Source organism: Photinus pyralis, unplaced genomic scaffold (assembly GCF_008802855.1).
Source record: "Photinus pyralis isolate 1611_PpyrPB1 unplaced genomic scaffold, Ppyr1.3 Ppyr1.4_LG1, whole genome shotgun sequence".
NCBI classification, from domain to species: Eukaryota; Metazoa; Arthropoda; class Insecta; order Coleoptera; family Lampyridae; genus Photinus; species Photinus pyralis.
In genome coordinates this window covers 23397084-23466406 of record NW_022170249.1, presented here as the reverse complement: position 1 = coordinate 23466406, position 69323 = coordinate 23397084, and the positions used below count along the sequence as shown (strand labels likewise).

At 36.2% G+C, this 69323-nt stretch overlaps 9 protein-coding genes across 11 annotated transcripts; 2 read left to right on the top strand and 7 right to left on the bottom strand.

The window, feature by feature from the left end:
* Positions 1-5497: 5497 nt before the first annotated feature.
* Positions 5498-10612, bottom strand: LOC116171908 (serine-rich adhesin for platelets-like; the record flags this gene model as incomplete). Its single annotated transcript, XM_031488948.1, is given in 2 exon segments — positions 5498-5643; positions 5698-10612. Coding segments are annotated over 2 exon segments (3848 nt in total), but the record flags the coding sequence as incomplete, so codon positions are not given.
* An 11801-nt stretch (positions 10613-22413) lies between these two features.
* LOC116172642 lies at positions 22414-37703 on the bottom strand. Its single transcript, XM_031489893.1, has 10 exons — positions 36878-37703; positions 36713-36830; positions 33806-36464; positions 31652-31708; positions 31511-31591; positions 28215-28535; positions 25935-26288; positions 23016-23173; positions 22871-22961; positions 22414-22593 (listed from the first exon to the last, which is right to left on the bottom strand). The coding sequence occupies exons 1-10, from the start codon at positions 36886-36888 to the stop codon at positions 22568-22570; spliced, it is 3876 nt and encodes a 1291-aa protein (XP_031345753.1). The 5' UTR covers positions 36889-37703; the 3' UTR covers positions 22414-22567.
* A 134-nt stretch (positions 37704-37837) lies between these two features.
* Positions 37838-38805, bottom strand: LOC116172652 (ER membrane protein complex subunit 7). Its single transcript, XM_031489903.1, has one exon. The coding sequence runs from the start codon at positions 38760-38762 to the stop codon at positions 38076-38078; it is 687 nt and encodes a 228-aa protein (XP_031345763.1). The 5' UTR covers positions 38763-38805; the 3' UTR covers positions 37838-38075.
* A 702-nt stretch (positions 38806-39507) lies between these two features.
* LOC116175732 lies at positions 39508-44046 on the bottom strand. The gene is made up of 6 exons (XM_031494003.1): positions 42348-44046; positions 42004-42292; positions 41724-41955; positions 41416-41674; positions 40814-40899; positions 39508-40687 (listed from the first exon to the last, which is right to left on the bottom strand). The coding sequence occupies exons 1-6, from the start codon at positions 42426-42428 to the stop codon at positions 40165-40167; spliced, it is 1470 nt and encodes a 489-aa protein (XP_031349863.1). The 5' UTR covers positions 42429-44046; the 3' UTR covers positions 39508-40164.
* A 23-nt stretch (positions 44047-44069) lies between these two features.
* LOC116175740 lies at positions 44070-44711 on the top strand. Its single transcript, XM_031494015.1, has 3 exons — positions 44070-44317; positions 44376-44504; positions 44553-44711. The coding sequence occupies exons 1-3, from the start codon at positions 44177-44179 to the stop codon at positions 44637-44639; spliced, it is 357 nt and encodes a 118-aa protein (XP_031349875.1). The 5' UTR covers positions 44070-44176; the 3' UTR covers positions 44640-44711.
* On the bottom strand, positions 44639-51472 carry LOC116175726 (exocyst complex component 5). The gene is made up of 14 exons (XM_031493990.1): positions 51322-51472; positions 51033-51275; positions 50789-50983; positions 50677-50741; positions 50410-50593; positions 50142-50359; positions 49983-50093; positions 49844-49939; positions 49639-49798; positions 48277-48512; positions 48033-48225; positions 45083-45239; positions 44873-45030; positions 44639-44821 (listed from the first exon to the last, which is right to left on the bottom strand). The coding sequence occupies exons 1-14, from the start codon at positions 51352-51354 to the stop codon at positions 44735-44737; spliced, it is 2136 nt and encodes a 711-aa protein (XP_031349850.1). The 5' UTR covers positions 51355-51472; the 3' UTR covers positions 44639-44734.
* Positions 51473-52343: 871 nt separating this feature from the next.
* LOC116171968 (chromosome-associated kinesin KIF4A-like) lies at positions 52344-64092 on the bottom strand. Of its 3 annotated transcripts, none has more exons than XM_031489039.1 (12): positions 63940-64092; positions 63219-63895; positions 62959-63170; positions 62658-62867; positions 61899-62608; positions 59415-60006; positions 53548-53841; positions 53308-53495; positions 53092-53263; positions 52882-53045; positions 52788-52834; positions 52344-52505 (listed from the first exon to the last, which is right to left on the bottom strand). In XM_031489039.1, the coding sequence occupies exons 2-12, from the start codon at positions 63893-63895 to the stop codon at positions 52400-52402; spliced, it is 3372 nt and encodes a 1123-aa protein (XP_031344899.1). In that variant the 5' UTR covers positions 63940-64092; the 3' UTR covers positions 52344-52399. The 3 variants fall into 3 exon arrangements, with proteins under 3 accessions (XP_031344899.1, XP_031344916.1, XP_031344909.1); XM_031489056.1 differs by lacking the exon at positions 52344-52505 and adding an exon at positions 52543-52603; XM_031489049.1 differs by lacking the exon at positions 52344-52505 and adding an exon at positions 52582-52658.
* On the bottom strand, positions 55683-56868 carry LOC116172004. Its single transcript, XM_031489090.1, has 4 exons — positions 56839-56868; positions 56033-56185; positions 55825-55982; positions 55683-55774 (listed from the first exon to the last, which is right to left on the bottom strand). Exons 1-4 carry the CDS (start codon positions 56851-56853, stop codon positions 55726-55728), a joined length of 375 nt encoding a protein of 124 aa, XP_031344950.1. The 5' UTR covers positions 56854-56868; the 3' UTR covers positions 55683-55725.
* A 249-nt stretch (positions 64093-64341) lies between the features above and the next one.
* On the top strand, positions 64342-66276 carry LOC116171985 (integrator complex subunit 11-like). Its single transcript, XM_031489068.1, has one exon. The coding sequence runs from the start codon at positions 64433-64435 to the stop codon at positions 66218-66220; it is 1788 nt and encodes a 595-aa protein (XP_031344928.1). The 5' UTR covers positions 64342-64432; the 3' UTR covers positions 66221-66276.
* Positions 66277-69323: the final 3047 nt, after the last annotated feature.

Below are 69323 nucleotides of genomic sequence, written 5' to 3'. Positions count from 1 at the left end.
TTGCGACGCTACTATAGTTCTTTATCTTAAGAGCTATTGTTCTACTTTTTTCGCTATTTGGTTCGTTATGGTGTCGAGTCTTGTACCAAGGAAGGAATTTTTTCTGTACCGCTTACAAAAAAATTATTGTAAAAAAAACAAAAAACCGTTTTTTTACATGTTCCATAATTTTACACTTATGCCGTTTATTAACGATCCTAGAGATCGTTTATAATTTTGCATTGCTATCTGTCGCCTGCCGGTTGGTCTCTCCGTCTGTTCCTTTGTCTGTCTGTCCATCTATCTGTCCGTGTGAACGATAACTTTGTTTAAAAATGTTCGATCGCTTTTACATCTCCGTTAGTTATGAACTGAATTGCATGAAATTCAATATGGGCATAGCTTTAACCATATAATACGCAATGCCAAAAGTTGAATCGAATCGATTCAAAATCACAGTGCCCTTTTCGCATCTCGACCATTTATAAACCGAATTGCAAACTTTTTTACTTATAAAAGTATTTGAATGAAATTTGATACATAGCACTTGGAATAAAGGAAAATCAACCGCCAATTTCAGAATTTGGTTTTGCGCGCGCAGTGCCTACTTTTTTATTTATGGAAGAATTTAAACCAAATTTGATACATAGGCACTTGGAATAAAGGAAAATCTAGCGCCAGTTTCAAAATTTTATTTTGGGCATGCGCAGTGCCAACTTTTTTATCTATGGAACCATTTAAGTGAAATTTGATACTTAGGCGCTTGGAACAAAGGGAAATCTAACATTAGTTTTAAAATTTAGGTTTGCGCATGCGCAGTTCCAACTTTCTTATTTAGAAAAGCATTGAAATGAAATTCTTCTCATAAACTGAAATTGAAGTAGCACGTCAACAATGGATTGCCCATGTGCAACGCTATCTTTCATATTTGTGGCCGGATTTTTACGATTTTAACAGAAGTTGCATCTTACAAATGGGAAATGAATGCAAGTGGAAATGCGCTTTATGTAAATCGTTTACGATTACTTTTTAACTTGTTTCTTCTTACTTTTCGACCCAATTCACACACTTCACACTTTATTGTAAATTGTGAATATCTGTGATACAAAACACATGCTATTTTAAGACTTAATTAGAAAACGAATGCCTTTTTTGTGCATTTCAACCAAACCACTCCACTCTTACGGCATTGTGTGCCGGGGCACCATCCTGTTGAAAACAACAGTTTCCAACTTTTGTTTTTTTTATGTGCCGTATATTGTTGTATTCGTAATAAAAAATGCTACTCAATACTTTTTTACGGGTCGAAGTTGGAACTCCTATCAAACACAATTAGATTTGCTTAACGTTTCTTCAATTAGAATACTATGAGAGAAAAAAATAATTTTTTCGAAAGCCCCCCCCCCCCCCCGCCTTCGCCCCTTTTCACTCAAGGTATGAGGTATGTAGAAACAAATTTCTTTCAATGAGACCTTTCATTAAAATACTATGAAGAACGGGTGTTTAACCCACTCCCCCTCACAATTTTTAAAAGTTAGGGTCAAAAAGAATGTGGTTGCTAGAAATTAATTCCTTTCGTTGAGACCTTTCATTAGAATACTAAAGAAGATAAAACGAATTTAAAAAAATGTGTAAGGAGGATTTGCTTGAGAATCTTGGGGTTAGAAGAGTGCCAGAACCGTAGTGTACAATCTGGCCATTTTTTTTGGGAAAAAAATCAAACGCATCATTTCGGAAACCATAAACTAAACTTGATAACGTATACTATAAGCTTATGTGAAGATAGGATCTTAATTTTAAATGCGAACGAAAACGGCAGAATATGTCGTTGGAAAGCTTTCCACAATTTGTTCGTATATGCACAACTTTATTATTCCTTAGCGCTATACAGGGTGTTTTATGGGAGCTTTAGTTAAACGTTTCTGGGAAACGAGAAATAAGTATACGTTTTAAAAAATGTATATAGGAGTTAAGTCTGAAGGCCGGATCGATGTAAAACATTTCCAAAATTATGGCCCAGAAGTAGCTAGTAACTTCGTTTTTTTACATGGCAATCCCTCTTTTTTATAGCATTTTTGGATTCTAATTTCTACGTGAAATTTTAATTCTTTGATACCGAAACCAAAAAACCAAAAAAATTAGCTTTTTTTAATGAGGTGATATCTATCTGTAACAGTTTTTGACTTACTCTCATTTCATTGAATTGATATCATTTTTTTCGGATTTTCTTTTTAGTAGTCGGCCATGATGATGACGCTCGTTTCATAAATACGTACAGGGTGCCCGTTATGTATGGAACGAGGTATGGAATATCAGAATATGGTATATATCTCGGTAAATAACGGCTGTATACAACATTTTTCTATATTAAAGTTTACTTTCCCGTAGTAATAAGGCAGCATTCATTTGTTTTTATTTCAGGAAACAAACGACTAATGAAAAACAATTGATTTTTTTTAAAATAGCAGTATCCCCTTTCATTAGGCTCATTGAATAGATTTTTTAGCGCATTTTTGAAAAAATACGCTATTATATTCGTTATGGCTGGCTGGCCGGCTGTCCGGGTGAGATAGCTAGACTTCTAATTTGCACTAAAAGCTTTCTGCTACAGTGTAGATGTGCAGGCTCTCGTCTATTTTGAATTAGATTACTTGTGAGATCGATAATTTAAGAAAATAATTTCGATATGGTTTTCGGAGGTGCTATAATTTTACCGTTAGATAGCGCTACCAGTATAAAAACTTAATTATTTACTTTGTGATTTGTTTTACAAAATAAAGACGTACCCTCAATTGAAATTAAATAAAATTTCAGCCAAAATTACTCGTGAGATCGATAATTTTAAGCTTTGCTAATCAAATACTGATCTGTATTACCAAAAATTCGCTTTAATCATGCATATGCTGATTTACAACTTGTTTCTACTTTTCTACTTTTTTCTATAACGTAACATGTTACTACCCTTATACAAGAAAATTTTTCAAACAAGTTTAAAAGCTCTAAATAATTAATAATAATTATAATATTTTATTTTGTATACATGGTGATTTTTTTTCATTTACACTATGGGAATCTCGTAAACCATAAGAGGTTCAAAGTCGGCTAAATAGGCAAAGTTATGCCAAATTTAATGCTGATTAATTATAATTTCCTGTAGGTCTACAAATAGCAAAGTTCTAGCCAAAAAACCCGAAAAATGTGATTTTCTAAAATGCACTAGTTCATTTATTTTCAAAAATATAAAAAAATCCTTTCAACAAACTCTTAGTGATTTTTTCTCAGCTTTCTGAAGGTACTAAAATAAAATGTTTATGACTTGTGGGTTTCGAGTAAACCACATCAACTTTCTTATTTCTTATGGACGCCATATTAGATGTCACTCGATAGAGAAAAAAATTACAAAATTAGCGATACCATGCAATGCAAATACTTGGTATTTTATTTCGAAATTAATCTCTAATTTTTGCCTTGAAGTTTGAATTTCTTATGGCAATTCCATGGCCGTGTTGATGGCAATTATGCTAGGCAATAAACAAATGAATTTTGTTTCAATAACAATTGAATTTGAAGTTGCAGACAAAACGAAATTAGCAATAATTTCGCCCATAATACTCAGACATAAGACATTCATTTCAAGGATTTCATGATAGGTTAGGCCACTGCCTTGAAGTTAGAGGCGAATATTTTGAACACTTATTGCGATGAAAACCATTTTATTGCTAATTTCGTCTTCAAGGTTTAATACCTGTTAGAAACAGGCGACATGAATGCAATGTAGGATTTGAAAATTTAAGTTACAGTGTACGAGAGGGAATATTTCGAAAGCGTAAGTTAATAAGAAATGTACATCTAAAAAAGAAAAAAAATTCTCTATTAAATGAGCCTAGTGAAAGCGTACATTGTTATTTCAAAAAATGCAATCGTTTTTCGTTACTCGTTTGTTTTTTTAATTAAAAACAACTTAATGCTGCCTTATTATGGAATGAAAATGTTACAACTTTTATATAGAAAATTTTTGTATACACTCGATATTTATCGAGATATGTACTATACACAATGTGCACCCTGTATATAAAAAAAGTTGAACTGTTTGAAAAGATTCCTGCATGTATGAATTTTTGCGACATTGCAATCGTCTTAATAATGCGTTTTGGGCAATAAAAACTTCGTGAGAGTAAGTAGGTAGTTTTTGGGTCTTTTAGAATCAGTTAAGCTCTCAAAATTTTCTTGAGATTTATAAGATTTTTAGTACCTTCTTAAGTTCCCTTCATCAATCTAAAATTTGTGAGAGCTGCCGTGACGGGAAGGCGAAAGTGTTAAAAGACCCGTAGACTGTGAGCATATTTGTAAAAGGCATGCGAAAATTGACTCTTCCCCACAACTATTTCGGAATGCGAATTGCGAACTGAGTTTAACCACGATTCAATGCGTGCCATAATGGTCGACGGGCAAGGATTACTCTGCTTGCAACCGGGTGGTTCGGGTTCGATTCTTTTTTCAATTTTTTTCCCAAAATGCGTATCAATTTGTAGGTTTAAGATTGTCTTCTCAAATTTTTTTCGTAACCGATCATTTCCTCGTAGGGATCTTTTGTAAGCATTTCTGTTGTTTTTTTCTTTTTTCATTTGCACTAAAAATGCTCACTCAGATTTGAAATGAGGGACGACGGTTCAATTTTTCCAATTAGTAGAAATGAGTCCTGAAACCCTCTTACTCTCTCATCGGAGCTGCACACATTTTTAAATTTTTTGAACAATGAATCTGCACAGACATGAAGGTAGCATTTCTTCAATTGGATTACCATAACAAAATGAAAAACCAAATCTTCACTTTTCGTTGAAATTAATCGAATTAGTATTTTTTCAGTTTCATTATCTAAAAGAGTCACTATCAGTGCTGTATGTTTGTGCTTATCACAATCATTGAGAATTTTTTTATCCACGCATATTTTTCAAAGTAGCTTTGAAAAATGGAACACACTGTATACTTCAATCCAGCCACAATAATTTGTACTAGTACGGTATATGACCCAAAAACAAGTGGACCGGTTTTGGATTTTACATGAAAGAATGTCCTAACAAAACGACTGAACAAGATGAAACGTATCTAAAATTAGGAGACTGTGCGTTTAAAATTAGCGACTACCTGTTGGAATTTTATTACTGATGAGTGATGAGTCTCCTCAATTCTCATAATTTCAAAAAAAAATGTATACAAATTATGCTTTTAAGGTCAATTATGATTTGTTTCCGCTGAAGTCAGTCAGTTGGAACGATATAGTTGCGTAACGGCGCTTGTTACATGCACCGTCTGCGGTAGTGTAGGTATGCAAAAAAACGCCGCTTAATGAATTTAGCCATTATATGACATCATCGTCGAGAATATTACCATTTTAAAAGACAAACCTGTTTGGCGAGAACGTGATATTTGAACGTTATACGGTTACACCTTGAATTTACTTTCTTCACGTCACATAGGCGTTGTTCGTCGGACAAAACAAAAAAAAAACACTACTCACCCGCAGTTGCACAATTCGCAGATGCATTGTTCTTTCTTCGGAAGCTTCGGTTTTTCTTCCTTCGCCGGAATTTTTCTTATAACTTCATTTATAATTACTTTATTATCGACCAGCTTATTTACATTCGTAATGTTTGTGACCTCATTCTAGAACATTAAAGGCAATTATCTTTAAATTATTGTCAAATAAAATATACTCACAATGTCTTTAATGTCGACAATATCTTCTTTAATGAAAGTATGTCTAACATCGTCCACGAATTTTTTATTGACAACGGTGACGTCATCTTCTGGTCCCGTTGGCGCACGTCCATCCTTTGGATATCTTGGGCTTCGGGTGTCTTCAGGGCCTCGAGGTGCGTCTTCCAGTCTCTGAGGGCCCCTAGGTTTATCCTTGGTGCTATCATACGTGTCGGTGGTCGTATACGTGTCGAAGGTGGTTTGCTTGTCGACAAACGTTTGCGAATCTTTAATAATGGTGGTCTTCGTGTCGGAGAAATCGGAGACGCTTTCGTAGGTATCGATTGTCGTTTTCGAATCGGTTATCGGGCGTTTGTCATATGGAGATCGTCCATCGACGGGATACTTGGGCGCAGTTTCGTCAGGATATTTCGGTCCTCGACCATCATGGGGGTACTTGGGTTCTCGCACGTCTTCTGGACGTCTTGGGCCACTTCTATCGTCCGTGGATGGAATTAATTTGTCAGTAGGTCCGTCTGTCGCCGAGTACGTGTCGTGAGTTGTTCGCTTGTCAACGAATGTTTGCGAATCCTTAATGACGGTGGTTTTCGTGTCGGAAAAGGTCGTTTTGGAATCCGTTATTGGCCGTTTGTCGTCAGGGTACCTAGGCGTTGTTTCGTCAAGATATTTTGGTCCTCGGCCATCCTGAGGGTACTTTGGTTTTCTCACGTCTCCTGGACGCCGTGGGCCCGTTTCATCTTTTGGAGATTCGTCAGCGATTTCTTGAGGACGTCTAGGTCTGTCTCGAGTGTTGTCAAATTGATCCGTCGTGGAGTACGTGTCGAAGGTTGTTCGTTTGTCAACGAATGTTTGGGAGTCTTTAATGACGGTGGTTTTCGAGTCGGAAAAGTCAGAGACACTTTCATAAGTCGTTTTCGAATCGGTTATTGGCCGTTTGTCTTGAGGACGCCTCGGGGTCGCTTCGTCTACATATTTTGGTCCTCGGTCATCATGGGGATACTTTGGTTCTCTCGAGTCTCCTGGACGCCGTGGACCCGTTTCATCTTTTGGAGATGGCCCCAATCCGTCAGTTATTTCTTGAGGACGTCGAGACCCGTCAAATTGATCCGTCGTGGAGTACGTGTCGAAGGTTGTGCGCTTGTCAACAAACGTTTGAGAATCCTTAATGAGAGTAGTTTTCGTGTCAGAAAAATCGGTGACACTTCTTTCATAGGTCGTGGAATCAGTTTCGCCTGGCTCACCGGGATATTTCGGTTTTCGAGCGCCTGGGCTAGTTTTATCCTCCGGTTTCGGATATTTTGGTCCACCGCGATCTCCGGGACCTTTCGGTTTGTCAGCAATTCCTTGAGGACGTCCAGGTCCGTATCCATCGGTCGTGGTGTGCGTTTCGAACGTCGATTGTTTGTCGATAAAAGTTTGGGAATCCTTGACGAGAGTCGTTTTCGTATCGGAAAAGTTTGACACGCTCTCATACGTATTAATTGTAGTTTTTGAGTCTGTCACTGGACGTTTATCTTCAGGATACCTAGGGCCGCGCGCATCTTGTGGGTGTCTTTCGTTATCTGGGTGCCGTGGTCCACGTCGGTCGTCGGGGCCGCTGGGATGGCGATCTCGAGGTTGATCCCTGCGGCCATCTGTTGTAGTATACGTTTCAAAAGTACTTTGCTTGTCGACAAATGTTTGCGAGTCCTTAAAATGGGTGGTGTTCGTGTCATTCATGGTGGAGTCGATAACATAAGTTTGATCCATTATGTCTTTCGATGTTGTAGTTTTACGATCCGTTGGCACTTGTTGATCGGGGCGAGTCCGTGGTGAATCGTCGCCGGGTTTCCCTGTAATGTAGCTTTGGTCTACAAACATTTTGGAGTCCTTAATCACGGTAGTTTTCGTATCGGATACGTCCTCGACGACCGTGATTGATTTGGTCGTTTGTCCTGGCGCAGTCTTTTGTTCGTCAATAAACGATTGGGTGGTGCTCCCTTGGGGTCGCGTGGGTTGATCGCCAGGCTTGTGTTTGGGAGTCTCGTACGTGAATTGCCCATTCCAAGAGGTTTTCCCGTAATTTCGTTCGTTCGAGTAAACAACATCCGTTGAGTCGATCGTATGATCCTTAATAACGCGGCCTTTGGTGCCGATGGTATTTTGGGTGGCGGTGGTGTCGTACACATTATCGACCACGGTGGTTTGCGAGTCGACGCCGTGTCCGTAAAAATCACGCGAGTCTGTCGTTGATCTAGTCGGTTGTTTGGGTTTAGGAGAAGTTTCGTAGGTGAACTGTCCATTCCAAGACGTTTTGCCATAATTACGATCGTTGGAGTACACCACATCTTTCGAATCTATGGTATGATCTCGCAAAACTTTACCTTTGGTTCCGATAGTATTTTGAGTTGCCGAAGTATCGTACACATTTTCCACTACCGTCGTTTGCGAGTCAATCCCATGACCGTAGAAATCGCGAGAATCGCTAATTTGTGTCCTACGCTCCACGTTTTCCGACGTGGTTCTCGATGAAGGTGGAGGATTTTTATTTTCCACATCAGTAACAACATTAACAACATTTCCCGCAGAATCGTAGTACGTAGTCGTGGTAGTTGTTGTAATAACATCACTGCCTAAATCGTGGAAGTTTTTTGTATCCGTGTAACTGTGGACATCCGACTGTTTCGTTTTGACCGCGGTCGAGTCGTGTCCGAAAAAATTTCGAGAATCTGACTTCGTCTGTGACGTTTTATTATCCCTCGCGACTTTCTCCACTGTAAACGTACCATCCCAGTTTGTGTCTGTCCGTAACTTTGGATGCGCAACGGCTTTGTTATCCTCAACTTTGTAAACATTAGACGTCTGGGAATCGCCTACGCGATGAAGCTCTTTAATAGTCTTAGAGCCACTAGTTTGGGGTTGGGATAATTCGGGCACGGAAGAATCGTACACGGTCGAGCTTTGCGCCTGTTTTTGTACGTGGTGCAATTCGGGAATTATATTTGTGCCAGATTTTGAGGAGGTCTGTTCTTCGCTGCTTGCGGCGGTCGAGGAGCCCGATTCGTGATGTTTCCGATCGATTATTCGCTCCTTACCGTCCACGATTTCGACAACATAACTGCTAGAGGAACTTTTTTGAATAGATGAGCTTTTTTGTTGGGAGTATGACGAGGACGACTGCTCGACAATTGTCCCTTTTTTAGTAATCGGCTGTTCCAATACGAACTTGCCGTTCCAAGCCGAGTCGTTTTTGTTTTGCGTGTAGCGTAGTTCTTCTTTTGGCTCGGTTACTATATATGTCGCATTTGAATCGTCCGAAAAGGTGGACAGGTTTGTATTTGACTGATTTAAAGTGGAACTTACTTGCACTATATTTGATGCCGATTGTAGAGATGAGGATTCTTTATTGATGAAATGGCGATATTCTACAGAAGTGTCTCCGGCTGCACCGTAGGTGGTGACACTTTCACCGCCTCCTTGCGGAAATGTTTCGGTTACCGAATATGTTTGATTAAATGCGGAGGATCCCGGTAAATGGGACACGTCGGCGATTTGGAGGCTGGAAGCCGACGACGAACGAGATGTTCCCGTGGCCGTGGTTTTTGAAGAATCTACAACCTTTTTGGTGACCTTGGTGCAACTGGTACTCGACGTAGACGCACTTGTACTCGCACTTTTCTTCTTTGTTTTTGTAACACTCGTAGTCGATTTATTAACGGTCATTTTGCGAAAATTCGAACGAACAGAACCGTGTGTAACGTATGACAATCGCGCACTTAATGAAAGTGAAGGATGCTTCCAGTGAGAAGTAGTTCTCAGGCGGAGGTGTCTGTGGAGGACCAGCTCCAATAGCAGTTGCTCTACGTCACGTATTCGTCCCACGAAAGCATCAACTTGTTATACTTATATGGACAGTCTGCATATGTCTTATTCTGACTAATGCACTTTTTCTTCCAATTCTGTTTCCAATCAACCCTTGAACACTTAAAACTGCAATCCCAGTTAAATATTCAGTTACGCACACAAGAACGAGTTTAATTGTGAAAGTTTATCTTTTGCAAGCGAGTCATGCAAAGGCACGTTTCGAAACCTAAACACGAATCTTAAATACAAAGATTTACTTTTAATCACTACCTGCAGTATAATTAAAAACGGCAAAATGATTGTTGAACGCGCGTTTTTCTTTCATATGTTCTTTAACGTCTATAAATAGATATCGCCTCAATTTCTCAACAAGCATTAATCACTTACTTAATGTATGAATCTTAGAAATTATCGCAGCCGGCTAGCATTTTTATGACAATTGAATCAAAACAAGCTATTTATGTGCGATTATAATATCGCGGATGGTTCACACAAAGGGCAATCCGGCGGAGAAAACGGTACGCGCTCGCATTCTGAATGAGATAAACCACTATTCGTACCTGTTGAAATTTCCGTGTAAATAAAGATAAAGCGAAGGACGTGTGTAATGTAATGCGACGTGTGAAAATTTAACCAAATTAGATACATTTAACGGTAACTCGCGCATTCGCAACACACGAACCATGGGCACCAAGCAGAAATAAAATTACTAACCTTGAACTCCGATTTAATGAAACACATCGTGAATTATTAATTGTCATATGGATAACTAGATTACAAACCTACTTATTGCAATGTCAGAGAATCGGCCACCTTTGATTATGGCGATAACAAATGAATTTCGAATCGCGTCACTTCTAAATGAAAACACGGCAAAATGATAATCTTTCAAGTAGAAGTAGAGGAATGAAATCATTTTTTTTACCTCCATGGACTAAATGTGTTTTGTCTTCCAGGGACTAAAGCGTCAGTTTACTCCCGCGGAAATTGAAATGCGATGAGGGTCAGTACACACTGAAATCTTCATTAACGGTTACCTTCAAATGTACCTACATTTTGGCTATTGACCCATACTTTATAACCATATTATACCGTTTTCCAGACATCTTTTTGTATTTGGGAGTTGGGACGCAATCATAGCTTCATAACTGCTTCTGCGGAGTTTTGAATTATAATTTCTGCACGGTACGTTGTTTTATACCAATGAAATATGAGATTTATTATTCCATTGTAACAATCGTAACATGATAAAGCATCGTGATTCTACAATCAAACAAAATTCTTTCTTTCAAATGTAGACTTTCCCATTGAAGTTGCTGTAACTGATTACAGGAGTCCAAAAAATAGTGTATTGTATATACCACAGGATTAGAGTGCGTCCTAATCTCTCGGGATTAAAACTTAATACATTAGTCGGGTTGTACAATGCGATCAAAAATGAGTTGCTGTCGAGTCACCTTGGGAATTTTTGTTTACATGAAAAGTCGTACTTCCACAGAATACCTGATCCTGGTAGTGTCGCCACATGGCCGGGATTTTTCGGGATTGTCCCGGAATTAGCTGCACTGTCCCGGATCCCGGTTTTTCATATATAAATCCCGGGAAAAAACGTCTTGAAAAAATTCAAAATTTACACTCAACCCCTAATAAATGACGACAGTGCAACCACCAATTCCCCCCCGCGCTCCTCAGTTTTTAGCGCATTTTTTATTATATTCGTTATGGCTGGTTGGCTGTCCGACTGAAATCTCAGCAATTACAATAGCTAGAGACTTAACATTTTCACTAAAAGCTTTCCGATGTGCAGGCTCTAGTCTATTTTGAGTTAGATTACTGGTAAGATCGATAAGTTTAAACTTTGCTAATGAAATACTGATCTGCATTACCAAAAATGCGCTTTCATGATGCATATGCTGATTTAGAACTTGTTTCGTTTAATACAGGGTGGCCATTTGAAAACGAAACAGAGCCTATTTTGGGGACCTCAAAACATTTACGAAAAAATCCTCGGACCCGTAAATTTTTGATTCAAGGGGGAACCATTTTTTAGCTAGTTTCGCCCCCCTGATGGCAAAGCCATAGCGGGGGTGGCAAGCGCCCCCAAAATTTTAAATCGAATGGGGGGTCGAGTGATACCTTATTTGGAAGGTATTTTTATGTGGATTATAACCTTTAAGTTTTGAATCAAGTAAATGTTGAAAATGTTGGCCTTCGACTTCCATAGAATAATACAGGTTTTGTTCAAACATTTCCCGTATATTTTGAAAAACTTCTGAGGTGATTTGACGACATTCGTCAATTATTTTTTGTTGCAAGTTGTCTAACGATGTTGGCTCACTAGCATAAATTTTAGTTTTTAAATGGCCCCATAAGAAAAATCTAACACACTTAAATCCGGGAAACGAGAAGGCCATTCAAAATAGCACCTTTTCTTCCAATCCATTGTCCTGGAAACGTTTGGTCCAAATATTGACGAACCCTTGCAGCAAAGTAGGGTGGCGCATCATCTTGCTGAAATACTAGACTATTTCCAAGTACTCGTTGTTATTTTCTAGTATCTCCACTAATTCTGGATGAATAGTCTTTTGTAATAACTCCATGTACATCTCTCCTGTTAAAATTCCAGATATAAAGAAGGGGCCTACGATATGGTTACCAAAAATGGCAGCCCAAACATACGATGGACCTGTCGATTCTGGTGTTGTCGATTGAAGAGCTGGGCAGTTCTATTAGCATTTTCATTGTTTGCAAAAAAAGAGAAATTATTTCAGTGAATAAACCATTATCACTGTTCAATGTACCGATTTTGCAACTAAATATCTTTAAAGCACTATTTGTCACTACTATGATCTGACAACAGTAATTGACAATCACTATTAAACTTCAAAATGCTGCTATAGTAATACTCTCAACAATAACCAAGATTTGCGTTGCAGAAAAGGCATATGTACTTTCAAGTAATAAAAAGAAAAAAAAACAACAAAAAGCGTTCAGAATGTAGGAGAACAACATTTTTTGTATTTATTGTTGTTTCTATTTTTTGTTATTTAACTAATTCATTTACAAGAATTTTTTTCATAAGAAAATTTTGACATATCTTTATAACTTTTATTAGCCCCTGTATCGACTAGGCAAATTAGTAGCGATTTAAAACTTAAGGGTTATAATCCACATAGAAATACCTTCAAAATCAGGTATCACTCGACCACCCATTCGATTTAAAATTTTGGGGGCGCTTGTCACCCCCGCTAGGGCTTTGCCCTCAGGGAGGCGAAACTTGCGAAAAAATGGTTCCTCCTTGAATAAAAAATTGACGGGTCCGAGTATTTTTTCGTAGATGTTTTGAGATCCCCAAAATAGGCTCTGTTTCGTTTTCAAATGGCCACCCTGTATGTTGGTTTTTGTTTCAGAAAATATGCTGTTGTTAACTTTGATTGTTACATATTAAAATTTTGTTTTTTTATTAAAATATTTTTCATGTTGCGTTCGTTCAACATTGGCACGATCCTATTCCGCATCTTAAGAAAAAAAAACATAGATTGTAGATCGACGTACGGTGTGCTGTGACCAGCAATCTTTCCTGGCGAAAGTAATAATATTAGACTATACTATTTTTACACTGTACACTATTATAACGGAGCTGTACATGAATGATCCACGATCGTCGCGTGGAGACGCCAATCGGTCAAAATTCGTCTTAAATTATTAAACGGGATCGGATAGCAATATTTCAGTACTGGCGGCGAACATGGCTTTTTTCAATATAATTTCTGCATATATCAAAGATCAAAAAGCGCCCCAGACCCCAAAATTTCGATCATCCACTATAGCGCGTTCGCACCTCCAGATGCAATATGGTGCGTACGGACATACAATACTTACATGCTTGCCAAACGTCACAATGACAACACAAGGAGATTATGTTTTGTTTTAATACTTCAATTTAATCATATGTCAATTTGACATCAATGCGGTTAAAAACAAGGATAGTATTATCGAAGAATGACGCAAACTAGTAAGAGAGGCAATTAGTCCATAAGACCTGCAGGTGCGAACGCGCTATAGTAGTGATGTCATCAAACTAAGGGCCAAAAAACTATACATAGATATACAGGGTGTTTCGAAATTTGCGCACACGGACTGTGGGATGGTGTTATACAACGAAAACTGCATAAAAAGTTCCTCTACCAGTTTTTGATCAGACCGGCACTTTTCGAATTCTCGTTGTTCGAAAAATCTGAAAATGAGAATGCCGGAAAACAAAAGCTTGTTCAAAACAATTTATTGTAATTATCGTACAATTCAAATTGCGAAATAATGGCCGGTAATTATTCAAATCGAGAATATTACGATATGCTGAAGGCACTTGGGGCTTATAATAATCGAGCAGGGCAAGCGGTGCGTTTATACGAGTTGTGACATCCTCTGCGGCGGCTACCAGATGCTAACTTTTAGAAGATTAGAAGACCGAATTCTGTTCAGCGGTAATGATGCGGTGCCACACCGTGTTTTTAAAAATGTGTTATTATTAAGTTTATCCAGTGGCGCAGTGTAGGGGGGGTGGAGATTTTTAAAACCGCGGTAGCTCGAAGAATAGCGGTCTGATGGAAAACTGGTAGATGAACTTTTTGTTCAGTTTTTGTCGTATAACACCATCCCATAGTCCGTGTGCGCCAATTTCGAAACACTCTATAGATTCTAATGCACCATATTTTTAGTAAAAATCAAATATGTTTATACAGGGTGTTACAGAAATTGTGGGCTAACTATATGCAGTCGACTTTTACGACTAAAAATATGCAAAAAAATTTAAGACATTTCTCCTAAAGTGACTCGTTTCCGAATGCGAAGTGAGGGTCAAAACAATCCCCTACTGAAAATCGTATGAGATTCTTTGTAACTAAATAGACCACGAGCTCTAAGAAACTTTTGAACGCTCAAAGTCGACTAACCTTCGAAGACGCGCGCCTTGCGAAAGGTAGTTAATTCCGGTCCTAGGAAAAGAGCAGAATTCCGTCCCGCAGGGGTTGGACGCGTTTACAAGATCTTTACGACACCAATTAAAAAAAAAATTGGACCAAAAATGTAAGAGAAAATAGAAAAATCACCACGTCAGTATAACGCGCTTGGGGGTGGCGTCCAGATGTCGCCGATTAACCGACTGCATATCTTTTACGGTTCCCTCAAATTTGGAACATCGTGTACATATGCCCAAACGACTCATAGTGCTACCCTTTTCGTAGAATTGTTCTACTGTGCGTAGTGACCGAATAAAATCTTGTTAATTAGTTGTCAGATTTCGTAATTTAAATTTTATGTACATAACATGTTTGTGATTGTTCCTATATAGAGATAGTATGCGATAATTTTGTTATGTTAATTATAAGCGTCTATAGACCACCTCAATCAGACTTTATCGTGTTCTTAAATGTGTTACAAACAACAGCTTTTTATAGGAAGAATCGCATACGATTTTCAGCAGGGGAAAATTTTTGGCAGTCGGCTGGCATCCGGAAACACAACTTTTAATCCGGCTCATGTTCAATAGCTGTAACACTGATCCTTAAACTCGTAGAAATCGATTGGCGAAGGTTTGCCTTTTTTCGAACGCATTTGAGTGTTTAAAACGGAGATTGTGATTCAGGTAAAATAAAAGTACAATATTTTCTTTCCAACCACAATCAAAACATAAATAAGATCTTGGCTGTTTTGTAAGTCATACCATTAAGACCTAAATTTGAAGTATTATATTCAGAGATATGCACGTAAACAGTAGTAGGAGGAATTGAAAAATCAGAAACTTTGAACAAACCTGAGATATGTGTAGAAGTGATCAAATTGAAGAATTCGAATCTTCAGAATCTGCATAAAGGTTTTGAAGAATTTTAAGGAACGAAAGAATACCAAAAACCTAAAGGTGCGAGAGAACCCGGAGAATACGAAAAACTACAGAATCAGAAAAATTTGAATTATTTCATAAATGTGAATTGTCGAATTTAAAATTTAAAAAAATCCAAAAGACATCTCAATCAAAAATTGAAAAATTCAACGAACCTAAAAAAAATTCAAAAAAAAACTGAAAAATTTGAAACATTCAAAGAAACGAATGGATTTTCGGCATGCATTAAATTTAACTGAGCAACCATTCAAATATGCAAGAAATGAATTTTCGATTACTACATGCATCGGACCGAAGAGGTAGGTAAATTTGCCATTTGTTAATTATTTAGGTTTCACTTTTTCATTACTGTATGGTCTGTTACTTTTCTATTTTGTATATGAATGCTTGTCGACATGGTTCATAAATACCGTCGATTTTGTCGAGCACAGGGTCAAGGGTGTAATGGAGAAGGGTTTTGCTACCGAGGTGCAATGAATTTTGAGAAAGATGTCGGAATTTATTCACATTTATGTCTGGTGCTCTGGCGAAGTTGGCCATGAATGAACCAAATTACGTTATGTACATTAATTAATTTTCGAGTCGCCCTTTTTTCTTGGTCATCTTCTCGATAGCAAGGATATTTAGTATGTATAATAAATATAATAATATAATGTCTCATTATTTTATAACATTTGGATTTTTAATTAGATGATATATAAGCGACTATAGTTGCTGTTTGAAATCAAAATTGATATTTACTTCATACCTTGTATTACATCACGCTACGCAACAAATGACACGTTTCCTTCAAAGAAAGTGGCAAACCATTTCCTTTTTTAGCAGAATGTCGGCGCTTTCACTTTCCGAGTAGGTATGACATAAGAAAAATGAGTGAATACCTATAAAAGTTTAGTGCAAAATAAAACAACTTTGTCCTGAATTACCAAGTTCACGAGTAATGGTGACCTAATTCTCGTTAATCGGTCCCCTTTTCAAATTAGGTACTTATCTAATACTAGACACCAAAAACGGTCTGTTGGTACTTTTAATGTTTATATGTTTAAAGCAAACCGCCTTTTGGGTTCGGGTACGGCCTACTTGATGTTTGCAAAAATCTCAGCAAGAATCATGTAGGCATCTTGATTTTTAAGGATGGCAACTGACGAGTTGAATTATTTAGAATAGAATAGCCGGCCACCTACTCTTACAAAATAATTACCAAAATATTTGGTTTTAATTTACTAGGTGTTAAGGAAATTTATATTTGAACCAATTAAAATGATATCGCACTAGATCTAAAGACTGAAACCCGCACTGCCTCGCCATAGACCGTTCTCTCCGATCATGGATCCTACAACAACCAACACAGTGCATTTCACACCAGAAAGATCAATTTCTTTTCCGTCCTAACGCACCGGATTGGTGCCGTTATGTTACAATATAAAGGGTTCTTCCTATGGAATGCCTCCAATAAATTACTATTTTATTAATCTCCTTATTTGCTTTGGCACCGACAAAACGTACCTACATTATATTATGCACTTTAACTTTTAATTAACAATCGAGAAAGCAAGAAATATGATAATTGTTATATACGTACTCTATTTAAAGCGAGATTAATTAAACAAGAAATAACTTGATATTATAAATACATACGTTTTATTTACGAGAATGTTGTAGGAATCAGAAACGTGCAAGCACAATTTAAACACGCAAGTCTTGCGACAATAATTAAAATTGTACGTTTGCACAAGGTGTCTGTAAAGCGTTGCGGTAAGGTAATTGATAGGGTATGAATTTATGTAATGTAATAATTATAGAAAAAAAGTTCAACTATTAAATTACCTTGATTGATTGATAGAAAAACTAAACTACAAAAACTACTCACAATATAAAGCTTAACTGAGCGTGTAATAAAACCGCAAGTTAATTGATGGTTTTGATTTCACGGTGATATGCATATTCCTTATGATCTTAAGGTGGCCATAGACTTCGTTCTTTTTACACAGTTTTAAACGTATGGTTAAAACTGTACGGGTAAAACGCTATAAAGTCATCGGCCATACATACTCTTCGTTCAAAATGCACCAGTTTTGCGTGGATCGTGTAATGGAGACATTAACTGTACAGGATGAGTCATTTATGCGCGGAGTAACGTAATGCTTTGAAGATAAGAATTTTAGATAGAGTGCTTTTGTATTATGATATGGTTCAAAATTCTTTCACATTTTAAAATATTTAATTATCAGGGTGCGCCCCAAGGGGCCAAAATGGTACATTTTTTTAAATAGAACCCCCTGTATTTGAATAATAATAATAATAATAATAATCTTTATTTCCTGTAGACATATAAAAATGTATAGGACACGTCAGTAACAATAACAAACAACATAAATAGCAATAACATGTGAGTTGGATATTATCACAGTCTACATAGGTACGTGAAGTATGTTTGATATTATATTGTCAAATAATGGCTAGCTAGAAGATCAAGGTAAGTTCTTGTGAATGAATTCCGTAATCGAATAGTATGAGTTGTGATGTAAAATATCTTTAATTATTGCATTTTCTGCATTATATGCATTTCTGAATTCTAGTTGTATTTACGTCTTTTTATTATAGAGTTAATATCCGTAAAACTGAAGCGTTTTTTAAAGATTTCGATTTTTAATGAGAAATTAGGCATTTGCAACCGGTCAGTATATTGTCAATATTACTTAAATTTGATTCCAGGGTTTTATATCTTTTATCCGAGTAAGTAAATGGTCAAATAAATACATCTACTATGAAACATTAAAAAAAAGCTTAAGGGTGTTTTTTTTGTAGATCCAAATTGCAAACTTTATATAACAAAATCTCACTTTTTTTTAAATCGAACACCCTGTATAGTTTTCTGTCATTTTTAGACTCTTCCAAAACCTTCAAAACTTTTTTATAATTCCTATAACCTACTCTGATAGGTTTTCGAAATGATGTGTTTTTCCTGGTTATTTATATTCTAATCTTAAATAATTATATGTAATTTAGTATAATATGAGGGCCATGCAAAAAAGGCAATTTTTAGGCTTCGTCCAAAACGAAAATCGGTACAATTAGCAGTAGGGTATACGTATACTCTTAAAACCATTGAATGTCTAAACTAAATAATCGAGTATTGGCGTTTCAACATTCGGTCTTAATTATAAATAAGTAAATTTGCTTTTACCAAAAGCATCTTCAGTTAAAATTTCAAAGAAACATCCCCATACATAAACAAAATTGGCATTGCGCAGTCTGCTCAAGCGCACATCTGATTTTTACTACATGCGATATGTTTGCCTTTAGTAGAAGTATCTGTGGTTAAAATTTCAAAGAAAGTTGATAATCGTCCAGATTTTTCTTGGCTCAAGTGGCAGAGCTATAAGCTACTGAACTCAAAAAGATCGAAGTAAATGTATTGAAAACTGTAGGAGTAGTAAAAGCCTCGGACGGACGGACAGAGAAACTGACTGCAATCGCGCAACGAACTTCGTTGGAAAATGCGCAAGAAAGTTATTGAGGAAAACCGCCGGAGAAGTTTGCACTCCCGACCGATTTCCACCTGACCGTAGTTTTTCCAACCTGTCAACTAGACGAGTAGTAAAAATATCATTTTGGATAGTTTACGTCAACGCACGTCGATTCATGACTAACGTCTAAGCTGTAATGAGCACATACCTGTTGAAAATATTTTGGTAAAGAAAGCATAGTGTGTGTGACCTCATGCGAAATCAGGAAAACGCGAAAAAGGGGATGCATTTCACAATTTTTCCTTTGCCGTTGAAGAATAGCAGTGATGTTTGAGGTTAGTGATGAGTTTGTATGCATTAACAGCTCACCGTTCACTCCATTTACCATTGAATCGACGCTGCATACATCGGCACCGTTCGAGCTTTCGCCAACTACTGCGCGAAAAATTGTTAGGTGACGCGATAATAGATTTTCTTATCTGTAGTCACCAACACCTTAGGAGCGCGTCGCAAGTGGAGGGGATACACTTATTACTTTTGCTTTATACAACTGCCGGAAGAGGGGCGCAATGAAATAATACATGCAGTGATATTCATGTAAAAGTAGACATAGGGAATTCCTATGGTTCCAATGATAAAAAGTCTTCTGAAACACGCCTAATTTTATGCAACCAAAATAACTTCTTGAAACAAATAAAGATCTGGCTGTCATATTAATTATTAATTTGAATATTGTTGCTTTAGCCGCACAGAAAATAAATCTCTTAAGCTCCTTTAAACTGTTACAGGCACTATACCAATTAGAAATATCAACTTTTTCTTTAGTTAAATACATAGCACACAAACGAAAATACAAATACGGAAGTCAAAGCGATAATATTCAAATCTTCATTTGTTGTAGGTAGTTATTTTTGTTGCATAAAGTTAGGCGTTCTTTAGAAGACTTTTTATCACTTAAAGCAGACAGGAAATCCCTGTCTACTTCTACATGAATATCACTGATGTATATCATTGTAATATATAAATCAACGATTATAAATTAACATTGCTCGCGCTACTTCTGCTTATCATTGATAGATGTCTCTAGTTACGTTCAAGAAAATTCTTAAAACAGCAACCGTAGGTACTAGCAAAGAGTAAATTATGGTTACTCTTTGGTACTAGCATTGAATAAAAAATTAAGTTATTCAATGGTAGGTACTACCTACATATCGTACATGGCAAGTAGAAATTGTGCACAACTCTTGTGTAGGACACAACAACTGAATCGGTACGCTATAAATTCATGCATATCTTTTCTGTTCTTTATATTTGTAATGAAGGGCATTGGTATTTTTATCAAGGGAAGTAGCTGGTAACTAATTGCTGGACAGAACTCATTATTAAGATGCGATAAATCTATTGTAAACTCACCTTCTATTAGAAACGCCTCCCTGTAATCTACGAATGTGGTCATAAGAGGTGGCATGGCAGCATTCAGTCTGACAGCTCGTCTTTCGCGCTGGAGGGTCATGTAAATAAACATCGCCATTGCTTATCCGCGATCATCGCCAATTAATTAAGAAACTCACCGCGGGGGCGTCCCGCTTCGAGCTAGTGCTGGGCTCTCCTGGATCTCCAAACACTCCAGTTGGCGATTGGGATGCGTCGTTGGTGATGCCATCATGAAGGGTTAATACCTATTTGAGAAAGGGTTACGCCGCGCGCCTAGGAATATATCGGGATATTTGCGAGGGGGTTTACCTAACAATAGCCCAACAACAAAGCACGGCCAGCACGATGGCCTGTAGAATACGCTCACTACCTACAGGTGACCAGAGCGCGTACGCAACTTAACTGCCTCTAGTTTTTTGCGAATGATGAAATTTAACTATCATTAAACGAATTAAAGATTTTTCTAATTTTGTCGAAAACGAATTGACCGATTTTAAAAAATCAAACGTCAAAATAAAGGACTTCGAAAGACCTTTCAAACAAACTAATACTCGGTACCACTTATCATTTAAAACTTTTAAGGGAATAGACCTTGGGGGACAGAGGGTGAATTAGTTTTTGGTCAAAAACTTGCCCCCCTTGACAAATCTTTTGACGTGTCTCGGCGTCTTTTCCTTTAATCAATGGTTTTCGATAAATCCGTGGTGGAAGGTTTTCAAATGAACACCCTGTATATATTTATATACAGGCTGATTCAAATTCAAGGCCACCATGGGGATCTCGAAAACTGTAAGAGATAGATAATAGTTTAAGTTATAGTAAAGTTGCGTACTTTGATGCTTAACAAAATGCCGTTTTGAAACTGAAAAAATTATAACTATTTTACCGAAGTTATTTAAACATATTTTGAAATAAATGACACATTATTATGGCCATTTTTTATCGCATTTTTTAAGAATTATGTTTGCGTTTGGCCGTCCGTCTGTCCGGACCCACTTCTGCGGTTTTGAACTACTTTTAGGGGAATGGACCTAGAGTCCTGAAATTTTTTGCAATATGTACCCTAAAACCCTGAAGGTGTGCCAGACGGCTATCAAATTTCGCTGTCACAAGGGGGGCCCTCCCCATGAATTTTTGCCCGAGATGATGTTTTTGAGTGTAAAACGTGCATAACTTTTACATGCAACAACCAATTCCAATGAAAGGTCTCAACAAAAGCAACTGTTTTCCACCAACTACCGCCCTACGTTCCGACTCCTTATCAAGAAAGGGGATTGGGGGGGGGGGGGGGAGGAACTGGTTTTATGTATGCTCCATGATACTCTAATCTTAACGAAAGGAATTAATTTCTACCACCCATAGCCTCCTGCTTGACTCCTTAATTAATATCTTATATCTTTTTGTGTCATTTGATAGAGCATTTTTTTCCCGATTTCAAAAATATAAATATCACTATTTCCTAATAAGAAATGGCGCTATTCATTCAAAACGGAATTGAAACATAAAAATACACAGCTTTGCCTAATTTAACCTACCTACCTATCTCTTACAGTTTCAGAGATCCTGATAGTGGCCCTCAAATTTCAATCAACCTGTATAAGCAAATGGAATGGCGTTTGGTCTTAGTATTAACGTCAATATTAAAGTGATAAATAATGAAATCCGCGCTCATGTTAAAAAAAGTGTTATAAATGTGAGTGCAAGTAAGGTTTTGGGCCAGTCTGCTTCCACGGCCAAAATGTAAATGTAAAATGGTTAGAACGTTTGGTTAGTAAAAACTGCACATTCTTTCAATTGTTTTTGGTGTAAAGTATGCTTCAAATTCGATTTTTTCGAAAAATGATACTTTTAAATATTGCTCGTACTGTGTCTGGCAGTCCCTGCCAGGGAAGCCCATTCTAAACACCCCTACTCTAACCTTAGCTGTGCCACTGATTAATAATTTATATTACTTATTGATGACATATTAAAGTGGCATGCGGCTTTAGTGCAATCCATAAAATTTGGGAGGACCCCAGAGTAGCCGCCTACTTAAAATAACAAACATGGAATCAGGAAATTATACTTTGCTCAAAATTGGAAAGTTTTTTATTACAAACTTTTTATAAAATAAATTGGTCTAAATCTAAAATTAAATACATAGTCAAACTGTTCACAATACGAACAAGAATTAAAGAAAGACTTACCATTTTTATAAAAAATAAAATTAAATTTTCAGTATCACTTATATTTTGATTGTATAAGGGGAACCTGAAATAAGAAAAACTATTTACACATTGCATGTGTCAATGATAAACACATCTGGTTATAAGTGCATGCCCGCTGAAGTTATATTCCATATAAACAACATGGAATCAAACAAAGTTCGACTCGGCAAAATAATATTAATTGCCCATTTTTAGTATGTGAGCTATCATACTGTAAATAATGAGAATGTAGTATGTGGTCCTTAGACACTAATAGTTATTTATGTACCAAGGGCATTAAGGCAATATTTATGCCGAGAGTGTCTCAATTGAATAATTACCTAAGGGTATGTAGAAGCAGGCGTTAACGTCAAGAATTCTTGTATTAAATTGCTGCGTAACTTCAACATTTCCCTTTTCCACCTTGTATAGCTAAAAACATCGAATCGAGTCAATTCGGGGCAACAACCTCATCAAATTACTTACAAGCGCGTGATTTTTCGGAATACCAGATTTCTTTCGGCCAGGTCCGTACTGTATGAATCCACAGAATGTAGTGCACATATGCGACTTTAGGTTTGTCAAACAGAACATCATACTCAAGTTCTGAGATGGATCAAGTTGTGGTGGATCGGCGCACCACTCTGAAAGGAATATGTACTTTGCAATAAGTGGGAGTGACCTTCAGCATGAATATCAGTTAGCTATTATTTGTAAAAAATGTATAACTAGCTTCCCCCAGATTTTAAAAATACAGAGTTTTCCAAAAGTCTTCTGGCGGAGTTAGTTATAAGGTCCAAACAAGTGAAGAAAACCGGATTTTAGATAGTTTAAAACTTTCTAAATCTAAAAAGGTGTATTATAAGAACATATCTAACACTCTTGCTAATGTTAATAATAGTAGTGAATTTTGGAAAGTTGTTAAAAACTTGAAAACAAGTCGCGAAAACATCAACGAAGTAACACTTGAGGAATGGGAAGAATTTTATCGTAGACATCACGCAAACTTGAATTCATCTGTATCATTATACTTTGACGTTTCTAATTATTACTTAGATACGCCTATAACATTAAACGAGCTTCACAACAGCATAGCGTCGGCCAAACTCGGTAAAACACCGGGATTTGATTTAATACCCAATGAATTTTATAAACACTTACCACCAAACTGGGAACATTATATGCTCAATATGTTTAACAATATTTGGGAATTAGAAAAAATACCTCGTTCTTGGTCAATAATAATCATCACGCCAATTCATAAGAAAGGACCGAAAAATGATCCAGCAAATTACAGAGGTATAGCCCTAACCAATAGTGTTACAAAATTATTTACCCAAATCCTATACAATAGAATTTACAACTTTGTTGAAGAATCTTCCATTCTAAAGGAATACCAAATGGGATTTAGAAAAACTAGAGGCACTTCGGATAACATATTCTCATTAATGGCAATTATTCATATACAACTAAGGTTGGCAAGAAATGCAGTATATGTAATGTTTATCGATTTTAAACAAGCATTCGACAGAATCAACCATAACATACTTTGGAGGAAATTGTATGATAATGGCATTAGTGCAAAAGTTATTAGAATGATAGAGAGTCTGTATAAGAATGCAAGTTTGCAGGTTAAAGTGAACAACAACTTAAGTAATACGATTCCTATCACAGAAGGGGTGTTGCAGGGGGAAAAACTATCTCCAATACTGTTTTCACTTTTTATAAATGATATAGAGAGTTATTTCCGAGCACATGGAGTTCGTGGTTTAAATATCGATCAGAACAATGATATTTTGTTAATTGCATATGCTGACGACATTGCTTTGTTCTCCCATTCTCCCATAGACTTGCAAAAGAAAATTAATATTTTATACAATTATTGTAAGGAAAATAGTCTGACGTTAAATACTAACAAAACTAAAATAATGAAATTTCAAAGAAACTGGACACATTCAAAAACTGTTAAGTTTTATTATGATCGCGATCCATTAGAAGTTGTAAATAAATTTTCATATCTTGGCGTTACATTTACATCAACGGGCAAATTTAATGAAGCAACAAAAGAGGCAAAAAAGAAGGCCTTAGTTGCAATCGGTAATGTTAAAGCAATCCTCATAAAAGGCAAATCGAGTTCATGGAATGAAAAATTCAAACTATTTCATAGTGTTGTCCAAGCTACCGCTCTGCATGGAGCTGAAACATGGGCCGTTTTTAAACCGGAAGGGCTTGAAGGAATACTCACCAAGTATCTCAAAGACGTTCTGCAATGTCAGAAAACTACCCCTAATCATATGCTCCGCCTGGAAACCGGCGCGAGGCATGTTAGTAACTTCGTATGGGCGCGAGCATTAAATTGGTGGATGAAAGTATTAAAACAAAAACCAACGTCTTATACGAATTTGCTTTATAATCGGTTGAAACACCTCGACTCCTGGGAACAGAATACGGCTGAATACAACTGGGCATCACAAATACGTCATTTTATAGAAAATCTGGGGTATGGGAACACCTGGCTACAGCAATCGCATCATATGACTAAAAGCTCTATCAGAAATGTAATTGACCAACACTTCACAACTTTAAAATCTGCAGATATCGTAACGAGTACAAAATTTAACGACCACTACAACAAATTACAGGCTATGAAGCATAATTATGAAATGTCAGCATATTTAACGTTTAAAGTCCCAATTATAAAGATCAGAACAGTAGCACAACTCAGACTGGCTTACAAAAATGGGACGCGCATTCTTATAAAAAATATGCTTTACAAACTAGATAACATAAACAAATGCCAAGTATGTAATCTTAACGAAAACGAAAATCTTATACACTTCCTTTTTAAATGCCCAATATATCAACCGATAAGGGTCGTTTATTTAAAAAAATATTGCATCGATGAGGACGACGAATCTAATATCTGTCACTTACTACAAGTAAAGGACGCAGCCCAACTAAACTGTGTTTATAATTATATACTTAATGCATTAAGAATAAGATCATTTTGTTTAAATGAATGATAGTTGATTTACTTATTTATAGAAAAATGGTTTCTTTTATGTCATAATTATTTAGAAATTTATAATTTGTTTAAGTTATCTATCATATCTCTCTCTATTTCTTTGTATGAGGCATTGCCTTAAAACAAATATACGTTTATTATTATTATTATTATTATAGTTTAAAACTTTCGTACACTGGAGTTTTTTACAAGGCGATACCCTAAACATTTATAAAGTGCAGTTTTTATGACCCTTTATTAATCCCCAAATTTTCACATTATTTTCTTCACTTGTTTCAAACTTATAGATCCGTCCCGGAACTTTAGCGAAACCCTGTATATCTGTAGTATACATTTTGTTAACTTGTTAACAAATAACAAAGTGAAAAACCTAATCTTACCTAATGGTGTGCATTTGTTGTTGATTATAGCTTGAATCATATGATCACTACAGCGATTCGAACCTGTGGCTGGCCTATTATGATTATCCTTCTCCTCCCCTGCAGTGTTCATTTTGAAACCACCACTGCTACCTTCTCCACTTTCACCTTTATTGGAGTTTGCTTTACTTGTGCTTGGAATCGGGGTGTTCTGAATAGTTATAACCTTTGGATCCACGACCGCTTCTGCATTACACTCTCTTGGCACGATAGTATTGTCAACACTACTGTCCAACATAGCAACTCCCGTTTCATTCATACAAACAGGAGTATTATAATGATCAGATGTGTGTCCTTGATGTAAGTTGTGGGCACCTGATTCAAAGAATTTTTTCAATACAATTTAAAAAAGGATAATTAGTGCAAATAAGCTTAGATGATGAAGAAATATTAAGATTGAAGGTGAAATTGAAATATTAATAGATTTGCAGTTACATGGTTATTATTATTATTATTATATTTTCGAGGACATCAGAAGTCAATGGTCAATTTTTCTGGTGTAATATTTCAATACCAAGATCAAAAACGTTAATGACCCCATTTTTTTGGGGCATCATATTTTGTGTCATCAGATGCCAGTGCTCCATTTTTGTGATATTTTATTTCAATTTCTATGTGATTAAATGTCAACAAACACACTTTGTCTAGTGTCATTTTTTATTTTGAGATCAATTGCCCCATTTCTTGAGATGTCTATTTTATTTTCAAGGCCGTTAAAGGTCTATAATGCCGGTGTCACATCAAAAAAGTGGTAGTCACATACAACACCACAAAAATGGGGTCATTTACTTCTCTTTCAAATTTAGTCATTGTTTTCAAAAGGCCACGCTGTACATAAAATTCTTTTGAACATGTGTTTGTAACTCAACTCCTAAACGTCTGGACAGATTTTGATAAAATTTGTTTATGTGTCTGTGTGTCCCAGGAGGGTTTAAATTCACAATTGGGGCCGATCGGATTCTAGGATTTTTTTTAAAACTTCTTTTTTTCGTTGATGTCGCACTCTGCTATTTCGCGTACCGATTGCGCCAAGTCACTTAAGTCGTACACTCGTACCGAGCCGATTTAGTATGGGTATAAAATTTTAGTAGGTGATATTATGAGTAAAAATGAATTGAAGGCTTGAAATAGTATTTTTCTATATGGCACAACCTGTATATTTTTACATTTTCCGATTAAACAGACAATTTTACACCGGATTATTTTCGGTAATTTATACAAGGTTGTTAAAAAAATGATTGAATGTTACTTTTTAATCTAGGTGGCTATGAATGCACCAAAATCGTTCTTTTCATTGGGATCAAATGGGATCACAACAGTTCACTTAGATATTTTGAAACTCTGTATATCTTTCAAATGATTGTAATAATTTCCTAATATCACAGTTACGAGCGCAGTACTACATGTTTCACGTTAATTGAGCTTCATATCTCTAAGGCGTTTTGATGATGGGGACATTCCAGTGTAACCAATAGAACTCACAGGCCACAAAGGAGAGCCATTAGGATAAGTAATGATCTTAAAAATAGAGAGCGATATATTAACATGCCCTTGTTTGTATATGCTGGAGTGTATTGTAACGAATATTCCAGAAATCACGATAGACATCGAGGCGCCATGAAAGAATAATCATCGGCGATAAAGAACGAATGCGAATGTGACGTAATATTTCCGGGAAATGTGACATGTTTTGTTCTAGAACACTCGAGAGCGTTCGGGAGTACTCGAGAACACTCGCGTTTACTATATAAGCAAACCTAATTGCGTTTCCGGACAGTTCCAATTTCAACGCCGAAGTAATAAATAGTTCTCGGCCAAATTTACTTTACGGTATAATGTATAGAAGACTGAAAATTTTGAGGTACTTATACTTTCCATGCCATAATTATTAGACCTGTAATACGGAAAACGTAAACCTACCTTTTGTGAAGCTGAATAGGACTACAGTTTCTTGCAATTATTATTGCGCACATTTATACAATGTCAATGAACAGCTTGAACATGCAGTAAAATTTCAGGGGTATCATTCTTTATTGCCTTTGATAAAGACATTTTGGTACCTAATTATTTTAAATACTGTAAGCTATTAAAATATTGGTCGTTCGATAGCGATTGTTTCTAAGACAGCCTCTTGAAAACTGAATGCTAGCTTAGACCTAGGGCCATTGATATATATCATTCTGCACAAGCACAAGGTAATAGATGATCACAATAATCAATTTTATTTAAATATGAACATACCTGTACCAGACTCACAGTTTCCAGTTGTGGCCAAACCTGCCGAAATATCCTGATCAACACTATGAGTTGCATCCGTCCTATTCCTGTCATGAGAGACATTCGTTTTTGTAACTTGGCGTTTTCGTTTAGTGGGAGGTGCCGTTTCTTCTCTTCTATTTTTCGGATTGTTTTCATTTTGCTGATCATTATCTGTGCTGTCCCTAGTATTTTTAGTTTTAGTAGTCCGCTGCCTCTTTGTCCTAGTAGTAGATGTTTTTGTAGTTTTTGTAGTTGTATTTTTCGAATCAGAGTCGGTTGATATAACACTTGCGCTTGACAGTTCTGGAACGAGTTATAATACATGTAGCTACTTATATGGAGAAAGTATCTTCTGATGTAAATCGCATGACATCTTTCTTAGTCTGTTAAAGATTAAGCAAATATAGCATCAGAACATAAATTAAATGGTGACAGTCTGTGAAAAATGCAGAAAATAGGCGAAATCCATTCTTGTAAAGCCACTGACAGGTTTCTACATAATTCATTAGACATTTGAGTTTTGTACCAAGTTCTGCTACATAAGCTCAGAATAGTCTACTCTTCGACCACTTAAACCTGGACCGCTGGCGTCGTATAATATCTATATAGTATAAAATTTGAAGCCAACCTTCTCTACAGCGCCATGTCTCAGATCGACCCGGAAACAAATTTTCTTATAGAATGTGGCCTGTAGAATCCATAATTTCAAACAGTTCCAAGATAGGGCTACTAGATCAAAAGTTACAGCCCTTTGAATTTTCTTTCGAAATTGGTAGTCCATAACTTTTGATTGAGAAGTCTAATGGAAAAAGTCCGAATTGTTTTGGATTCTACGCACCAAAATTAATAAGAAAAAGTGTTTTCCCGAGAAATTTTGGTGTAGTCGATTTTTGGTGAAAAAGAAAGGTACACTGCCTTTTTTTGATGGCTAAAATAAGAACTAAATATGAAATTTGCAAGGACAAGTATACTTATTTATACAATCACAGTTTAACTTTATACCTGACGAATTAATTTATATAATAAATAAATTTGAAGTAGATATCATTTTTAAATAATGATAACAACAGATAGTGAAATAAGTATTTTCACTACTAGTGTCTGATGACATGATTATTAACCTTTTTTCCACTTGTAAAGTAGGCTTTCTCGGCATTTGTTCAAAGTGGTTAATAATGTGGACATTATTAACTAGTAGTCAATAATGAGAACTGTCGCGCTGTCACTTTTAGAAAACACAACCCGAAATTTCGCTCAATAAACGTTTGGACAAGTTCTCTAAAATGAATAATTGCCACCATCAGCCATTTCCAGAGAAATTACATACCTTAAATTATCACATTTTGAAAAAATTCCACCGAAATTACTCTTTGAAAATATCTCAATGACAGAACAAAATACGGCCTGTTTGACTTGTACTTCCACGTACTTGATTGACATGTTAAATTAAGAAACAAACAATTCTGTCCAACCGTTCACTTTCTTATCAATATAATATGTTAATGCTAGTAGTGAAAAAAATAGTATACAGGGTGTTACACGACCGTTCGAAAAAAAAAAATCGGGTTGTAGAGGGCATCAAAACAAGCACTTTTTCCAAATAAACCGAGGGTCCAACGTGTTTCGTTTGGGAGCCACCCCCCAAAGAGTGTTGAAATCTGCATTTCTTCTTTAATTTTTTTCTCAGCAACATGCGACATTGGCAACCAACACATGCGAAATTATGGCTTACTAGTAGGCTTGGGACACTTCGCGACCCGAAGGACCAACATTCAAATGAGTATAACTTTTGTTTGAAAAGTTATTTTAAAAAAACTGTTCGACAGTTTTGTTCCTTAACTCGTTTAGTATGTACACAACAAATTTCGTGGAATTATCTCTATTTTCGTTGTCCCGCCAAGAATTGCAGTGGAACTTTTTTTTTCGAATTTTCAAAAACTAATTTCAGATTCGTGATTTTCATGTTAAAAAACCCCAGATACCAAATTTCGTCGAAATCAGAATTTTTTTTGCACCCTAGTTTAGGGGTGCGCCCTTTAGGGGTAGGAATTTTGAAAAAAAAATTGCAAAATCGGAAAGAGCATACCCAAAAACCTATTCAAAGACATGCCACCCGACTTTGTAACTCTTATGGTTGCTGAGAAAAAAATTAAAGAAGAAATGCAGATTTCAACACTCTTTGGGGGGTGGCTCCCAAACGAAACACGTTGGACCCTCGGTTTATTTGGAAAAAGTGCTTGTTTTGATGCCCTCTACAACCCGATTTTTTTTTTTCGAACGGTCGTGTAACACCCTGTATATACCATGGTAGAGAAGTCTATTATTGCCTTCGCACCTTACACCCCTCGGCGCAAGCGCCTCGAGATGTAATCTTGGTGCTCAGGCAATAATACTGTACTTCTCTACCTTGATATATAATGTAACGGAAACGCTCCAGACATGACGTCGCCTTTGGCGCTCTGGAATTTTCTAGACGCGCGATGGTGGGGATGTTTGCAGCGTGTCTGGTAATTGCGCGAATGTTCTGGACTTACATTGGTTGCGTGTATTTATACACGGTTGCGGACCGAACATCGCAGCAGTTTTACTATCGAACGAGATCGAGTACGTATGAAACATTAGAGCGCGGAAATACATATAAATTGCGAAGTGTGTGATATAAATAATCGATATAAATTGTACGGTTTTTTTGTAGTGTTTAGTTTTGTTTAATAAATATTGATATAAATCGAACCCGAATTTATAAATCACGTTACAATAATGTACTATTATTTTACAATAATGTACATGTTTATTGTAGCGTGTAACCAATTTTCTGGATATCGAGTAGGTAGTACATGATGGTGAGGGTGTTACTTCGATTTAAGATCCATATTTTAATGATCAGAGAAAGTGTTTACATTTTCATCTACTACTTTTCAACTTCTTCCTGGTCGGAGAAACTATCATCATTTTCATTTGATGAATTTGGAGGAGCCGAATTAGCGTTTTACTTAAGCGAAAAACATTTCTGTATTAACGTCCTTGTTTTTGAGGTTATAAGCTGCATCGCAACAACTTCAGCGTCCCATTTTAAATTAATTATATAACGAACTAACACAAAATTACATAAAAGCACTAAATAAATCTCCTAAAATTGACGTGTGTCAAACTTCGTTTCACAAAAGGCCTTGTGATGGCGCTGTTGTTGGCTTCATAAATTTTGACTTGGCAAGCAATCCAGTTGTTTTTTCATCCAGGAGTCTACTATAAATATAAAAAAGGTGCCTTTCACTTACTTCGAATGTGTCTAGTATCCACAAAGGTTGCTTGAATGAATGCCCTTGGAGCTCCACCGGCTCGCCTCGGTCTCCCGGTATCTGCAAAAGTTCTCTACAGTAGTACATATTCCAACTATTGCAACGCAATGAAACACTTACCATTCATGGTACTATCCTTGGAACAACTTGGTGCAGTCTCTTCAAGCCGAACGAATCCTGTGAATTAACAACAGATATAACATAACGAGAAACTGATTAATTTCTAATCATATTAAGCGAGAAAGGTCATGTTAAGCAATCTTGGAAGCAAAAATTCCAAAATTGGCAATTTAGTTCTTCAAGGTTTTTGTGTAGGTTTCTGGTTATGTACTTTCGATTTAAGAACAAGAATACGAAGACATTCTAATACATAGGACATAGGTACCTTAAAACCCAGATAACTGATTACATTGTAAACTGTTGAAAAGTGTTCTGTACAAACTTTGTATAAAGTATCAAGGAGTGAATGTTATAAAAATAATTGAAGTAGTTGTATTTTATAAACAAATTAAAAAGCTTGTCAATATTATTCAATATCTTTGATTTTGAGCATGGATGTATCAAGATAAGATCCAGGGTACAATTTTCACATAAACTCTTGCTACTTCCACCGTTCGTATAATAGATGGCGCTTACCATTAATGTTTGTATGATGTGTTGCCTACATTGAATGATCAATTGAACTGCCTGTCATATTTGATTGTGTTATATGAAGTGTCCAGTTCGTAGTATCCTCATAACTTTCGATTTATTGCCGAATTTTTGATAAAATAATGAGAAATACACTTGAAAATGAGCTAAATTCGTATATCATTAGATGAGAAAAAAAATTCCTCTTTCGATTGGTGTCATTATACACCCTCTAAGTTAACATGGAGAGCAACGATCGGCAAAAAACGTTTTTTCCATGTTAATTGCCTATGTTCGGTTTTGAAATATTCACCCAGTATATATTGTAGCGAATATTCCAGAAATTCCGATAGACATCAAGGCGCCATGAAGGATTAGTCATCGGCGATACAGCGGATTTGACGCAATCTTTCCGATAAATACGACATGATTTGTTCCGAAACACTCGGGGAGACTCACAACCACTTGAGTTTACTATATACGCAAATCGAATTGCGATTCAGTATAGTTCCAATTTCAATACCGAAGTAATAAATAGTTCGCGCTGTTACAAATTGTGTATATGTGAGTGATTAATAATATTTCAACTGTTCTAAATTAATTCATTTCATAAATTTATTGCAAATAAATAACTCATGTAATTAAGTTTACGCGACAATTATATATACCAGGTGATTCGTTTATCTTGAGTTGATTTAATGACTTGTTGGGATCATGTTTTTTGGTTTCATACAAAAGTTGTACAATTTTAAGGCGGCTAATTGGGAGGATGCCCTTGATCGTCAAGGATATTCTAACTTCAAAACTTTGAATGAGACCCGCGAATTTTAAACTCGATAATGAGAAGATCGTGAAATTTTTACTATTGGACATCTATCAATTAAACTAAAAATCGGTAGTGCTCTTGGGTCTACGATGGTAGGAATGATCAGATATGTCCCAAGAAGTGATGCGTGTAGGTGCTTATGAATTGTTTGTGTAGAATTGTTTTATTTTAAGTCTGTTTTTTTTTGTTATACTCTGATATCTATTTTTTTTCTATTATGTTTACTTCTCTAACTGAGGTTCAGTGAAAGAACAAAAATATTTTGAACTGCGCCTCAAGATTGTCTTTTCCTTTGTTTTGTTTGTTATATCTATTCTGTGTATCTTTTATATCTTGCGTGGCAGGAAAAGACCAATAAAGACCTTTATTATTATTATTATTATTATGTATACACGCTTTATACCAGACATCTCACATGTAAAATTTCAACCCCATACGACCGCGTAGAGTATAAGAGTGGAAGGTTACAAATTTTTTTTACAAAAAAAAGAGCGACCACATAATTCGTGAACATAAATTTTGGGAAATCAATGCAAAAGCGTTTCAAGGCATTGCAAATTTTTTCACTCAAGATTTCAAATTAGACATCAAATAAAAGAACAACTCAAATAGATTTTGTTTTACCGTTTACGAATGTTACGATCACTTGGAGACAATAGAACTTTATATCATGTGCACATGGAACCTAACATGTGCACAACCAAATGTTTAAGTTGTTCTTGCATTTAATGCATAATTATTAGTCAAAAAATAATACTATATTCTGAACAACAATGGGTAATAAAAATGTACGAAGCCTGAAATAATCTTCTAATTACCTGATTTGCGGGTACGTATGTACTGCTTTAACACGATATGCTCCTTTGTTGTTTTTCGTTTGGTATCCCTACTGGTTTGTTTAGGATTATTTTTTATAGGCGTGTCTTCATGTGCTTTCTTAGGGTTGGCCTTTCTCTGTGTGTTTGGCTTCCTATTTGATTTACTTGGCGCATTTGTTTCTTTTGTTGGTACCACAAACGAAGCTGCATCATTTGTGTTGTGTTCAGGTTCACTCGGTTGAGTTGTGTTTGTTACGGTTACGATTTGCGCCTTGCTAACTGTAGGTGAACTTTGCACATGTTGCTCTTGGACAAGTTCAACACCTTCTCTATCATGTTTATTAGGTGCACCGTTGTCAATAAGATCTTTTGCAGTTTCCGGCATTACTCTACTAGGTAGTGACCTATTTACTTCCACATCCGTCACGGGAGCAGCACCAATTCTGTCTTTTTCCAAATCACTCGCTTCACAGATAATTCCTTCCACCACTAATGCGGCTTTTTCGACAATTACTGCAACATCGCTCTTCTCTCCACGAATTAGTGGTGGCAGTGACCGATTTGCATTCTCATCAATTGCTATATCACAATTGTGCGTATCTTTTTCCATATCATTTACTTCACAGATTTCCTCTCTGTCACTCATTGCAACACTGTAGTTATTATCTGCCAGATCACTTACTTGAATAATTGTGTTTTCTCTTTGGGCCACACGAGGATCTTCTTCTGTTCTTTCCAGTGATGTTTCTTTATGACAGCGTAAAGTATTTTCTCTGTCACGTCTGCTTATTTCAAAGTTCCGAATGCTTCCACCGTGTGTCTCTCTAACAATATCAGCTTCATTAAGTTCTCGGCTTCTTTGATCCATATCTATGTTGGAGGACAATTCGATGCACTCCACTCCGCTTATATAGCAATCCATCAAGTGGTCATCAACAAGAGTGTTTGAATTCGACTGATTAGCTGGTAGATTGGTTTCGTTCACCAGGGTTTCAGAAAGTATCTCAGAATCTAAGCTCATAGGTGATGGTTCATTATCAAGAATTATTCCAGCCTCGTCACAGCCTGCTTGTGTCTCATCTTGATTGTCAGGATTAACGTTAACTGTATTGGTATCATTCACTTGTTTTTCTGAAAGTTTTTCAGGGATAGCAGTTGATGCACAATCTGTTTTTGTATTAGCTGGAAGTCCACCACCAACATTAACCATACTGGCATTATTCTGTGGTCCAGCTCCCCTTTTTCTTTTCATACTGTTATTGCTGATACTTTTGCCATCGTTCACGGGCATTTCGGAAAGTTTCTCCGGGATTGCAGTGAGAGAAAGCCTTTCACAGCCCATTTTTGTACTGTCTGGATGTTCACCACCAACTTTAACCGTACCGGTATTATTCCGACGTCCAGCTCCCCTTTTTCTCTTTGCACTGTTAGTGCTGATATTGCTTCCATCTTTTAACAAAGTCTCTGACAGTTTCTCTGGGATACCAGTGAGAGTAGTGGAGTGGGATGGTTCACCGTCCGTTTTTGTCTTATCATGATGTTCAAGACTAGAACAATCACTCAATAACCGAGAAGCCAGTCTCGTACCCATTTGAGAACCCTCTAAGGTGTGGTGTTGATTTTCACTTACTTTCATTTCTGAATCTAAATTGGCCACTTTATTGTCACTAACCTCACCTTTCCCTTTTTTCTTTGTACGCGGCTTCTTTTCTGTAGAAGCTACTGGAATATTAGCTGTCTTACTTCTATTTCTTAATATTCTATCACTAGTTGGTATTTTTGATACAGTGGATCTATTTTCTAGTACACTTTCAGTTTTCTCTTCAGAGATCTTGGACACTTCCTTCTCTTGTACAGTGTCGTGAGGAAGATCATCATCAGTTTTTTTATCACTAATTGTTTTTAAATCTTTTTGTGGATGCTTAAATGTGTCTACATTATTCTGAACCTTGTCGCTGCCTGCAGATGTACGAGAAGCTTGAGAACATAACAGAAAATCAATGTTAGACAGAATTTTAGAAATAGAATTATCATTTTTAAATGAAGATTGAGGGGACTGTTTTCCCTCATTCAAAGAATTTTTAAGCACATTGGTGCTTCCAATCAATTTGTCTTTAAGCAAATTTATGGGATTAACAATATCACTTTGACTCTTCCCATTCCTCATTTGCTGACAAATTAAAGAATTCGAGGTTTGCGTTTCTCTCTCTTCGTTGTGAATTGGCATGCCAACTCCTGCTTCTATATTACTTAGTGGTTGTTTACCGGCAGGACAATTTTCAAATGACACTACCTCGATCGTCTTATTATTTTGTTTCTGCGCAATTTTGGGCACCCGTTTGACCTTTTTCTTTTTTAGTTTGTTATTTTTAAGGGATTTCAGATGTTTTGTGACTACCTTAACTGAACAATTGTCATTGCGTATATTTTGCGATTTGTGTCCGTTAATGTGAATAATGCTGTCTCTTCGTGCAACGATAGGTGACAACCCACAAAAGCTAACGCCCGATGTGCTGCATGCTTCGGCCCCCCTCGGCGTACTCGCTACTACGGGACGTTTCAGTTGCATTAAGTATTCATGCAGTTTGTTAGATCTCATATTCGGACTTAGTCGTGTAAAAAGTTGTTTACGCTTGTGGTTTGAATTTGGCAGGGGAACCTGAAACAACACAATTACTCTTATAATAATATACAGTTGGATTGCGAGCATAAATGATGGTATCTGAATAACTAATGCCAGCTACAGAAACTGCACAAGTTAGCGACCAAAAATAAATTACAAAACTAAAACATATTAACATAAAAGATCTCCCTGTCATAATGCTGCCCTTAAAACTGTACGACATCATTACCAAACGTAGTTGTTACATTCGTTCTAAATTTAAGATCGCTATTAAGGTGGCTTACGTTGGGTATTTTCTGCATATCCTTATAGAGATTGTAACTGTCAAGACCGCTAATACTGGACGAACTGGAACCCGAGTCCCCTTTGAGAGGAAGGAAGCTCGGCGAATTGTATAAATCACTACAAGAAGCACATCAGTTAATTAATCATTACAGAAGATTTCTTACTATTGCGCCATTGTGGATCTCTAACTTGTATATAAATATAAAATCTTCACTATAAAATTAAAATCGACATATTTTCAAAACTTCACTCAAAAACACACAACCACAGAATAAGAACTTAACCAACGGTCGTTCTCTTCACTAGCATCTACAATCCGACGTGACTCCGGATTACACCTTTTTTTTTAAATCGTAATTTTTATATCATTTCAATAAGAAACTACCTACAACGAAAAATTAAAGGACGAGCATAGGTTACGCATTTTTATTTGCACTTTGTGAGAAATAAATATTTAAAGTGCAATTGAGGTGAGCACGCATATTTAAAAAATAGGAGTCACGTCATAATCTACATCGCACTGTATTTAGGCAGTGTCTAAATAAGTCCTGTGACTGAACACAGTGCCGTACGTAGAGATTATCAAAGGGGAATTTTCAAATAACCAAGTTAAAATCAATGTAAATGTTGGTAAATTTACCTTCTGTAGCAGTCGCTATTGGCACAGCAGTCTTAGATTGTATGAACTGGGGACAGAAGCTATAATTCAGTGTAAATATTTTTCGAGGGGGGAAAAATAAAAATGCTACTCAATACAGTTAGCACTGTCGTGTAGGGAAGTGTGATTTGTTTTTTGATATCTTTTCAAACAAGGCCAGAAAAATTATTTCACTAAGCCCTAAAACTTTTCAAACTTAGCCTATGTATTTCTTATAATTTCCATTTCCCCTTGCTATTCATTCTTATCATGGACACACTGTATATATGATGTAAAAAAACAATGTAATCCGAGTAACTAACAATTGCATTTTGTGAGTATAGTTACCCTTGGGTAGATAGGGATTGAAGCCTCCGCTCTCATGAATACTTAATCAAAAAGTACTGAACTGGACAGACTAATTAGATAAAGCACAGATATACCTACTTTATCTGTGATAAAGGGTAAACTGAGGTACACCAATGGCTAAACAAATCACATACTTTGATAAGAAACATAACAAACCTAAATAACAATTATTACATAAATACATACTGACTTCATGTATAAATAAGTGAGCATAACAATTTCCCCTACATCAACATCTTGCCATAAAATTGATACTTAATTAAATAATGAAATAAAATTAGTGCACTTCACCTCACAAAACCTACCGAAGTTTATTTACCTAAAGAACAAGTAAATTGCAACACTGCACTAAAATCTCATTGTCTTTTCTTGTTTTTCGCATTCTTCTTAACCGGTTGTGATTGAGCAGTCGCCAGGTAATTGGTGACATAATCAGAAACAGCAGGCATCTCAAAGTTAGTCAGACTTCCGATTTGTTCCATTTCCCGTTTGGTCTCCGGATCGCTTAGCATTTTTGGTAAAATCATAATTAAGAGCAGAGGTAGGAACATCATTAAGATCATCGGATTGAATAGGAAATCGGTAATTCTCCACTGCTCACGCACTTGAAAATATCTCGTTTTTCCCAACGGTTTTAACTTTAACGGGTATGGTACTTGAACGACCACGCTAGTTTGTATATGATTCACTTTTCTCGCGCGGAACTTGCCTTTGGAGTTTATTTCGACTCGAACCGGTTCGTAGGAAAATTCCGGATGGAGTACTTCCAGAATGTATGATCCCGAAGGCATATTGTGGATTATAAACGTACCGTCTTCTTTAACGAAGCCGATGTATTCGCCGCCGTTCACGTGTAATCGAGTGTTCGCCTGCCAATTTGGAGGTGTGAAAGGGAGTTCCATTGGAAAAACCTTTCCTTCAATAAGATACCGTCCTTGCGTCTCATTGTCATCCTCCAAATTACTCTCTGACGAAACCGCTTTTAAATACGATACGAAAACTACACTCAAAATTAAAAAATATTTGTTCATTGCAATTGTCATCTTAACGCATAGCCATAAATCATTAAAAATGTAAATACCACGTGCGTTACCAACATCAAGGAAATAAAAATCCCCACCTGTATGTGTCTCCTGTACCTGTTTGTTAGAATACAAGGGCGGTTTACACTGGTTGGTCAACTCAACGAACGTAAATGTCATTTCCTGTTCAAGTTCTGTAAAAATGCCTTTGGCTTTGACAATGAAGCACCGAGCGAGTTCAATTTGAATACAAAGAAGTACTGAAATAATTGATATTTTACAAAATTTCAGATGAATAACACTTTCCAGTAAAAATTGAAAAATCTGAGGTACATTAGGGCCTGTTGTAAGTCAGGTTGAACGTGCAGGATAGAGAGGAAAGACAACTCAGAAAACGGGAATCCGCTCTGTGCTTTTATAGTTTGGTTTTATTAGAAATGTATGGTATAAAAATTGTAGGAAAATTACCAACCCGCATTGCGTAAAAACCGATGAAACACATTCTGTTTTTTAGTCTAGCGGAAAAAAATAAGTTTCACCATTAACATCTATCCCTGTTTTAGTATATAAGATAGAAGATGAAGGTGGTAAAGATCATTTTATATTTAAGGCAGTTACAAGTTACATTGTATTAAAATACAAAGGCAGTCCTTTCATTACTTGGTCTAAGATTTCTTTAACAGAACTTGCACTTCCACATGTTGCACCGAATAACAATCTGCATTAATGCAATAGGGTACATTATAAAGAGGAGGCATTCTCTGTGTCGTTTATAAATGAATCATACATATTTCTTCATTTATATATATTTGGAAGAATACCTATTTAAAAAAATCTTAATAACCCCTCTTTCTAATATCACCTAAATATAAATAAATAAATCAACAATACCTCTACAATTAAAAAAAACAAAATAGATTGCGTGGCAAGAGAGCATAAATTGAAATGCATTCATTTGACAATTCAGTAATTTACACTATGCAATTCAGAGATTAACAATTACGTAGTATACTAGGAGTCGCGGAAAGTTACCTTCACCTGTCTGTGAAATCGAATTACACTTGGACCACTTGACATAACAGATATATTTACCTTTCTCCAAGTCCAATAAAATCCTAAGAAAGGTGAATATATCCGTTTTAACTTGTGAAATTCCATTCCACAGTCACGTGAGCACATAATTTCCTGATTCCAAGTATAACAAAAGCAGTCTTTGTAAAAAAAAGATAATAGAAACATCACACTACCAATTTAAATGGTGTAACTTCGCTATAAGAAAAGAATAGGCGCGCAAAATAATACTTTTAAGTTGAGATCAAAGCTCATATCGACCACATCTCACAAAATTGAGCAACAGTACCAAAAGATGTAAATATTTCCAAAAAAATTTGATATGTACTAAATGGACGCCAAGGAAGAAACGTTAACATTTTTTCCCGCTCATTACCATATAACAATTTTCTAGTTTCGTCTTTAATGCGGCAATAGGAGACATCGGTACATACACACTCTCAACGACTATACTATCTTTGGCTTTCTTTTTATTCTTTGGTGTCATAACCATGTAATCGGAATCGCAAGAGAAAGTTTGCGAGAGCCTTCTCAGATCTTTCGCGGGTAACGTATGTGACCTGTATTTACCGATGAAATTTGTCGATAATTTCGATGGATTTGGCGCAGTTGCAATATCACAGTCCTTGTCTATATTACTATAAATACGTGGTGGTAATGGTGGTGGAGCACGCACTTTTCCATATTTTCTTAAAATACTGGCCGCTACTTCTTCGGGATCTTCGTATAAATGAATCATGTGGCTGTTTGTGTAGATATTAAGCGAGGTGGTCATATTCATAGGTTTACTCAAATCGGGTAGGAGTTCGGGAATCTCTTCATATACACCAGAAGCTAGAGATACGCCAGATTCACCTCTTGGTATCTTGGATTCACTGTGATTTATAGAAAATGTTCATGAGAACAATGTAAGCAATATACTGGAACTGTTATTTTTGTGCAAAATTTTTTTGGTTATATAGAAAACAAAAATAGCATTCACCTTCACTCCTCATACTTACATATAGATTTGGTTTATGTCTGTGTCGTCATCTTCAGTTTCACTTCCACCAGGTGTTTTAGATAACAATCCATTCATGCTTAACGTCTACAATAATGAGACAACGTTAACATTTGAGCTCAAAAAGATTGCAAACAACCCATAAACATTTAAGCTTTGTATGATACTTATAGGATAGGAGTACCTCAAGGTAGTATTCACGGTCCTCTCTGATTCGGCATATTTACTACCACTATTTTATTGATGAAAGTTTCAATTGTGTGAGTTTGAATTGAAGAAAACGTAGAGTTCTTAAACAACTAAGTAGTGATAGCAACACCACCAGATGAAAGAAATAAGATTGTGTGCAGGGGTAGATGATTCGTCACCTAAGCCACACCAGGTGTAGTATTCTTAGATTTTTTGTGATAGTGTGGTACCAATTCATAGTTATAGTTTTATGCCCCAGAAGTGAAGTGCATTTTTGTTAGCCTTGTGCACTTTGATAAAGAGTTAGCAAAATCTTTATTTATCCATTGAAACACTTTAGCTTGACGTCTGAGAAGTGAAATGTGCTTTATGTAAATCATTTACGATTATACATCTAATTTGTATGACACTCACCTTACTTTTCATACGACATCCATAATCATCTGAAGAAATAGATACACGCACTCCGGAATCATCACTGTTACTAAAATGTCGCAGCGAATAAAATGCGTCGTTTGACTTATTTAAATCGCTTTCGCTTTGGCTTAACCTTTGCGACGATGCAAAGAGGTGATTTAATTTTCGACTTTTCCCACGTGTCACCAACAATTCGAGTAATTTAGGACCGTCTTCGCAATAAAAATATATTTGTCCCGCCCCAGATGTGAATTCCCTAAGGAGATAAGTTATAATGGAGCAAATATGAAAGAAACAACTCGTACTTGCTAGTGTGCATGACACAAATGGTATTTTCGTCGTCAGGATGCGTATGTGCCTGCAGGTGAAATTGATGAAAATTAATCCAGCTCCACTTGACTACGTTATCGCCGGTAATTGGATCGCTGATTGAGATTTCTTGGGAATTAGCGCTTAAAATGCCAAATAAACCGTACACTCCCGCCGCTCTAGAGTGATCATTATCGACTAATGAGACGTGAAAGTTTAGGCTGCCAACTAAACAAAGGGTTAGATACTGAGCAAGCATTTATATTCAAAGCCTACCTGGAATATACGAAGCTACCATTAAGATCTTTCGAATGTATGCCATCCATTTTTGTGTGTCAGTTTCCGAGCTACCCGAGAGAAATAAAATTGGTTTCTGATTCCGGCCAAGCGTAAATACACCGAATGCGAAACTTTTCGTGTGCGATTTTATCCGACAAACTGTAGAGGAACGAGGTAAAATAACAGAACTGATAACTGATCCTTCTGCTGCCGTCTTTAAGATTAATTTAGCACCATTTTCCATACAATCTAAACGTTTTATCTCGCACCATTGCTTGTGCCATGCCTGCAATTGTTTACATACAGAAATAACCGCCAAAACATTGGGATAAAATGTTTACCTTCCAAGGGGTGAAACCGCGACGAGATCGTGCAGACACTTTAACATCTAAATAACCGGAAAACACCTCATTTCCATTCATGTTTTTCACCCAAACGACTGCCTAGCCCTTCTTTATTAATTTTTCTCAACCCCTCCCAGTCATTAAATACCGCGCAAGAACACAAACAAATTTAAATGGCGGAAACGACTTCGTCTTATTGGTCGATTCCCGTTTGTTCAAAATTTCATCAATGATCGGTTATTAATTAAAATTTCCCTCGAATTTTTGAAACTACTTCGCACGTTTCGTTCTTCTTTATATAAATGGTAAAAGGGAGGAAGTTAACTAAATGAAATTGGGTGTGTCACGATTAAAGTGGTCTTAAATTAGTCTTATTAATCGTGTTTGTGTTTGAATAAATGACATTCTTGACATTCTTTATACAATGACACGATTTACTTGGATGGTGTTTACTAACAAACTAAACGCGTACGTTACACTTTATACGTCAACGTTTTACCTGTTTAATTATTATGCAACTTTTTAAATTAATTTCATTTTCGTTCCAATAAGAAAGGTTTTTTAAATTTATGCATTTTACAAGTATACAGGGTGGCGCGCATCTAAGAGTGCTGTTAACGAAATATTTAAATACTGGAGATCACTTAGATTGCCAATAATTGGTTATTTAATACAAGATCAAATACTTAAGGCCTCTTTTTGATAATTAATGTAACATGGTGGCGGCGGTAAACAAAAAAAGGCAGTATTTCTCACAGTCTTTAACAGACTTTGATGGACTATGACATTTTGAGGCCGCCACTTTAGCATGGGCGCATTAGCTCGGACCCTTTAGTGATGAGACAATTGGCGCGAAGATACTTCAGTTATTATGTATCCCACCCTTAAATTTTAATAAACGTTCCCTCTAATTAAGGGTATACATATTCTCGATCATACAAGTCGCACAAGAAAGATCTAAGTCACACCCTATCTTTTTCTTTCCGAGATGATTTTGGATCTGCCGTTAAATTCAATGCACATCAGGAATCCCCAACCATTATCACTTGAAGTTCGTAATTTAAATCGCGATAATGATTTGGCATTGATAAACAATAAATCCGTTACGGGGGGGTTAACGACGGTAAATGCGAATGGGGCGCCCATGTGCACCCTAGGTATTTTAATTATAATAAATTATCAAAATTATGAACGTTTGCCTTACGTCTATGAAAATTATTCATATGTTCACATGATTATGAATTTGTAATCATAGGCCTGGGCATAGAATAAATTAATTTTTTATTCAATGGCCTGCGTAATCAAATATTTCCAGGACTTGTGACGGCCAACAGATATAGTCGGCAAGCGTTATCTGTAGGTATAAAAAAATGAGCTGAAAATTGAAAAATCAGTCCCTAAAAAGAACTTCTTTTATACGAAATACTGGCTAATCCTTCCAAGTCCTTTCTTTCGAAAACACTCAAATCCGCCTGCTATTCCGGACAAAAAAATGAAACAAAATGTGCAATTTATAAATTTAAATTCAAAGTAGCTAACTTTATCTCCATTTCATATTCAAGATATCATTAATTAAAAATGACCGACTGCTCCGTCAAGAGCGTAGAAGTAGCGATGTAATTATAAGACGTATCCGTCAACGCGCCCATTGTTATTCATATCCTAACGAATCACTCTGTACATAAACTACTGTTTGACGATGAAGAAAACTGTTTTACCGAATGCAAGTGACATTAAATTAATCATGGTGGTTCTCTAAAAATTTTCTCAACACATTCTTTCAAAAAATCCGAAAAACTAGAAATAATTGTAATTGTAATTCAAAAATGGGTAGCTACGCCAAAGCCACCATGACTGGCTTCATCTGCAGACTTTGTTCGGAATACAAAAAGAGTGTTATACATTTTTACAGTGCGAAAGCTCAAGAACTAGAACTCCTTAAGAAACTCACCCTGTTACCAATTACGGTAATTCCTTTTGTGCTCAATATAAACATTTTACCTCACTAAAGTTTGCGCATTGTAGATAGATAAATACGATAACTTGCCTAAAACAATTTGTCAAGATTGCATAGAAAAGTTAAACCTACAGTACAGATTAGTCGATAGAATACGTAAAAGTTTTGAAATACAGCAAAGGCATCGACTATTTCATGTAAGTCACTTGAACTGAACGATTAAGTAAATAACGATAAAACTGCAGAGTAATGGAAGATGTCCACTCGAATGCCCACTTTATGGTACTAACAGTTTCGACACATCGGATACTCCTTTACAACAACCGGAATGAAAGTTTATGTTAATTTTTAATTTTAAATAGTGCATTTGTAATAAGTATACACAATATACATTAAAAAACCTTTTTATATATATAAATGTTTACAACTAAACTTTTAAAATATTCTGCTTCTGGCTCTTAAAGTCACTACGTAACTGAATGAAATTATTTAAGACCGATTTATCAAGATCCACCTATAAAATAAAGTTGTTACGAAACTATCTACTTTGCGTAAATCAATTTACCAGTGAATCCTCCGAGCAGACTTGTTGCAGATTCTCGGGCTTTACCAATAGTAAATTACACAAAGCGTTCAAGGTATCGAACAGCCTCATTACTAAAGGACCAAGAACCTTTGTTATCGAACGGTATTCGTTTAAATCGCATATTGCCACCATTGCTCCTACAACGCAAGCCATTACTAAGGTCTTTCTCTACAAACGAGGAAAGGTTACCTGCTGTGTTGTATTGAAACTGTAGCATGTGGTCGTAAATTACACGATGTAACTTGAGGCCAAAATCTTGTAATAATGCTGAAACATTATTACCGTCGATATTTGATTGGATTTGGTTTATAATTGATCTTATGTACTGTCCCACTGTCTTACATGCCTAAAGGTAGAATTATTCGAGACATTTCGCTTTTGGATTTATATCCCCCTCAATTACTCAAAATTACGAGATATTTAGCAGGCTTTGATCATCACAAGCACAACATTTTAAAGAGGGTTTACGTATCAATTTAGGAATTTCCAAGGATTGAATTGCAATTTTTTGGACCCCACTCCAGAAATGTGAACTTCAACAAATTCTACATTTTGTGTAAAAAGTAACTCAAATATAAGGTGGCCAATATTCAATGGTTCCAAACTGGGACAGAAGTCCTCCTTTAAATGTAAAGGCATCCAAAAAGTCAGTGGGATTTGGAGGTATTATAGGGATGCAATGAAAATTTAATAGATTATAACTCGACGAAAGAAATCCGCCACAAGAGCATTCACTAGCATGAAATTATGGTAGTAAATTTAAAACACCTTCCCTCGTATATGCTCCATAAAAATGTACTTTGGCGTATCGATAGAGGGAATTAAAAAAAAAATTTGCTGTGGCTAGTACCACCCGCACACCTGCGCATGTTTATGAATATGTGTACCAAATTTGGTTTCAATTGGTGCAGCCGTTTAGCCGGAAAGTACCCATATATAGCAGCGTTATATACATTCACACACAAAATATTTTGTTGATTAAATTTACTTGAAGACGACACTGATTTATCAAATAAATTTCTTGTAACTGTATTGATTCATTAGTGACCCACTGTATTAAAACTAAAAAATAGTCATTTGCATTGTTTTTTAGGCCATCATATACCTAATTTAGTTCCAAAGTTGCAATGAAAGAAAAATATATGTAGTGTGATTTGGCGGATGGCGGATGAGTCAGCTGTCTATACAGGGTCATTCTTGACGAGCGTCAGTTAACAAGATATGGAAAACCTTTGAAAATGAAGATAAACTGATAAGTTCTTTAATGGTTTTGGCACATGATGAATTGAACTAAAATATTTTCAAGATGGCGCCACTTCCGGAAATACCGGAAGTAGCCATCAACTTTGTTATTTTAAATAGGGGCTCCCTATTTTTTCTACATTTTCAGTTTCTACATCGCATTTGGAGTACAACGATACCCCATAGTTGACCCTTTAGTCCAAGGGCTTCGCCGATATTCAAGTGTTTATGTCAAAAATTGAATATGCAGGGGTAATATTAAAAATTTATTATTCGAAAACGGTGAGAGATATTGCAACACAGTTTTCACTGATTTATTAAAGAAAGATCGAATTTTCTTATGGTATGCGTAACAGTCTAAAAAAGTGAGACTACGTCACTTTTTCAAAGCTCTCAACTTTTAAACTTTTAAATATCCGTAACTCCATTTTTTTAAATGGCACCCCCCATTTTGTTCTTCACCGTTGTTTTCCTTTTTCCCAGACCTTTAATTTGATACAAAATGTCAAAAGCTGCTTCAAACGGTTTCCGAGATATTCCATGTTTTAGTTACTTCTTGTGGCAAATTGATAAAAAAATTAAGTCGCTTGATGTTATTCTTTTGTCTTTTTTCCGAAAGATACCCTCACAAGGCGCAACCCACAGAGGCTACAATTCGCAAATTACTACAAAATTTCAGGAATAACGGTATCTTTCAAACAAAAATACAAAAAAGGAAGCCTGTGGTAGACTTTGAAGAACAAGAAATAACTGTACTGGCGTATTTTGCTGCAAATCCAACTGCATCGCTTAATGATGAACCATGAACCAAAGAGAAATTAAAATATCAGACACGGGTGCATTAAATTCAAAAAATCTTCATTAGTGTAACCCAAACGAGCCATTATTGACGAGAAGTATAAGTTCAAGCAGCGTTTAACCAATAAACAATATCATAATAAAAACAAAAGAATAACATCAATTTCCCACAATAAATATCTAAAACATGGAATATCTCGGAAACCGTTTAAAGCAGCTTTTGGCATTTTGTATTAAATTAAAGGTCTGGGAAAAAGGAAAACAACGGTGAAGAACAAAATGGGGGGTGCCATTTGAAAAAATGGAGTTACGGATATTTAAAAGTTGAGAGCTTTGAAAAAGTGTTGTAGTCTCACTTTTTTAGACTGTTACGCATACCATAAGAAAATTCGATCTTTCTTTAATAAAGCATTGAAAACTGTGTTGCAATATCTCTCACCGTTTTCGAATAATAAATTTTTAAAATTACCGTCGCAAATTCAATTTTTGACATAAAAACTTGAATATCGGCGAAGCCCTTGGAGTAAAGGGTCAACTATGGGGTATCGTTGTACTCCAAATGCGACGTAGAAACTGAAAATGTAGAAAAAATAGGGGGTCCCTATTTAAAATAACAAAGTTGATGGCTACTTCCGGTATTTCCGAAAGTGGCGCCATCTTGAAAATATTTTAGTTCAATTCATCATGTGCCAAAACCCTTAAAGAACTTATCAGTTTACTTTAATTTTCAAAGATTTTCCATATCTTTCTAACTGACGCTCGTCAAGAATGACCCTGTATAGTACCTATAGTGCAAGGTAATAATTTAAATCATTCGCAAGTCACAGCCCATAACTAGCTTGTCATTTTATATCAAATGAGTAATGTTACAGAGAGGAAACCTACGTACCTGCCTCAACAATCAACATCTAATTGCCCTTTTAAAAGTGGATTGAAAAGCTATAGCTCTTAAATAATTCATGAATGAGGATTCTCAATCCAATTAAATTCCGCCGCTCCACCACACAGTTAACATTCCTACTTGACTTAAATGGGTGTTACCAAAAGCTCCTAAATAGCTCATAATTTCGGAGTTAAAGTTGATACATCCCCAATTTACCGAAGATGCAACTGTATCGAAGTCATCCGTTTCTGGTTTAAAATCGCTCTTCTTCTGTTCGGCTTGTAAATATAATTTGACCCAAGTCACGATTGCGGTTAATGACCGATCTAAACCGGTGTTGATTTTGCGTTCCACATCATCCAGCACAAATTTTTTCTTATGAAGACAGTCGTTATACTTTGACGTGTTGCTGTGATGCGATTATTAAAAAAATTCCAAAAAAATCAATTGTTAAACTTACATTACTAACGGCACAACCAAATCGGAAAACTGCTTTTCAAATAAATGAATAATAATATTGCTTTGGTGCACAATCGAAAAAAAATAAATTGTAGGCGGAGTCCGTGGCCCTTCTGCAACCGGAATTGCGTGTAAACCTATTTCTAGGGCATAATCCACATGCTCGGTAATGAGAGCCACTAGTAAGCAATCGAGAAGCTGTGTTGCATTCGAAGCTCGTTCGTCCGCCCTGGAGAGCTGAAATTAACATAGAGACCATGTTAAATGTTGTCATTTGAAACTGTTACAGAGAGACAATTCCCTATTCTGTAACAGCTTTACAGGAAACTAGTGTGTTCCCCTGTATCACAGTTTCTGGTTTCTCCAGAATGACCTCTTCACAAGGGAAACTTGCACAAAGAGCAGATCTGGCAACACAACAAGAGGTCGAGCGAATCTATTATAGAGAGACTATTTTATACAGTAGAGGCCGAAAGTTTATCACAATTTGATTTTTTCTTTGTAACACTAGCACTTACTACGGTTGGCAACAAAATATTAATTAATTAATGTTATTTAGAGTGCTATGAAAAACAATTGGAGTCAGTCGGCCACTATTTGTTGTAGGGATGTTTCATTTTTTTTTAAATTATTTGTTGACATCTGATAATTTTATGCTATAATACCATTGAAAAGTTATTGCTGACAAACTATATTGTGAGAAACTTTTGACCGCTACTGTAGTTTACATTATTAAGAACCAAATTAGGCGTACTTTTATTGTGCATCTCTGCCTGTTTAAATGTATTCACGTAAAACATCTGTTGTAAGAGATAAAAGGTAACGGAAGGAAAATCAACATTTATTACTTATTTCCATGCATTCCTTGCTACCTACCCTTAAAAATGCACACTTAAATTTTTAAGTGTTTTATAAATGCATAAATATTCAAAACAAAAAAAAATAAAAAAATATTCATTGTTTTTAACGTTTTTTTTTTGTCAAAAGAGAAAAATTGCTATTGGCTGCACGATGTCGTCCGTCCGTCACACATACTACTTCAACATGGGGCTCATTTGAAAGGACTTGGTGCAAGGATCCCGTGCGAAAATGTGCAATTCTTTCTTATTTATGAAGTTATTTAAATTAAATTTCATATGTAGGTTTTTACGCATGTGCAATGCCAAATTTTTTACATTTATATACACTTCACTATTAGGTATCTATTTATATCAATAAAGACTGGGAAGAATTTTTCAATAGAGTATCCCAATGAGTAAAGTATTGTAAAACTTATATTATACCTAGTAAACGTAGTAAAATAAATAGGAAATTTCTCTCTATAACAGATTACACCGACCCACTAAATAAACAAAGAAACTACCATCTGACATCGTTGAAATGCGTGCTTAGTATCCTGCAGGATTGTGATTGCCAACTCTTCCGATAGAAAGGTTTCACCTCCATAATTCTCAATCTGAGCTATGTTAATGTTTGCACGCGTTCCGATCACCGCTTGTAGATCACGTCGTAAGTCTTGAAAACTGTGTCTCTGTTATATCATAAAAACTATTTTTGTAAAATCTCACCCGCCCGACTGAATTTGTTTCTTCTGATGATTTTTCGATTCGTAATACTTTTGCAAATTTGCCGAACTTCGTTCACGTAGGCACTTTAACTCTAAACTATAAATGATTATAGCTTGATATGTACAACTTACATACAAACCTTAAATAGTTATCCATGTACTTTTGAAAGATTTTATTAGTTAGCTTATTTAAATAATTTTTATCGCTTCCCATATTAAAATTTGCTAGATCATTTGAAAGCTGATTTGTTCTACAAGTAACAAAGTACAATATTTGAACAACAAAAGCCACCACCTACTTTGAGTATAGATCATAAAGTCGACGTAAATATGTGTATGTATCCAAATTTTGAGATAGCTGCTCCGAAATATGTTCTTGCAGTTTTAAATGATAGATATTAAGTACAAACTTCGCCATCACCTGCTCAGTGTTGTTAAATACGAGCTTGATAATCTCATAATTCTCCTTACAAAGTGGAAGAAGGTACACAAACATATCCTTGTTAGCTAAGCAACCCTATAATCTACCTTGCAGACAATGTTTAAAACAAGTGAAGTAATTCTTACAGCTTGACTTTGCTCAATAAATGCATCAACGCATTGTGAGAAACCTTTGAACTGCGACAACACATTCGAAATCTCCTTCATACGTTTAAAATCATGATTTTTATGCGCTGTACAGAAGTCTTCAATCAACACTCTTTCCGTTTCATCATATTTACGTTCAATTTTCTTTTTTGCGTCTTCAAATCTACCAGAACAAATGAATAATGAATTGATACAGTAGACTCTTAATACAGTAGAACAAGTTGCCAAAAATAAAATTGTACTTACTTCGGGGTAGGTAAATCTTGGGCGATTAAGTGTAATTTCTGTATAACATCAGCACTCTCATCTATCTAAAAATAAACTTTCAAATTGAGAGATGTCTCTAGCAAGAACCTACTTTAAAAGGATCGTTAAATATTGATGTGGCCGGTTCTGTGGCTATAAAATCGTTTAAATGCGACATAAGTCGTTGGGCTTCTACGACTCGAGACCGTGGTCCATTGACACTATCCAACTGGTCACCTAAATGCAGAACCTTGGTGGCGACGTTATTTATTTTTCCGTCCAACTCTTGAAACGTATGCACAGCACCCTAATTCGATCAATGTAAAACGCCACCTCACTGTCTAAACAGCGTTTACCTTATTTTTTTCCTGCAATGCCTGGATTTCTTGAAAAAAGACAAGTTCGTCTTGTCGCACGACGGCCTCCAATCTTTCACACTTTTTCTGCTGTCGTTCTTGTAATAGGGTCAAATCTTTAATGGCTTGTACAAAGGAGTCGTGCAGTAGGGTCGGATTGAAGTGCTCTTCGCCTTCTTTTTTAGTTTCGGCTATGGTTCTCCAGGCTAAACGTTCAACAAACTCTTCGGCATCGAACGGTTCCTAGAGACAAACATGTACACTAAATTAACACGCAGTAATTCAAAACCTGTTCAAGTTCTTTGATGTATTGTTGCATCATTTTGAATAGAAATTGTGAATTACAAAAACTAAAAAAGTATACATACAGTTGTAGGTTATGTGATTCAACAAATCACACGAACTTAGCTACAAAACGTTGACAACCGAACATTGTTAAGGTGGCTAACTTTAGAGTGTATTGTAACGAAAAAAAAAGGTATACAGGGTGAACTAGCGTAATGTGGATCTTCTAAAACTAAATAGAAGCGAAATTAGGACAATCATCGGTGTCCTTTTTTACGGGACAGTGGATGGTCAACTATCACCTGCACATCATTTGGGCTTGTAGGAAAGCCCATGTGCAGGTCAGTGGTCTATCACTGTGATGCCTTTATCAGAGACAGACCTCAGGCGACAGTTATGTGGAACCCAAGAGGGTAAAGCAACTTAGGCTAAACAGAGTCCTATCCTTTATTGGAGGTACGGGCTCTGAACCTAGTTGAGAAAGGGCGCAGGCACAATAGACCTTTGGTGTGCCTAAGTTCTGCCTGGTCGAACACCCCTGTGAATTAGATAAAGGTTTTCCCGCGCATTTTCCTAAACAGGGGCAATCATCTTGGTTAATCAGTAACAGAACTTTTGACTCCTCCAAACGATAGTCGACTTGAAACGATTACTGCGCCTGCAACAAATTAGGCGCAATGTGCGCAACGTTTTCACGGCTGCACAAACTACTAGAGTAGTCTCAAAATGAGAAGTACATCGTGACGTCATCACTTTCTGCGCGTATTGTTGCCACCAGTGGCGTATCATAAGGTATTTTAATTGAGGTTTGAAAGTACATTTGCTGTGTGAGGCAATGCACAAATGTCAACGCGCGCGCTCCCCTTAGGAGCTATCATGGACTCTCCCGGACACATTTTCATGCTTTGCGCAAATGACGTCACGATGTACTTCTCATTTTGAGATTACTTCTAGTACTACTTACCTATTCAGAAGATAAACAAACCTTTAAGCAAAAAGTTACCCCTTGATGAGCCATCACATTACTAAAGTTGAAATCGACTTTACTATATAAAAATAATTTACATAAAATATATTTACAATTAATCACGTACTAAACTAGGAAATACTTTTTTTGTTCTTCGTGGACGAAAATTTATTCGACTCTCATCATTCACAGCACTATCGGTCGTACTGTCATTAATGGATCTGTAACATCAACGATTACTGTTATATCTACTCTCTCCAATCGGCGTAAGTATCATTGGGGAGAAAGGAATCGAACCTTATGTTCCAAGACTTGATAGCTAAAAATCATCTATCCAAATATCGCTTCTATACACACTAAGAGGCACTGAATTGCTATTAAAAATACTTGTTATAACATGTGATTGTGATCGCCAAAATTCAAGTTAATTATGATAAAGGGACTGAATTGAGGGGCTTGCGTATTGGCGATCACTATATTTGGGTAAAAATTTAAGATCTCACCTTGGCCTTTTAAAATTGTCTCCGAAAGTATCTTCTACCGACTGCTCCTGAAAATAGCAAAACGTAACAATGCAAGATTAAACAAAAAACTCACATTTTCACTGGTGCCTTGATTCACACAGTCTGTCGAACATTTGCACTGAGAGGAGCAAGTGACACTTGCCCGCTTACAGCCACAATTTCTTTTGCTGCAAGTTCCTTTGCAATTACATCCTCCTTCGTAGTTTCTTTTTTCTGTCAATCTTGGCGCTTGTAGAACTGAAACACGTACTCAAAAACGATACTTTAATATGCAGTTATTCACCTGCCATAGATAAATTGCGTATGCTTTGAACACGTTTTCCCAATGGCGTTTTTCTCCAGTCAGGGTCGTTCTCTATGTCATCCTCAACCGTGATGTTTAGTGTATCTTTACCACCGTTACTTCTTTTTTGCTTTTCTTCTGCGGTATTTTCAAACACAGTCTCAGCATGTTCCTAAACGAATAAATAAACTCTTTGCGGGCTCACAAATAACTTACCTTAATTTCATCTAAACGATAGCGCATCTCGTCATTGTCTTTTACTTGTTGTAGTAATAGTTCTTCAGAGTGCTTGCGTTCGGCTTCGGATTGCTCTAGCATTTGTTTTAATTTCTCAATTTCCTCTTCATGTTTTTCTAATTCTAATTGCTGAATATTATAACGTTCCTTATATTCTTCATTAATGTCTGTAGTAACAAAACAATTAATTAGCGTTGGAAATTTAGATTAGCTACATACCCTGCAGAGGCATTCGCCTTAATTGTCTTAGCAATACAGACACTTTCTCCTCGTATTCTTTAGCCAATTGCGCCAAGTCGTGACGATGCTCCAATTCCCAATGTTTTTTTTCCTCTTCCAAAGATGCACATTTTTCTTGTATGTCCTGCAAATTCCGTTCCAAGTCCTTATATTTGTTTACGGAGCCTAACTCTTGCTGTCCTTTATTCGCAACCATGTCGAATAATACCTTGAGAGCAGATTTTGCGTCGCCCATCGTTTGTACGTTTTCCCAACGCGTACGAGACTTATTTTCTAGAGATGCAACAAAATGGTTAATGAAATGTAGTAGGTAGTAAAAAGTTTGACATCATAAACCAGGAGAAGCAAATATTTGTATTTGAAATAAGACCTATTCCTAACATACCTATATTGTAAAATATAAATACTGAGCACTTTAAAATAAATCCAGAAAAATGCACGTGAGCTATAAACTGAAAGCATATTTTGGGAACCATAAATGAATATTATGTCCAAACCTTCAGCTGTATGTAAGTCAATAAAAAAAGAAAGCAACCAAGATTGCTTAATGAAGCAGCTCAGGTTGAAGTTCTTGGCCAATTTGCCATAAATCCCTCAATATCAACATTTAGTTTTTTTGTTAAATTGACTTAATGAATGAATATTGACTTTATTGGTACCTACCACTGGAAAGCATTTTTCAGTAGCTTTCCAATGATGTGTCACAAGGTATGGGGTTGCCATTTAGGATTTTTGAAGAGGGGGGGAGGTTAAGGAAGGGTGGGGGTTGTCACTCATAACGTCACTCTGGTTCCCCCTCGATACCCCCGAAACGGTTTTGCGCAATTTTCAATATCTTCTTTAGTTTGGAAATTTTGTCTTGAACACTGATTAGTGATTATATATTCAAATCTACAATTTCTGCAAGTTCTTTTATGGTACCTATCTACAAAATTATAAAAAGTTGACTATATTCTAATTTGTGATCAGTGGCGTACCTTTGCATGGTCAAGGGGCCAGGCTCAAGAGGGTATATTTTTGGTAATTAATTGCGCCATTTTATTCCGAATTTAACCCATTTAAGATTTGCGTACCTATCTGTCACGGTTTTTGACATACGTCAATTTTTCTCTTAAAGATTTAGAGATGCAAGGGTCCATTTCAAAATGCATATCTCTTAAACCGTTCGAGATACGTGAGTGCTCTTTTATATAATCGCAAAAAAATTGGTTTAATTTTGGGCTTATTTATGAGTCCAATCGGTAGCTAAGTGAACGGACCGTTTCGATCTTCCTGCACAAACATATTTAAGGTTCTCTAAAAAAGTGTAGTATACAGGCTGATTCAAATTTGAGATCCACCATGGGTCTCTCGAGAACTGTAAGAGATAGGTGGGTAGTTTAAATTGGGAAAAGTTGCGTATTTTGATGCTTAACAAAATGCAGTTTTGAAACTGAAAAAATTCCGACTAATTTCGAAGATATCCGAAAAAAACGAATTTTTGCAAAATCGTTTTTATTTTTTACATTCTGAAATAAATGACACATTAGTATGGCCCCTTTTTTTTCGTCTACAAGATGCTACTTTTAAATTTTAAGTTTGACGTTTGGTCTCCAATCAACCATCATCAACTTTGTTTTCACCATAAAAAACCAAAAATACAGGGTGTCCATTTTTCGAGTGCCACTATGGGGATCTCGCTTATCTTAAGAGATAGACATTTGGTTAAATGAGGGCAAAGTTGCGAATTTTCGTGTTGAATAATAATCTGAAAAGAAATTTAAAATATCTTCAATAGTTTTGAAAATATGACAAAAAAAAGAAAATTTCTGATTTTTGTTTTTAATTTTTTCATAGTAAACTAATCGTTCTAGACATTTCTAATTAACACAATGGCCCATATGAATAAAAGTAAGTAAATGCTTATACTTGGAAAATTCAAAGTAAATACTCGTAACTGCCCCTTCATACTGGTCTGTTTAGCATGGTTTAGCAGCGCTGCACTGCGTCCTGTCCTTCTGCTTAGAAGCGCTGCTAAGTCGCCCAGTGCGAAGGAGCACTTACGAGTATTTATTTTGAATTTTGCAAGTATAAGCATTTGCTTACTTTTATTCATACGGGCCATTAGGGCGCACCTTCTGCATTAGTTTTTTTGAAGGACGAGGAGGACGACTGATGTCAACGCTTTTGATTGTAGCAGTTCCTTTGACGAGGTGATTGGTATCTTCTGCGAAAAAAAAAAAATGCAAACAGGTCGCAAACTTTTTTTATACTTACGGTCCTACACGCACAAATGCTACTCCCCTTCCTGAGGGTTCTGAATTCGTAAAAACCCATATATAGTAATCTCCAAAAAAGGGGTCTATAAATAGTAGAATGTCGCGCCTCTCATCATAAACCAGATTATGTGCACACGGGTACATGATCGTGTACCCCTAAAAACTAATAATTGCAAACCATTTAAAAAAATTATTAAAACACTTACGTTTGGCACATACTCTCGAATTTCGTTTAACAACCACTCACACTTTGAAATATTGGTCCTCGTCGGCGTCGATGTCATTTTGCTGCTCGTACACACATTGAGAACAAATGATGCGATAAAGTGGTATTTATAATGCGGAACCCTTTTTGCGTCCTTAACGATAAACAGATAATTCTTATAAATAGTCGAACTTCGATAACTCAAATCATGACTTGACAGAAAAAAAATTCGGGTTATCAAAACTTTGACTTATTGAATAAAACACATAGTATGCATATACCGTGTATTATTTACGTAATAGTTATTTACATATGAGTATGGTAAATCAAGGTTTACGTTAACGAGTGAGATGTTTACTGCCGAAGCGTAGCTGAGGCAGGAATTTCGAAACGAGTAACGTTAACTGATTTAACATACAAATAAAGTAAAACATTTTATTTCATACTGCTCTTTTTCTTTTAAAAGGCCATACAATTTTTGATTAGAATGTTGTACGCATTCAAATAAAAGCAAAAGTCGATCACTTGATTTGTTTGATCTGACTGTAGTTTGACACATTAATATACAGGTTTATATGGACGTCAGTTGATGTTGCTAGGCAACATTTCCAGTCTGGTAAAAATGTTCAGTCTGGTAAAATACGATTTACCAGACTCAAATGGGTCTGGGAAAGCGGCGATTACTAGATAGTATGAAATAAACATATTTATTATGAAAGGAAATGCATTACAAAGTTCAATAGTGGACATACTGCAATCTATGTATGATAATTGTTTGTTTATTTTTTATAATGGTGGATACTGTACTTGCCGGAACACCATATTTCACAGCCATATATTTTTTCCTTGCCCCACCTTCCACTTCTTTTAAAAGTTATATTTATCGTCAATAGATAAAGTTTTTAAAGTGCGTTTTAATGACATCGTCAACAAGAAAATCAAATTAACGAATATTCGCGTTGAAACAACTAATAAAACACGCACACCTGTATAGAAATTCCGCGCAACAACCAACGAACTTTGACGAGTAATGCTGAAAACGCACTGTCTTCAAGGTTAAGCTATAAAACGAACGGTTACAGTTAAGGGACTTCACAGAATTCGACTTATCAAAGTCGTGCGCACTTAATTTGTTCGAGTTATCAAGAAATTCGAGTAATAGGAGTTCGAGTTATCAAGGAAAAAATTGAACATACGCCTTACTGTTGCAGCTATTGCCAACCAAGTTGATTCGAGTTATCAAAAATTCGAGTTATGGAAGTTCGACTTATTGAAGTTCGACTGTACCTATTATTCAAACGGATGGAACGATGATTTTATAAAATAATCAAGCGGATGGATAGTTCACATGTTTGCTATCTAAATGTACATTATAAACGGCCGACTTTATTCGTAAATTTCTAACGCAAGCAGTCATTGAAGAGAAACCCGCGCTACCCCCCAAATGAAGACATCGATTCACGTCCGCTTGCTCATTGTGCATTATAAATATACCCAATAAAACGAATATGTCTCCGTAGCTCAGAGATGTATTTATTTTAACGCCATATGCCGCCCAATTTGAAAATTACAGTTTCCTATACGTTAGATGCGTATCATTTTGACGTCACCAAATAGCCCCTAGCCCCTATCGGCGACGCACCCTCGCGTTATACCCTTCTACAACTCGCCCCCGCCATTCTAACAATACTTGAACTGCTAAACGTTCATGGGGCCGATTCTAACTGATTTTGACGGTTGAAATTTCAGTAGTTGCGTCGAAATTGCGATCGTAACCATCTATCGGTATTATCATGAACTACTAATATACGTCATTGAAACGTCATAACTTTTCTACCGTTGAAAATAAATTCAACTAGACTAGAGTGGTTGAAATTACGATTTCAACGTCGAAATAGAAGGGATAGCGACAGTGCGCGCTTTGTTATTCGGAAAGTCGCACGTGGTTTTAACCTCAATTTTGTGTTTTGGTACACTTTACATTTTTTATCAGTTGCTTTGTTTAGCTTTACTTTTACCTACGTATCTTACAATGGCGGAGACTAAAATCACATCCCAACAAAAAACCATTTTAATTTCCTTCATGGAGAAATAATAATAGGTACGATTGTAGCTACTGTAGGGTTAGGGTCGAAGATAAGGTTTTGTTTATAAAGTTTAAAATAGTTCAAAATCAGACAGCCAACTTAGCAAAATATAAGAGCAAACTTAAAGAAACATAAACTTCCTATTACACCCTAAGAGTAGAAGTTTGGTGTCATGGCGCCGTCGAAATTCTATTTCGACCGTTGAAATCAGTTAGAATCGGCCCCCATATCTCAAAGCCTCGCCTAACTTAGATGGTTAAGGCGGGAGATTCGTAATTTGCGTATCGACGGTTCAAATCCTCGACGCAGCCTTTTTTTCAGACAAATATTTCACAAACTATGACGCGTTTCCTGTTTCAGAAAATGCATGCTCTTATCAGCCTTTTCGTGACGAAACAAAATGGCCGACTCAAGCGATCCCATTCGTCAAACACCTACCACGTGACCAAAATACAGAGCTCTCATTGGCGTGACGTCACTTCCTGTTTCAGAACATACATTGCTTATCTACTCACTTTTTAATGGAGATTTCGAATATGGCATCCCGTTTTCAATAGCTTTTAAGATGACGGAGAAACACGTGGCAACTTTAATTTTTCTTATGGGCGCCGTTTTGGATTTTGACATTTTGAGATTACGTCTTTTTTTCTCTTTACAACAATATATCACACATGGTGGTTCAGTAACACATTTTTCCTAAAATTACAATTTTCGTTTTCTGCGAAGAGTGCTTTGGAAAAACAAAACGTTCTTTTGTTGTGAACAAAAGGTTGACTTATTTCCAGTAGTGTAATTTACGTTTGTGCTAGATTTATTGCGAAAATATTATTTATCCTTAAGTATTTTGTTCTAATTTGAATTATAATTTTCTTGCAAAACGAAGGTTCAATTCTATTCAGATGAAAATCTCTAGTTCCCTGCCAACACTCCGACCAGACATATGGATCAAACTGTCAAGCTTTTGTTCACGATAAAAGAACGTTTTGTTTTTCCAAAGCACTCTTCCCGAAAAATTAAAAGTGTCTGAATAATGTTTTTTTGCGATATTTTCAAAACTACTAAAGATATTTTTAATTTCTTTTCAGATAGCACGAAAATTCGCAACTTTGCTCCCATTTAACCCACTCTCTATCTCTTCAGGTAAGCGAGATCCCCATAGTGGCACTCGAAAAATGGACACCGTGTATAGATACTACGCATGTAAGGATTTTATGATCTTAAAAGCCCACTTTGTTATTTAGTAACAGTAACAAACCTATGACTTTTTGTGTAAAGCTACTCTCTTGGAACACATACCTTGATCTGAATCCAATACTTTCTGTTGAAGATCCTGAATCTGTGTACAGCGAAAATCAATGTCGTCTTGCAGTTGCCGAATTTCATCACTATCTCCCATAGAGCACAATTCTTTCAAACTGTCCAACTGCTTTTGTAACGTCGCACGATCTTCCAACAAATGCGTCAGCGTCTCTTCGGCAAAAGCGGTATTGACGACGACATCCAATTCTTGCTGCAGCCACAACTCGATCTTTTCAATTTTGCCCGAACTCTTCTGATCCTGTACATTCTTCCGCAACGCCAGGGCGTCCTTCAAACGTTTGTTAATGGCGGCCGCTTCTTCGACCTTTCTTTTTAACACGTTCTGCTGTCTACTGTGAATGGTTTCCATTTTGACAATTTGATTTAAGCGTTTACGATCTTGCTCTTTCAGTTTGAGCAGTTCGCGCTCGCGTTCCACTTTCCACGACCTAAATTTCTCAGATTCTTGTTTCATATTTTTGATTAGCTTTACCTTATTCGATTTCATTTGCTGTATTTCGTTGTTTAATACAATTATCTTCTGTTCGTCTTTTTGCTTCAGCTTTATTAATCGTGCTTGTTCGGTGATCTGGAAAAGGAATGGGAATTACCTACTGTTGGCTAATAAAACAGTAACTCCGCCGATGACAGCTTTAGCACTATGGCCCATGCAAAAGAATAGGGAATAACTGTATGCAAGATGAAACTTAAATGAAAACAAGTTAAAAGTCCATATGCAAACATAAATGACGAAGACGTATTTTCCTCCTAATTGTTAATGCTGTCCCATTCTCTTCATGAAACGCTTATAAATGCTTTCGTAAATAATAAAGTTGCCATTGCGCATGTGCAAAACCAAATTTTAAGACCGATGTTAAATTTCATTTAAATACTTCAGTAAATAAGGAAGTTGGCATTGCGCATGCGCAAAGATTTGTCTTTATGCCAAATGCCTATGTATAAAGTTTCATTTAAATGCCTTCATAAATAAGAAAGTTGGCATTGCACATGAGCAAAAACATTTTGAAAATGTCGTTAATTTTACTTATATTCGTAGTGTTTACATACACGGTGTCCATCTTTCGAGTGCCACTATGGGAATCTCACTTATCTTAAAAGATAGAAAGTTGGTTAAATGGGGGCAAAGTTGCCAATTTTCGTGCTGAATAAGAATCTGAAAAGAAATTTGAAATATCTTCAATAGTTTTGAAGATATCGCAAAAAACGACAATTTCTGATTTTCGTTTTTAATTTTTTTATGATAAACTAATCGTAGTAGACATTTCTAATTAACACATTAGGACACTTTTTAATTGAGATTTCAAATATGGCATCCTATTTTTAATAACTTTCAATATAACGGAGAAACACGTGGCAACGTTAGTTTTTATTATGGGCGCCATTTTGAATTTTCACATTTGGAGATTACGTCTTTTTTTCTCTTTACAACGATATATCACACACATGGTGGTTCAGTATCATATTTTTCCTAAAAATACAATTTTTAATTTTTTGAGAAGAATGCTAATTCTCTTACAATACTCCAACCAGACAGATGGATCAAACTGTCAAACTTTTGTTTACAACAAAAGAACGTTTTGTTTTTCCAAAGCACTCTTCTCAAAAAATTAAAAATTGTATTTTTAGAAAAAATGTGATACTGAACCACCATGTGTGAGATATCGTTGTAAAGAGAAAAAAAGACGTAATCCCAAAATGTCAAAATTCAATATGGCGTCCAGAAGAAAAACTAAAGTTGCCACGTGTTTCTCCGTCATCTTGAAAGTAATTAAAAACAAGACGCCATATTTGAAATCTCCATTACAGTGTCCGAATAATGTGTCAATTAGAAATGTCTACAACGATTAGTTTATCAAAAAAAAATTAAAATCAGACATTTTCATTTTTTTGCGATATCTTTTAAACTATTGAAGATATTTCAAATTTCTTTTCAGATTTTTATTCAGCACGGAAATTTGTAACTTTGCCCCAATTTAACCAACTTTCTATCTCTTAAGATAAGGGAGATCCCCATAGTGGCACTCGAAAAATGGACACCGTGTATAAAGTTTCATTTAAATATCTTCATAAATAAAAAGATTAGCATCGCACATGCGTCAAACCAAATTTTTGACACTGCGCATGCGCAAAAAATATGGGTATGCAAGGAATCCTTGGACCAAGCCCTTTCAAATGAGTCCTATATCGCCAAAATCTGTTCAGTGGTTTAGAAGGAGTATGTGTGACGGACACACGGATGGACGGACATCAAAAAACACGAACCAGAAGGATGCGTTCAGAGAGGATATAAAGGAGAATGACGAAATGATACATTGCTGGAGTAGTGTAAACAAAGAAGGAAGAGCTGGAGTAGCAGTCAATGGAAAAGATCGATGAGTGTACTATTTAAAAGGATACATAAGGAAATTTGTGTACATATTCTCTTAAAAATATCCCTCTGTATTAAACCAGTATAATTACCTTTTTGTGCAGATCTTGAATCTCTCTTTCAAGTTCTTGAACACGCTTTCTTCTAAGTTCTGCGATCTTCTTGCCCCCCTCGTTCGCTTGAACATTTTTCAGTTGTTGTAACAGGTCATCTCGTTCTTTTTGTAGTGCTGCAACTTTATTCTCATTTTCGGTAACCGCGTCATAATCAATAATGTGGTTGTTATTGATCAACATTTGCTCAGCCAAATATTCCTTCATGGCCAACTCTTTTGTGAGTTGTTGGAGTTCAACATTCAAGGCCAACTGTTGTTTTGTGTGGCTCTCTTGTCTCTTGCAAAATTCACTTTCGGAGACAACCAAGTTCGCTTGCTCAGAACTCGCGTTGGTGAAGCAACGCTCGTGCTTGCGAATTTCTTCGTCACTTTTTTGAGTTTCCGAGTACAACTCCGAAAATAAGTTTTGAATCGAGTGCAACTTTGTCACTTGTTCTTTAAGAACTTCGGAGCTTATGTCATCCACGCAGAGATTGTTAATAGTGGTGTTATATTCGTCCTGCAATTGGCGCAATTTTTGGGTTATTCTTTCATTTGCCGCCTGTAATAGCATCACTCTTTCGAAGAGAGTCGTCTTATCACCCAGAATTGTTGATAATTGCTCAGTTAAAGCCCTTATCTTAGTTTTATAGAGCTCGTTATCTTTTTTCAGTTGTTCAAGCTCTGCCTGACAAATGATGGGACCACCTGTAGAGTACAACTGTCTTAGCCACAGTATGCTCAAAATTATGCCTACCTTGACCAATTAATTCCAATCTCAGCTGCGCAACCAGTTTATTAAGTCGATTGATCTCGGCCGCTTTTGGATCTTCATTCACTACTGGTTTGTTCTTTATTTGTCTCGCTCGATCTGCATAACGCAAGGTTGAAATAGTCTCATCCAAATTGTAATCCGCCGGACTCACACAGGCAATCATTAGTGTAATACTGTTACCACCCAAGGAATCTACAGATGAGATTGATACGGTTAGATGGAATCGACAACAAATTCATCTGGTTCTCCTAACGATATTCAATATAGGAAGGACAAAAGGTACCTTTTAGAAGCCTAGTTAGGTTACTGTCCCGAAAGCTAACATAGGATTGTTGTTTATCACCTCCCAACACGGAAATGACATTGCCTAATGCCAGCAATCCTTTATTAATATTGACGCCCTCTCGAAACGCCACACCTGTTGCGCCAGTCTTTTTCGATCGCTCGGACCCAGCGAGATCGACCAAATAAAATTTGGCAGTCTTATTCATATTACTAAAAAAAAATAAGTGCTCGCCTATTCAATTTTAAACCTAATCTTACCTATCACTTTTTTGCTGCATCAAGATATTTATGGTGAAAATGGCGTGGCTGCGAGAGCTTTGTGTGTTCATGTTTGTCGAACCCGTTACCCTACCCTTTGAACCTTTTAGTAGCAAGTCCAAAGCCTGAGAAGCTGACTTAACAGGTTCGGCCGTGAGACCAGGAATAATTATGGCTCCTTTTGGGTCTTCCCTAATTTCCACAACAGATTGCTCTCTTGATTTCGCAGTGAGCAAATCGTATAAAACTTCTTGATATAATTCCATAAAGGAAACCGTAATATGAAAGTCGTATGCGAAGTTGTCATTAGCATAGTTAAAAATGTCATTGACAGCGCGAGGAATTATTCCGCCGTCTGTATCGCCATCATACGCTGTTCCCATTGAGTAAGTTTTCCCAGATCCCGTCTGTCCATATGCTAAGATGGTCACATTGTATCCTTTAAACAAGTTATCAATTAAAGGCTTGACACACATGCCATAGAATAACATCTGGGAAGTCATACTGTCACAAACATGATTAAATGTAAATGCACGGTCAGAATCTTTAATCCTTATTTGATGTATTGCGGGAAATACTTCTAAAATGTCTCTACATCCCCGACCAATTTCGCTATCGATTAAGGGACGGATTCGAACTGCTACTTGAACAGAATCGTTATCTTTTTCTGTTGGCATCTACAAGAAAATGTTAGAAGCATAAAAAACTGTGGTACCAATACCGTCAAATAATAAAAACACACACAAACACTTAAGTTAAAAAGGCAAAATTTCAAAAGAGACAATCCACAACAACTTCACAGGCTACCGGTAACGAAAGTGTAACGGCTTTTACGAATTTAAAAAAATTTGATTGTACAACATACAAATAAAATATTCCCCTGTTACCAGAACAATTGGCAATGTTCATTAACAATAATTAGGTTGCAATCGCAACTTTACCTCAGTGGAAATGCCACAATATGAATTTACAAGAGGCTAAACATTACACCATTATATGACGACGTCATTCCCATAACCCAAGTCTTGTATTTATTAAAAATTTTCAAGCCCCAGTTAAAAAACGAGTGGTCTGGAACACCATGTATATACAAAAAATTTTAATTGCAACTGGCAACAACGTAAGAAGCTGTAGTTGACGGCAAGGTTGTACTTTTGTAAACATAACCTGCAAAACAGTATTATTTTTGTGTTGTAAAATTTCAACTAAACTTCATGCCAGAAATAAAAATAACACCTTTGGGTGCAGGACAAGATGTGGGTCGTAGTTGTATACTGTTATCCATGGGCGGTAAAAATATAATGTTAGACTGCGGCATGCACATGGGTTATAATGATGAAAGGCGATTCCCGGACTTCTCCTTCATAAGCAGCGAAGGCCCCATTACATCTTATATCGATTGCGTCATAATTTCTCACTTTCACCTCGATCACTGCGGTGCGTTACCGTACATGTCTGAAATGGTCGGCTACACAGGACCGATTTATATGACCCACCCTACCAAAGCGATAGCACCGATACTGTTGGAAGACATGCGAAAAGTGTCTGTAGAGAAAAAGGGTGACAGCAATTTTTTTACGTCTCAAATGATAAAAGATTGCATGAAAAAAGTTGTGGCAGTTACATTACATCAGTCTGTAATGGTTGATAATGAGTTAGAGATAAAAGCGTATTACGCCGGTCACGTTTTGGGAGCAGCAATGTTTTGGATTCGTGTTGGTTCTCAATCCGTGGTCTACACGGGCGATTACAATATGACACCAGATCGTCACTTGGGAGCTGCTTGGATTGATAAGTGTAGGCCCGATTTACTGATAACCGAATCAACATATGCAACTACAATTCGGGATTCTAAAAGGTGTCGCGAACGGGACTTTTTAAAAAAAGTGCACGAGTGCATTGATCGTGGCGGTAAAGTTCTAATACCGGTCTTTGCTTTAGGCCGAGCACAAGAGTTGTGCATATTATTAGAGACTTATTGGGAAAGGATGAACTTAAGAGTACCCGTGTACTTTGCGTTAGGTTTGACTGAGAAGGCTAATAATTACTACAAAATGTTCATTACATGGACAAACCAAAAAATACGAAAAACATTCGTGCAGCGCAACATGTTTGATTTCAAACACATAAAGCCTTTTGACCGTCAGTACATCGACAACCCTGGTCCCATGGTGGTATTTGCCACTCCTGGTATGTTGCATGCCGGTCTGAGTTTAACCATTTTTAAAAAATGGGCACCTAACGAAAATAACATGGCAATTATGCCTGGTTTTTGTGTGCAAGGTACTGTCGGTCATAAAATTTTAAACGGTGCTAAAAAGATCGAGTTTGAAAATAGGCAAGTAGTCGAAGTAAAAATGTCCGTAGAATACATGTCGTTTTCTGCACACGCCGATGCTAAAGGCATTATGCAATTAATACAATATTGTGAACCACAAAATGTGCTGCTTGTACACGGGGAAGCGGCAAAGATGGAGTTTCTGAAAAACAAAATAAAACAAGAGTTCAATATAGAATGTTACAATCCCGCTAATGGGGAAACGTGTGTCATAAATACCGCCGTTAAAATTCCAGTAGATGTCTCTCTGTCACTATTAAAAGCCGAGGCGAAAAAGTTTAACGCTTTACCCCCTGATCCGAAACGACGGCGAACACTGCATGGTGTTCTTGTAATGAAAGACAGTTCCGTATGTTTGATGGATGTGGATGAGGCTTGTAAAGAAGCAGGAATCAATCGACACGTCATTAGGTTTACCTCAACTGTTCACCTCCACGATCCAGGATCGTCATTATCAACTGCCCATAAGCTACATTCACTTATGATTGAAAAGCTCCCGGAGTGGTCATTCACGTTTACAGATGGCTCAATATCGGTTGAAACTGTACTTGTCAAAGTAGAAGGTGAAGACGATGATCAAAAAAGTGTATTTGTCTCTTGGACCAATCAAGATGAAGAGCTAGGAAGTTATATTTTAAATTTATTAAATTCTATGGGGCATTAATGCCACTCATTGTATTATTAAGTTAAATAGAGATAACAAATAAAACTTTGTATATATACTGTTTTAAATTATAGTAAGTAAATATCTTTTGTCAATTGGCCGAGATGGATCTAAGGTCCCCATTATGCTGGCTGTTTATGCCTTGTGATAAGTAAGGGCACCCAAGAGGTTTCAACAGCACAAAGCAATAGTAATTTTTTGCTTTGTATTTGTTCCACTATTTACAACAGTGTAGTTTCATCTCAAAATATAGAAGGAGAGCCCACAAAACATGTTCCAAAAAAAGTCTGAATTTACTAAGGCTAGTTTTTCTATAGTCCATTACAGTGATTGTTTACACAAACATACTGTGCTCAGCCAAATGGAACTGGGAACATGGGTCTCTAAGTATGTCATCGAAGCTGTCATACGTACTGAGGTAATGAATGAATTTACTAAGACTGAAAATTGTTATACAAATAGTAGGTATATTGTTTAATAAAAATGAAAGTTATGATAAAATGTGAGGACGGAGCTGGTCAGTCAGGCGCAATGTATGTACTAGGGCTGGGCGATTACGGGTTTGAATAATCGATTATGAAAAATAATCGATTACACTGATTAATCGATTAATCAAATAATCGTTTAATCAAATAATCGATTAATCAAATCATCGATTAATCACCTAATGGTTTAATCAAAAGTCGATTGTCACATACAAGGAGTGATAAATATCTGTTTGTATGCATACGTTAATGATTTAATAATAAAAATAAAAAATAATTCCATTACTCTTTTCATTAAATCGTTCATTACTAGGCAGATCGATTAATCAATAATCAACAAAGTGTCCCTGGTTCGCATCTGGGTTCGGGGCATGGATATTTGCAAATGCATAGCGGGTTGGTTGGTAGAACAGCCTTGGCTGAAACCCTGCCCATTTGAAAATTAAGGTCAAAAATAAAAATAAATAAATAAAAATAAATGATTAGGCAGCTTACTCTCCGATGAGGTGTGCTTTAGTTTTGATGATACAATCTTAATTCATTTTAGCTGCTTAAAGTGACGTTTTAACATCCGCTATAAAATAAAATAATACTTGTGAGCTGTGAGTGCTCCTTTTTGCGTAAACTGATGATCCAGCTAATAATAATCAATTAAAATTTACTTAATAATTGATTAATCAAACAATCGATTAATCAAATAACCGATTAATCAAATAATCGATTAATCAAACAATCGATTAATCAAATAACCGATTAATCAAACAATCGATTAATCAAATAACCGATTAATCAAATAATCGATTAATCAAATAATCGATTAATCGATTAATTTAATAGAATAATCAAACCCGATTATCGATTATCGTTTGATTATAATCGATTAATCGATTTTTTTGCCCAACGCTAGCTAAGTACAGTGTGCTCTACTTTGGTTGATATTGCAGCTGTTTTTAAAGATGGAGACTTGCGGTTTTCGCGACTCTGTGCCACTTTTTTGTGGAAGTTTTAATACCACAAACAGAATCAATCTAGCTACATTTGTTTCTGAGATACAGGGTGCAAACCAAAAATTTCACTTTTTGAGATGTCATGTACCCATGTAAGATAGAAAAAGGTAAAAACTGACTATTCTAGATATATTTAGTTACTTAGAATCCAGTGGCGTAATAAAAAAAATTTTGGACACTCGTTTCTGAGATTTGACCCAGTTGGTATTTTTTAAATGCAACACCTTGTATATTTTAACGTCAATTTTTTTGCATATTTTTTTAATATATTTTATTATATTTTTCAAAATGTTGAAATGTTATGTTTCTACCGTCAGCCATTTTTATTGATTGGTATCGGTTGCCTTAATTCCCATGATACAATAAACAAAACAATGAACAATGAATCTAAGGCCTACTGTTTACAAAAAAACTAAGGTTTTCATGGCTAAAATTTAAAAAAATATATAGAAGTTGTGACATATCAATGTAACCAGGAAACAGAATGAATAACAATTGACGGTAAGACATACAGTGTGTTGCATTTAAAAAATACCAACATTGCGTCAGATCTCAGAATCTGTGGCCCAACATTGATTAGGGGTCGCGACCGCAAGTCTCTATCTTTAAAAACAGCTGAGATACACTGTCTCAACCAAAATAGGGGCTAAATTAAGTAACCATAACACACTGCTGGTATTTTGGTCAAATGTCAACCTTGCTGAGGACACAACATCAAATTAGATGAGAACTTTTTGAATAAATGAAAGATGAAGAAGAAGATAATATGATAGATATTCCGAATATCGTATGATTAAAGCAAGCTCTTCTTCATCCTCAAATATCCAGAGCAATTGCAAAAAAGGGTAACTAATTAATATGAACTTATGAATTAATTGCTCTGAGGTCCTCCTTCGATACTACATTCATTATAAAAAGGTAGTAGATGACGATGTGTTTGAAGATAGGAAAAATATTAAACAGCACCCAATTATTGCAAAGTAGAAATATCGAGCACTACCAACAGAAATAAATCAAACGATTCTATGCTTAGATTTTTGACATTAACAGCTAATGGCAGTTCGACAGCTTAGTTGGCAACAGAAACTATTATACCAGCTTACAAAATTCGTCACTTGTTTTATATATAACCAATCAGAGTGAAGGTCAAAGCTTCCCTATGTTTTCTACCATTGCCCTCTTAAAATGAATAGACTAATCAATCTCAAAAATAGCTACCAAAAATCAATAAGTTGTTACTGTTAAAAACGTATTGTATTTGTCAAATGACAAAATGTATAAACTATAAAAAAAATAATTCTATTTATCCTTATTCTTAAGTTTAACTTTATGAGGCGGGGCAGAAGGGTTGGTCCCTTTGTAAAATGTTTTTAATAAACTCATTGCTTCCTCTGCCCTAAACCCCCCGACGGATTGTGTAATAGGATGCAAAACGGAAGCTACATCAAATACAGTTGAACCTCCAAATCTGTCATTTTTACACCCGTAAATGATCGATTTCACATTTAAATCATACAAGGCAGCCGCACACATGATACAAGGCTCGACGGTTACATATACCTCAATACCTGCAAAAAAATCTCTAACATCTTGACCTCGCGATTTACAAAT

Excerpts from the sequence above, each read along its gene's own strand:
- LOC116172642 (XM_031489893.1), bottom strand. Across the intron at positions 26,289-28,214 it reads AAACTGTGAGTCTGGTACAG|GTGCCCACAACTTACATCAA; the intron begins GTATGTTCATAT and ends TCTTTGAATCAG. Across the intron at positions 23,174-25,934 it reads CAACAAATGCACACCATTAG|AGTGGTGCGCCGATCCACCA; the intron begins GTAAGATTAGGT and ends TATTCCTTTCAG.
- LOC116172652 (XM_031489903.1), bottom strand. The coding sequence starts at position 38,762 with ATGACAATTGCAATGAACAAATATTTTTTAATTTTGAGTGTAGTTTTC.
- LOC116175732 (XM_031494003.1), bottom strand. The coding sequence starts at position 42,428 with ATGAATGGAAATGAGGTGTTTTCCGGTTATTTAGATGTTAAAGTGTCT. Across the intron at positions 42,293-42,347 it reads GCGGTTTCACCCCTTGGAAG|GCATGGCACAAGCAATGGTG; the intron begins GTAAACATTTTA and ends AAACAATTGCAG. Across the intron at positions 41,675-41,723 it reads TGTGTCATGCACACTAGCAA|GGAATTCACATCTGGGGCGG; the intron begins GTACGAGTTGTT and ends TTATCTCCTTAG.
- LOC116175740 (XM_031494015.1), top strand. The coding sequence starts at position 44,177 with ATGGGTAGCTACGCCAAAGCCACCATGACTGGCTTCATCTGCAGACTT. Across the intron at positions 44,318-44,375 it reads TCACCCTGTTACCAATTACG|ATAGATAAATACGATAACTT; the intron begins GTAATTCCTTTT and ends TGCGCATTGTAG. Across the intron at positions 44,505-44,552 it reads AAAGGCATCGACTATTTCAT|AGTAATGGAAGATGTCCACT; the intron begins GTAAGTCACTTG and ends ATAAAACTGCAG.
- LOC116175726 (XM_031493990.1), bottom strand. The coding sequence starts at position 51,354 with ATGATGCAACAATACATCAAAGAACTTGAACAG. Across the intron at positions 51,276-51,321 it reads ACATCAAAGAACTTGAACAG|GAACCGTTCGATGCCGAAGA; the intron begins GTTTTGAATTAC and ends GTTTGTCTCTAG. Across the intron at positions 48,226-48,276 it reads TTGGTTGTGCCGTTAGTAAT|CAACACGTCAAAGTATAACG; the intron begins GTAAGTTTAACA and ends ATCGCATCACAG.
- LOC116172004 (XM_031489090.1), bottom strand. Across the intron at positions 55,983-56,032 it reads TTCGAGAGTATGTGCCAAAC|GGGTACACGATCATGTACCC; the intron begins GTAAGTGTTTTA and ends ATTAGTTTTTAG. Across the intron at positions 55,775-55,824 it reads GCATTTGTGCGTGTAGGACC|AAGATACCAATCACCTCGTC; the intron begins GTAAGTATAAAA and ends TTTTTTTCGCAG.
- LOC116171968 (XM_031489039.1), bottom strand. The coding sequence starts at position 63,895 with ATGCCAACAGAAAAAGATAACGATTCTGTTCAAGTAGCAGTTCGAATC. Across the intron at positions 60,007-61,898 it reads TTCAAGATCTGCACAAAAAG|ATCACCGAACAAGCACGATT; the intron begins GTAATTATACTG and ends TTCCTTTTCCAG. Across the intron at positions 53,264-53,307 it reads ATCGTTTAGATGAAATTAAG|GAACATGCTGAGACTGTGTT; the intron begins GTAAGTTATTTG and ends TTATTCGTTTAG.
- LOC116171985 (XM_031489068.1), top strand. The coding sequence starts at position 64,433 with ATGCCAGAAATAAAAATAACACCTTTGGGTGCAGGACAAGATGTGGGT.